Source organism: Pseudophryne corroboree (assembly GCF_028390025.1).
Source record: "Pseudophryne corroboree isolate aPseCor3 chromosome 3 unlocalized genomic scaffold, aPseCor3.hap2 SUPER_3_unloc_2, whole genome shotgun sequence".
Taxonomy (NCBI): domain Eukaryota; kingdom Metazoa; phylum Chordata; class Amphibia; order Anura; family Myobatrachidae; genus Pseudophryne; species Pseudophryne corroboree.
In genome coordinates this window covers 4,152,461-4,224,549 of record NW_026967508.1, presented here as the reverse complement: position 1 = coordinate 4,224,549, position 72,089 = coordinate 4,152,461, and the positions used below count along the sequence as shown (strand labels likewise).

Below are 72,089 nucleotides of genomic sequence, written 5' to 3'. Positions count from 1 at the left end.
CCATCCACAGATGCTCAACTGTTCACACTGGAAGCCATGGGGGTAATTCCAAGTTGATCGCAGCAGGATTTTTGATAGCAATTGGTCAAAACCATGTGCACTGCAGGGGAGGAAGATATAACATGTGCAGTGAACAAGCCTAGTTTACAGGTGAAACGTACGTCCCTCTCCGGAACGGGCGGCCGCACGGTCTTAGAAAACGGAGCACGGTCACGATCTTCAATCAAGTTACACCCACCGGCTGCCGGGATATCTACATCATTGGAAGTGGTAACTCTGTATACAGTGTCTGTTTTCCAGCAGCGCCTTAGACCCTCAATCTGGATCTAACAACTCCAGTGCCTGCTCCGTATTTAGGAATGAACCTATTAACAGTCAATTAATGAATTGTATTGTAAGCCACTAAGGAATCGTAAGCCACTATCGTTTCCACACAGGGACATAAGACTTTCATCTTTGCTGCTCTCATTTAATTTTCAGGATTGAACCTATTTATCGTAAATTAATAATTGCACCGCCAGCCTTATCAATCAGGAATTGTATTGCAAGCCGCATTTGTCTCTACACAGGGACAAAGAATATTCATCTTTGTTGCTCTCATTTAATTAATTCTTTGCAACATAATCCAGTCAACTGGTTATCTACAGTAACAGCTGGCAAACCTACATAGGAGGTGGCATGGCAACTTCAAGCATTGTGTCTGTATCAAAACAGCACATCAGATCCTCTTATTTGGGTCCGACAATTCCAGTGCCCGCTTTGTTATTATTTTCAGGATTGAACCTACTTATCACTAATTAATAATTGCACCGCCAGCCTTATCAATTAGGAATTGTATTGCAAACCGTCATTGTCTCTATATAGGGACTAAGAACCTTCATTTTTGCTACTCTCATTTAATTAATTTTTTGCAACTTAATCCAGTTAATTGGTTATCTACAGCAGACATATTTAAAGTGGTAACTTCTAACTTTGTGTTTATATCAAAACAGCACATCAGACCCCCCTATTGGGTCTAACAATCCAAGTGCCTGCTTTACATTTATTTTTCAGGATTGAACTTATTTATAGTCAATCAGTGATTGCATCACTAGTCTTTTACCAATTAACTTTACAAACACTTTCTTCAAAATTCTCTCTATATAATTTTTTTTCCATTTAAGCCAATTATTACTATTCATACAGAAACTCGATTTGTATCTACTCATTTCTTGAATCAAACGGCCCACGGCCATACTACCCTGAATGCGCCCGAACACGTCTGATCTTGGAAGCTAAGCAGGTATGGCCTGGTTAGTACATGGATGGGAGACCTCCAGGGAATACTAGGTGCTGTGGGCCAGTTTCTCAGGAGACTTTACAATAAATTAATAATTCGATCATATTCACATAGTTTTTTAGTTGAGCACATAGGCCATTTCCCAAATCAGCACACAAATCACCCGTGATTCCTGATACAATTGGCCCACGGCCATACTATCCTGAATGCGCCCGATCACGTCCGATCTTGGAAGCTAAGCAGGTATGGCCTTGTCAGTACATGGATGGGAGACCTCCAGGGAATACTAGGTGCTGTGGGCCTTTTTCCCTCAGGAAATCTAATATTACGTTCCTCCAAGCTTACCATACATTCCGATCCTTCTGTGACCTGTATATATTGTTTTTTCCAAACAATTATACAATAATTACAATAACATTTTCACCTGCCATATCTAGAACCATATTTGGTACAATGGCAATCTAGATTTTGTTATTATTTACTTTTGTTCACCCCAGTGAATTTTTATAGCAAACCAATAAAAGTTAAGCTTTACTCTATCTCCCAGAGGTAGGACTCAAAGGGGTCTTTTCCTCAACCATATATTTTCTTCACATCTTTTTCATATTCAATCAATGAGTGCTTCCACACAAGGTTATTTTGTCTTTCTCTTGTTTTCTTCCTGAATATCAGAGACCCTCCTGATGAGGTCGCAGTAGGTGGGTCCATATAGTATTTTTTGTCCAAAATGATTCTAAGAACCTCAATTCTACTTCATGTTGAATTGCAGAGCTTATTATAATTACTCTAATTAGCAGTGTTATAATAATAATAATAATCATTTTATTTATATAGCCCTCTTTCTCCAATAGGACTCAAGGCGCTTAACAGATACATAGCATAATATAGTACAGAAAATAATGAAGTACAGAACAGATTTTCATAAAATACAGAAGCATTGAGATACTAAAGGGACAATTATAGGAATGCTTGAGTAAACAGGAAAGTCTTGAGTCTACTTTTGAAGGATTCTATAGTTGGGGCCTCTTGAACTGTGCGGGGAAGTGAGTTCCATAGAGTCGGAGCCGTATGACTAAAAGCTCGACCCCCAGATGAATTACGAGAGATTCTAGGTACTGCTAAAAGTCCTTCATCTATAGATCGCAGTAATCGAGTGGGGCAGTATAGGGTCAGTAGCTGCTTCAGGTACCTTGGGCCCTGGTCATGTAGTGCTTTGAAACTCAGTAAGCCAATCTTGAAGATGATTCGCCATCTTACAGGCAGCCAGTGAAGGGAGTAGAGTATGGGTGTTATGTGGCTAGAACGGGGCTGGTTGGTTAACAGCCTGGCAGCTGTGTTTTGCACTAGCTGTAAGAGGTGCAATTCTTTTGCTGGGAGACCAAGGCAGAGGGCATTACAGTAGTCTAATTGAGATGATACAAATGCATGTATGACTTTTGGCAGATCATCTGGGGGAATGAAGTGCTTGATTCTGGCTATGTTCCTCAGGTGAAAGAATGAGGATTTGATTGTGGCTGATATCTGATGCTTAAGTGTCAAGTCACCATCTAGGACAACGCCAAGATTCCGCACACGATCAGTGGTTTGTGATTCTGAATCCCGAGTGTTCTTAGAGTATATACATACATACAAATATACTGACGGTTTACTCAGAGGTTACTACAACTCTTACCAAGTCACCTGAGTGCTGTAATACTTTGTTGCCACACAGCCGTATTATCAGGTATAGTCGCTCATGAATACAATAGATTATGAAAAAAGATTATAGACAATTAGAGGAGAAATCCACCTACAGAAAATGAAGTAATAATCCAACAGATTTATTCCTAACCAAGTCAAGAGCAGTGATAGAAATATATAAACAAAATGGAACCCTAAGTAAAACTGAAGTGAAGTTCCTAGTACCAGAAGAGCCCATTGTACCAGTGTTATATATGCGCCCATAGGTGCATAATGATCTAAATAATCCGCCAGGCTGTCCTATAGTGGTTTGGAATTGGATCAATAAGTGCTAATTTATCACAGTATGTAGATTACCACCTTCAACCTTTGGTAGCATAAAACAGGTCACATCTAAAAGACACTAGAGACTTCCTGAACATACTGACTAATATTGTATGGGAAGATCTCTGGCTTGTAAGTGCCAATGTGAGCTCTCTATACACAATTATTGAACATACACAGGGAATAAAAGCATTGTCCAGAAGCTTACAGCAAACATAAGGACTTGCAGGAATTTAAAGTCAAAGGTATAATAATAATAATAATAATAATAATAATAATACCAAAAACATCCAATTAAGATTTGACAAAAGCCAGGCATCAGTTATATAAAGGATAATAATATTCAAACATCAAAAGCGTATGTCATATATCACCGCTCACAGTTGTCATCTTGCTAACTGGATACATTCAATACCAGGCGGACAATTTAAATGTTTAAAGCGCAACTCCAGTGTTGAGTACGTTTGAAGAACAGGCTTTAGACATGAAACAGAAATATATCTCCTGTGGTTATGATAAGGAAAGAGTAGAGGAGGACTTTAAAAAAGTTGATAAGATTGATAGAAAAGAACTTCTAACTGTAAATAAGAAAGGAAAAGATGAACCGCCTGAAAATAAGTACTCATGGGCACTGATTACTAATTACAATGCACATCACAAATAATTAGAAATGGTACTTAGAAAGCATTGGTCCTTGCTGTCAAGAGATCCTGTTTTGGGATTGTTAATCTCATTCACATCTCTCCCACAAACTCACACCCCCTATCCTGTGCCCTCTGGAATGCTACAGATCTGTTTGTAACAAACTGGTCCCCACTCATGACCTTTTCATTTCCAACTCCCTGCACCTACTAGTCATTACTGAAACCTGGATAACTCCCTCTGACACTACTTGTCCTGCTGCTCTCTCTGCTGGGGGCCACACACACACACACACACACACACACACACACACACACACACACACACACACACACACACACACACACACAACCTGGGGGTCACCATGGGGGTGGTGTTGGGATCCTTTTACCTTCTAGTTACTCCTACCAATTCGTACCACCAAAACCATCCCTTACATTCTCTACATTTGAGGTCCATGCTATACGTCTCTAACAACCAGTCCATCTTAGAGTAGCTGTCATTTACCACCCCCCTGGCATAGCCTCCAAATTCGTCGACAACTTTGCCTCCTGACTTCCACTCTGACATTCCCTCCATTATCCTAGGCAATTTCAACATCCCTATCAATATCCCCACATAATCCCCTGCCTCTAAACTCCTTAACCTCACCTCTTCACTTGTTCTCTCCTAGTGGACCTCCTCACCCTCCCATGTGAATGGGAGCTCACTGGATCTGGTCTTCACTCACCGTTGTGGTATTTCTGATTTTTCCAACTCCCCATTTACCCTCTCCAGGGCCGAAACTAGGGGGGGGGGCTAGGGGAGCATACGCCCTGGGCGCCGGATTTGTATGGGCGCGAGATTCCCATTCAGCACCCTCAGACAGCTGCAGTAAGTCCCCGCTGTCTGAAATCTCTGCTTTCTCCTTTGCCGGCATCAGAGATTTACGGATCCATAATGCTGTCTGCTGCAGTCTAGATCAATCGACTGCAGAGCAGCGTATAGTGAGCGTGCCAGATCCCATGCCAGCAGCAGCAGCAGCATATATCACACTGACAGCGTGCAGGATGTCCAATGAAGCTCTCTGTAGCAGCACAGCCCACATCCCAGGCAGCAGTCTCCTATCCTACAGACGTAAACCATGTATGTACAGTGCTATTATATGGGTCCTCTATCAGTATCTGCATACTGTCTATACCTGTAGCTGCAAACGTCTCTAGTGCTTATTAGGGTCATTAGATGGCTCTATGCAGTGGGATTTTTTTTAAATTCACTAACTTTCTTTTTTTAAAGCTAATTTAATATATTCTGTATGATGCAGTCTCTTTCTCTCTCTCTCTCTCTCTCTGTTATACCGGCACTCACATGTTCACACATAGAATACTTCGCCAAGTGTTCTCCAGTTGTGCTGCCCTCAGGCAGTGCGTCTAATAGCGCCGCCTTTTAACAGATATATAGATATATATAGATATATATACACACACACACACACACATATTTCTTAAATTACCACTGCTCCATTAGTTGCTGCGCTGATCGCACTGTCAGGATTAACTGTTCAACCCCCCTAAAACAATAATCTAGATCCGCCCCTGCCTGCACGCATTACTGCTGTGTAGCACAATATGTATATGGGATACTAATGTGCAGTATATTGTGAATAAGGGGCTCTATTGTGTAATATGTGTGGCGTAATTTGGATTTATTGTATTTTGTATGGGGGGGGGAGGGGGCAAACTACTGCCTCGCCCCGGGTGCCGAAAATCCTAGTTTCGGCCCTGCCCTCTCTGACCACCACCTGCTCTTCTTTAACCTATCTCTCTCAGCTTCCCCATCTCTCCCTCCTAAGGCTACCATCACTAAGCGTAACATTGAGTCTACTGACACCACATTCCTTTCCTCCCTGTTTGACTCACTCTTCTCTCCTATTCTCTCTCTCATGCCCTCAACAAGCCACTTCCATATACAATGCATCCCTTACTTCTGCTCTTGACTCTGTCGCTCCACCAACCACTATTCACCTTCGCAAATTAACACCTCAACCCTGGCACACTAGGGGAAGTCACACTCTATTGCAGACTTCCTCTATTTCAAACTTATTCTCTCATCCTTCAATCCTGCCCTTTCCCTTGCTATACAGTTATTCTTCAAGAACCTCATCTCCTCCCAGTCTTCCAACCCACAGTGCCTCTTTGCCACTCTCAACTCACTCCTCTGCCCACCTCCACTTCGTCTCCGCTCCTCACTCTCTGCTCTTGACTTTGCCACTTACTTCACGTCCAAAATTTACTCCATATGTCAGGACATCACATCACACCAGACCATCAGCAACCAGCCTCCTCCCATAACTTACCACCCCTCCCCATCCCTCTCACCAACTCTTAAATCTTTCTTACATACATCTGGTGAGGAAGTCATGGCCCTCATTTGTTCCTCTCCCCATACCACCTCCCCTCTTGACCCTATCCCCTCCCGCCTCCTCCGCTACCTCTCTCTCTGTCACGCTCGGCTTGAGTTGGGGATCCGACGACTGATCAATGACAGAACAAAACACTAAGGAAAGATTAGTTCAGTTTTAATGAGACTTCAATCATACACAACGGCTAGGAGATAAGTCTGAGTGAATTCTGAAGGACGAAATGTTCGTGACTAGTAAACAATGATGAATATTGAATGAAGTGATTTATGATTTGTAAACAATGCCGAAGTTCACTGAATGACTTGTGATTTGTAAACGATGCTGAAGAACACTGAATGGAGATGACTTGTAATTTGTAAACGATGCTGAAGAACACTGAATAGAGAGATGACTTGTGATTTGTAAATGTGCTGAAGAACACTGAATGGAGAGATGACTTGTGATTTGTAAACAATGCTGATTTGTAAATGATGCTGAAGAACACTGAATGGAGAGATAACTTGTGATTTGTAAACAATGCTGAAGAACACTGAATGGAGAGATGACTTGTGATATGATGTTGAAGAGAGGATCGCTGTGAGCACCGTCAGCAAACGGAGATCCTCTACTGGATAGTGGACCCAGTGGTTGAATTGCAAGAGGCGGTGGACTTAGAGCAAAGGACTGCAATAACAGAACTGACCACCGGGCGGCCACAGCAGAACCAGGATTCCAGGGGTTAACCTGGGAGCACAGAGCTTGAGCACCTTACAGCAGCAAGTAACTCAAAGCACTGGCACCATAGCTAAACATCCACCCCTTTTTATAAGGGAAGACTGCGCCAGATTGGCTGGACGCGAACTGGGATACCTATTGGCTAGGCTTTGTCTCCAACATGGCTGCTCCCGACACAGAGGACACACGTGGAACCAGCACACAGCCACTACCTCTGGCCTCAGCCTCCCAGATGCTGCACTCCAGCAACAGGACACCGGGAAACAGACACCTCCGGCTGCCATGCTCCGCTCCCCAGGACCCGGATCCCGGCCTCCAGATGCTCGGCAGCCACACCAGAGGACCAGCTCCTATCCATCGCAGCCACACCAGCCAACCAACAGGAAGACCGCAGGGACCAGAACCGGAGGTAAGACTCCGGATGCTGACACTCTCCTTCTGTCTGTTCCCATCTTTCCCACCTTCTCAATCTCTCCCTCTCATCAGGCACTATCCTCTCTGCCTTCAAGCATGCACTCATCTCTCCTATTATTAAAAACCTACCTTGATCCAGGCACTTTCTCCATCTACTGACCAATCTCTCTTCTCCCTTTTGCCTCCAAACTCTTTGAGCGTATTGTCTACAACCGCCTTACTTCCTTTCTTTCCTCACACTCACTGCTTGACCCATTTCAGTCTGGCTTCCATTCTCTCTACTGAAACTGGCCTTACAAAAGTCTGCAATGACCTCCATGCTGCTAAATCTAAGGGCCACTACTCTCTACTTATTCTACTTGATCTCTCTGCTGCTTTTGACACTGCGGACCACCCTCTCCTACTGCAAATCCTTCACTCCATTGGTCTGCATGATACTGCCCTCTCTTGGCTGTCTTCTTACCTCTCTGACCATTCATTCTCTGTCTCCTCTCATGACTCCCCCTCTTCTCCACTAAATGTAGGTGTACCCCAAGGCTCTGTCCTTGGTCCTCTTCTTTTCTCTCTCTATACATCCTCACCAGGTAAGCTCATTAGTTCTTTTGATTTCCAATATCATCTCTATGCTGATGACTCAAATCTATCTTTCCTCCCCTGACCTCTCCACTGCTCTCCTCACTCGTATCTCCAACTGTATCTCTGCTATCTCTGTTTGGATGTCGCAGCGCTTTCTTAAACTTAACATGTCTAAGACTGAGCTGATCATCTTCCCTCCCTCCCGCATAACCTCACCTCCCACAATCTCCTTATCTATTGATGTCACTACTATCTCCTCTAGCCCCCAAGTGCGCTGTCTTGGAGTAATCCTTGACTCCTCCCTCTCCTTCAAACCACACAATCAGCACCTCTCACAAACCTGCCGTTTTCATCTAAAAAATATTTCCAGGATCAGACCCTTTCTCACCCAGGATGCTACTAAGACCCTTATCCACTCACTGGTCATCTCCAGACTGGACTACTGTAATCTTCTCCTGACTGGCATTCCTGACAAATACGTCTCTCCACTCCAATCTATCCTCAATGCTGCTGCCCGCCTCATTTTCCTCACCAAACACACTACGTCCACCTCTCCTCTCCTACAAGACCTTCACTGGCTCCCCCTTCCCTTTCAGAATCCATTTCAAGCTTCTCACACTCACTTACAAAGCCCTCACCCACTCTTCTCCCATTTACATCTCTGACCATATCTCCGTTTACACTCCCACCCGTCCTCTTCGCTCTGGTAATGCCCACCGCCTCTCCTGCCTACTGATTACTTCCTCCCACTCCTACTTCCAAGATTTCTCATATGATGCTCCAATTATCTGTAATTCCCTACCTCTCCCCTCAGAATCTCCACCTCTCTACAAAACTTCAAACGGGCTCTCAAGACCCACTTCTTCACCAAACCCAGCCAAATCTCATCCAAACCCTCTGTTCCACATTCTTTATGTACCCCGTTTGTGTCACCCCTGTCTGTCTACCCCTCACCTTTAGAATGTACACTCTCACGAGTAGGGCCCTCTTCCCTCATGTGCTTATCCTTTCTTACTTTAATAATCTTCAACTGCACCAAATCCAGCAGTACTCTGCCATCTGATACTTATTTCAGTGTTATCTGCTGATGTAGCTATGTTTATTTACCCTGTATTGTCCTATATTGTCTTCAACTTTAAGTTGTTGTTTTCCTGTTTTGATTATTTGTTTATGTACTCTGTAATTAGGCGCTGCGGAACCCTTGTGGCGCCATATAAATAAAAGATAATAATAATAATAATAATAATAAAAAAATAATACCAAAGAAGCCGGCTTATATTTATAGAAAATCTTCAAGCCTAAAATATTATCTAGTGACCAGTGCACATTTAGAGAAAGAATATAAACCTGGACAGGTCCTTTCAGTAGGCTTCTATAGATGTGGGGGATGTGCTGGATGCCGGAGCATCAAAGGGACCACAACAAAAAAATGTGATTCGGCTATAATTAATGGCAGGAACATGTTAAATAATTTATTACCTGGAACAAAAAAGAAGTGATTTATGCTATACAATGCAGCTGCAATAAACTTTATATAGGGAGAACCACAAGAACCCTAAAAATAAGAATAGGGGAAAATTAGAAATATTGAGAGGTTTAGGAACCCATTCGCTGTCTGCACACTTTAAAAAAAGAACACTCTTCCTCCGGAGAAAATATAAGGAACGTTTATAGCAGAAAACAGGTAAAAAAGAATGTAAGATGTAGCTCACATACTCAGAATATTGCTAAAACAGAAATAAAACTAATTTATTTATACAATATTCACATGCTGTTATGAACCACAGGTAGTGGTTCATTTCTATTTTATGTTTATTAAGTTGTCTTGCATGCCAGGATTTCCTGTTGCTCTGTTTTAGTATGCTCTTGTCTGCTGCCGCTGGTTAGTCTGTGTAATTGCAGCTTGTTCCATGTGTTCAGCCTCACCTGGCTGCTAATTGCATCTTGTCAGTTGGACTCATGCAATAGGCCAGCTGCTCTGGATTATTAATTATGCCTCTCTGTTATATGCTGGCTGATTGCAGTTCACAGACGCTGGTGATATTTCTGGATTTTCAGTCTGCTTGAGTTCTGAGCTTGGTTCCTGCTAGTTCCTGAGCTTCCTGTTTGCCTGTGTCTGCTACAGAGAGTTTCTAATCCTGCTCAATCCGGTTGTTCCTGTCCTCAGAGATCCTGTACTCGGAAGTTTGCCATCTATTCCTGGAGTCTGACCGAGCACCTTTAACATCCTGTGGTGTTCGTGAGTCGCGGCTCAGCCGTGTGTTGCGGCTTGTCCGCTTACTGTTTGTTATTTAGTTAATTTGTGTTCTGGAGCTTTTGCGGAGGATTCCGCTCCCACAGATCCACTCTGGTATCAAGCGGTGCTGGATAGGAGTAACGGATCAGTGGATCTTTGGTTGTCCTTTTCCCTGGCGGCTAGTCCGCACATACCTTTGGTTAAAGTTAGTTAGCTTGTAACCCCTGGCCTGGTTGCTTAGTCAGAGGGCCCCTTGTTATCACCCTGTCTCGGATTTCCCTTTGTCTCCCATTAAGACCTGCGGGGGCATCGGGGTTGGGCAGACATAATCCGCCCTTCGAACGCGGCTGCCATGGGCTCAAGCAACCATAGTCTCGCAAGGGATTTCTGATAACACGGGCGAGACAACGGAGTTAGGGCGCCAGGGGTTACTAGGCTCTCCTGCTCCCACAACCAGCATATCTTCCCAGTACTCAGACCTCTGCCATAAGATCTCCTCTGGTCTAGAGTACGGGAATCATAACACATGCCTTGTGGTTTACAGTGATTTAGAAGTAGAGTGGTTATGATTTTTTTTATGTTAGGTCTGTTTACGTGGGATTATTAAACTGCTTAACATTGTTTTCTATTTACCACTTTTTGTTAATGTTTTAGGAAGGATTCTGCCTTCTAAATTTGTAAAATTTTAGGATTTTTAGTGTGGCCAAATGACTAAACCTTTTACAATACACGGACTACTACAAAATGGCAGCTACAACCCATCAAAGATGGACATCAAACTACAACAAGATGGCCACCGCCTCAAACCAGGTTCCTAGACATCTTTGAGTAAAATGACGCTATCATCACTTCTGGGGAAGTGTGGCACGTCCTGGCCGCCGGCTCCATGTCAACCTGGATGCTTAGCCGATGTGGCGGGTGGGGTTGACGCTAGGCAACGTCTGCCTGGTGGCTTCTGTGAGTTACCTGGTTACGCAGACGCCAGGCACTCACAGGAAGACAGCAGGACGTGCAGTGGGGCAGCTGCATGGAATTGTTATCAAGGGGAGGCTTGGCTTAATGGAAATGCTTATTGGCTTATACTCCTTTTATCTTCCTGGTCTGCCTCTCACTCCTTGCTGGTCATAGTTCCTGGCTGCAGCGGGATTCCTGGTCTCTTGGTTGTAGCACTAGCCGTGGATACCTTTGTCTGGTTATCTTACAACCGTCCTCTGCAGAATTCCTGTGTCCAGCTCTGTCAGTTGTATTATCTGTCTCATTGCTTATTTGTTATTTCTGCTAATACTACCCCTCATCTATTTACTATACAGTCCTGTGTTTTCTCTGTGATCTATTTCTCCTGCAAACCTTCAGTACTCTCACTGCCAGTAGCTCCACCTGTTGGTTCAGAGCTTTCAGTGTTTTCGTGCTCTCACTTCTTTACAATCCAGTCCATTTTACAGCTGCCTTGTCGTTGTCTGGGACACTCCTGTCTAATATCTCTGGCTCTCCCACATTTCCCTTACTAGTGTTATTCTCTTACTTTTGCCTTATCTTTGCTACTCCTCTCTTGTGTACAAGGGTCATTGCCCAGAAGATCTCTGGAAACCTCAGCCTCCTCGGAAAAAAGATTCTTCAGTCATAACACAACCCCGTTACTCTTCACACTCCAGGTGGAGGGACAGAGCTGTATGTGGAACAGTCTTGATATACCTCTTGTTGTGAGTGCATAGAAGTGGGGGCCACCCCAATAACTGACAATTTAAGGAGGTGAATTGTACCCATGAATAGAAATTCAATATAATATACACACTGAGAAACTGTTATTATACATTGGTTAAACAGTATTTATGTACTACTTAATCACCAGATTAAGAGAGCCATCTACAGAATATGAACAGGGGGGTATAGTTATTTGTTATTTACCTGGCGCCTATCACCTAGTACCATTTCTTTTATGTGTTGCCTTGGAGTTGTGGTGAAAACTCTATTTACTAGTGTGACAGAATGCATTGGTTTGCGTATTGATAAGGTATCTACTGACCTATTGTTTCCGTATTAGCAGGAACTTTACAGCGGCTGCTGTGTGATTCTGTGCAAGCTGAAGCATGTTGCTGTATATGATCTAGTGCTGGGAGGTTGTTTTATTCTGGACCAGCAAACCACCTACCTGTCCTATGAGGGGAAGCATCTGCTCGCTCTCACCACTTGTCAGTCACTGCTATTACAGACGCATTCATTGGAGACTAGAGTCCAAACATCTCCCAGATCAGTCACTGCTGATTTCCCCCCAGGAGCTGGAGGTAATTGGCTTTTATTGCTGGATTATCTGGAGAATATACCTACCTAGGAGGTGGCGTAACGTGAGTAACGCAGCAAATCGCCCCAGATAACCATTACTGGACAGGACTCTTTGGAAACTCAGATTTCACATCACTAATCAATGTACAGGGGCTGGTAGATGCCATCAGGTAACAGCTATTTTTGAACACGGATCTGGATTAATAACAAAAACTGGTGATATTGGTTAATGAGTAATCACCGACTGCAGTGGTAAATAACTAGTGAGTTCTATATGTTTTTAACAATCACTTTGTGTATTATATATTTTATGTGCTCATTACTACGGTAGGTGGTTTGTGGATAATAAATATTTACTGTTTTAAGAAACGATCCGGTCTTTAGTGTTAAAATGTATGCACCAAATTTTGTGATGATGTATACCAGGGAAGGCCTTTGTAGTGGGCAGATGGCCGTCTGGTCCAACTCTGAATCGGGCCACAATGTCTGAGTCAGCCTCGACATTTGCCTCTACCAAGGATAAATATAAAAGTGTCAGTAAGCGCAGTCGCAGTGGTTTAACTTTTTATTGAAGCAAAGTATCATACAATCGTAAATATAAAAGTAAATTAATATTGTGTACATTACAGTGTAATTAAACAATAAATTCAAAGACGTTGTACAAATCTGTTGTCTGCATTTATCTCGTTTCTTTCAGACGTTCAGTCACAGAAAACGACACAAAAGTACAAGGATCGCACATTATTGTTGATTTTGGCTAGAACATATTATGCCAGCTATCATTCACATCCAACAAGAACTTGTTAAGAAATACTTGAGCTAGAAAAAACAAAAATGTTTTCTGCGCTCGCCCCTCGCCCCCCCATGGGACCTATAAAATGGGTATCACAGAGAAATAGGTGGATGACCTCCCGATACGCTGGTCATATACCACAAAGTGTTGGCTAGGGAGGTGTGAATGTATCATCTTACTGAAGCAGATAACGTTACTACGTAACTCTCCCACACTTCAACATATTGCTTTACTTTTCTGTCCTTCTCTAGAGCCACTCCCACCCATTCCACTGGAAAAAGGTAAAACAGCTTTGCTAGGAATAAGGGTAATGACGGAGGTTCTGTGTGGATCCACACTTGTAGTATGGATTTGCGTGCTGCTAAAAGTCATTTTTTGCCACCTTCTGACATGGCTTGGTCATTTCAAAAATACCAAAGATTGCCCATTCTGGCAACAGGTGTAAATAGTTTACCAGGCAACATATCTACATATTTGTACCCAGAAGCTTCCAATCAGGGGGCATAACCAAAAACAGTGATAAAGGTCTGCTTGAGAGTCTCCGCATTTCCAGCAATTATGAGTGGTTAAAAGAACTATTAAAAATATTTATGAGAGAGAAAATGTAAAATTATGCACTTTGGGATTAAGAATAATCGGGCAGCATATAAACTAAATGGCAAAAATGTAGGGATAACGGTGGTTGAAAAGGATTTGGGTGTGCTCATCCATTATAGACTCAGTAGCAGTACGCAATGTCAAAATGCAGCAACAAAAGCAAATAAGGTGTTAGCATGCATAAAACGGGGTATGGAGACAAGGGATGAGAGCGTAATCCTGCCATTGTATAAATCATTGGTGCGGCCACACCTGGAATATTGTGTACAGTTCTGGGCGCCTCACTATAAAAAGATATCTTGGAACTAGAAAGGGTTCAGAGGCGAGCCACCAAACTGGTTAAGGGAGGCACTGAGTTATGAGGAAAGACTCACAAGGTTAGATATGTTTACACTGGAAAAGAGGCAGCTGAGAGGGGACATTATTAATATTTATAAATACTGTAAGGGACAATACAAGGATTTTTCAGATGATCTGTTTATCAAAAAAATGCTACACAGGACACCCCCTGAGGTTAGAAGAAAAAAAAAATTTCATACACAACGGAGGAAAGGGTTCTTTACAGTAAGAGCAGTAAGGATTTGGAATTATCTACCAGAGGAAGTAGTAATGGTGGACTCACTAAATAAGTGGATTAGATAAATTCCTAACTGATAGAAATATCCAAGGTTACTGCATCTACATTATATTTAATTTTATAATACAGGTTGAACTCAATGGATATTTGTCTTTATTCAACCTCACCAACTATGTAACTATGTAAGAGAGATACACTCTGTGAAGTATGTTCAGAAACATTTCTGTATTGGTTTAAAAATATTTGAATCATCTCCAATAAAACAAAGTTGCTCAGAGTTACACCAGTGTATCACTTTCCATATATAATTCCACTCCGCAGTGTCACATGACTTGGCTGTGATCTTTGGAAGCAATAGGAGTTGTTATATTATCATGAGACGCTTGAATAAGGTTTATCCCCATTTGTTTGTAGATCTGCTGTAATTGGATATAAATCCTGACTGGTCTGGATGGATCACATCTCCTAGATGAAAATGAATCCCTTTTCTCTGACGTCCTAGTGGATGCTGGGAACTCCGAAAGGACCATGGGGAATAGCGGCTCCGCAGGAGACTGGGCACAACTAAAGAAAGCTTTAGGTCACCTGGTGTGCACTGGCTCCTCCCACTATGACCCTCCTCCAAGCCTGTTAGATTTTGTGCCCGGCCGAGGTTGGATGCACACTAGGGCCTCTCCTGAGCTTCTAGAAAGAAAGTATAGAATTAGGTTTTTTATTTTCAGCGAGACCTGCTGGCAACAGGCTCACTGCAGCGAGGGACTAAGGCAGGCCTGGCCAACCTGTGGCTCTCCAGCTGTTGTAAAACTACAAGTCCCATCATGCTTTGCTACAGTTTTGCTATTAGGGAAGGATAAAACTGTGGCAGGGCATGCTGGGATGTGTAGTTTCACAACATCTGGAGAGCCACAGGTTGGCCAGGCCTGGACTAAGGGGAGAAGAAGCGAACCTGCCTGCTTGCAGCCAGCTTGGGCTTCTTAGGCTACTGGACACCATTAGCTCCAGAGGGATCGACCGCAAGCCCGTCCTTGGTGTTCGGTCCCGGAGCCGCGCCGCCTTCCCCCTTACAGAGCCAGAAGCAAGAAGAGGTCCGGAAAATTGGCAGCAGCAGACATCAGTCTTCACCAAGGTAGCGCACAGCACTGCAGCTGTGCGCCATTGCTCCTCATACACACTTCACACTCCGGTCACTGAGGGTGCAGGGCGCTTGGGGGGGGGCCTGAGCAGCAATAAAAACACCTTGGCTGGCAAAAATACCACAATATATAGCCCCAGAGGCTATATATGTGGTAAATACCCCTGCCAGAATCCAGAAAAAAGCGGGAGAATAGTCCGCGGAAAAGGGGCAGAGCTATCTCCTTCAGCACACTGGCGCCATTTCTCCCTCACAGCTCCGCTGGAAGGAAGCTCCCTGGCTCTCCCCTGCAGTCTACACTACAGAAAAAGGTAAAAAAGAGAGGGGGGGCACTAAATTTAGGCGCAGTACATATATATATATATATATATATATATATAGATAAAAGCAGCTATAGGGGACATAATTCAGTTAGTCCCTGCATTATATAGCGCTCTAGTGTGTGCTGGCATACTCTCACTCTGTACCCCCAAAGGGCTTTTGTGGGTCCTGTCCTCTGTTAGAGCATTCCCTGTGTGTGTGCGGTGTGTCGGTACGGCTGTGTCGACATGTTTGATGAGGATAATGATGTGGAGGTGGAGCAGATGCCTATAGAAGGGATGTCACTCCCTGCGGGGCAGACACCTGTGTGGATGGGCTTATGGAAAGAATTGAGTGCAGGACAACCGGCTTCTCAGCTCGTGCCTGTCCAGGCGTCTCAAAGGTCATCAGGGGCTCTAAAACGCCTGCTACCGCAGATGTCGACACGGATACTGACACCAGTGTCGACGACGATGAGTCTAATCTAATGTCCACTAAGGCCATTCGCTGCATGATTGAGGCAATGAAAGAGGTGTTACACATTTCTGATATAAATCCAGGTACCACTAAAAAGGGTATTATGTTTGGGGAGAAAAAACTACCCGTAGTTTCTCTGACGTCCTAGTGGATGCTGGGAACTCCGTAAGGACCATGGGGAATAGCGGCTCCGCAGGAGACTGGGCACATCTAAAGAAAGCTTTAGGATCACCTGGTGTGCACTGGCTCCTCCCCCTATGACCCTCCTCCAAGCCTCAGTTAGATTTCTGTGCCCGACGAGAAGGGTGCACACTAGGGGCTCTCCTGAGCTCTTTGTGAAAGTTTTAGTTTAGGTTTATTATTTTCAGTGAGACCTGCTGGCAACAGGCTCACTGCATCGAGGGACTAAGGGGAGAAGAAGCGAACTCACCTGCGTGCAGAGTGGATTGGGCTTCTTAGGCTACTGGACATTAGCTCCAGAGGGACGATCACAGGTTCAGCCTGGATGGGTCCCGGAGCCGCGCCGCCGGCCCCCTTACAGAGCCAGAAGAGCGAAGAGGTCCGGAAAAATCGGCGGCAGAAGACGATCCTGTCTTCAGATAAGGTAGCGCACAGCACCGCAGCTGTGCGCCATTGCTCTCAGCACACTTCACACTCCGGTCACTGAGGGTGCAGGGCGCTGGGGGGGGCACCACCCTTAGACGCAATAAATCGATAAAAACCTTATATGGCTAAAATAAATGCATCACATATAACTCCTGGGCTATATGGATGCATTTAACCCCTGCCAAAACATACAGAAAAAGGATGATAAGGACGCCGAGAAAGGGGCGGAGCCTATCTCCTCAGCACACTGGCGCCATTTTCCCTCACAGCTCAGTTGGAGGGAAGCTCCCTGGCTCTCCCCTGCAGTCACTACACTACAGAAAGGGGTTAAAAAAAGAGAGGGGGGCACAAATTAGGCGCAGTATAAACAATACAGCAGCTATAAAGGGAAAAACACTTATATAAGGTTGTCCCTGTATATATATAGCGCTCTGGTGTGTGCTGGCAAACTCTCCCTTTGTCTCCCCAAAGGGCTAGTGGGGTCCTGTCCTCTATCAGAGCATTCCCTGTGTGTGTGCTGTGTGTCGGTACGTTTGTGTCGACATGTATGAGGAGAAAAATGATGAGGAGACGGAGTAGAGTGTCTGTAATAGTGTTGTCACCCCCTAGGGGGTCGACACCTGAGTGGATGTACTGTTGAAATTGCGTGACAGTGTCAGCTTTGTATAAAAGACAGTGGTTGACATGAGACAGCCAGCTACTCAGCTTGTGCATGTCCAGACGTCTCATACAGTGGCCCTAAAGCGCCCGTTACCTCAGATACAGACGCCGACACGGGTACTGACTCCTGTGTCGACGGTGAAGAGACAACCGTGATTTCCAATAGGGCCACACATTGCATGATTGAGGCAATGGAAAAAGTTTACACTTTTCTGATAATATGAATACCACCAAAAAAAGGGGTATTATGTTTGGTGAGGAAAAACTTCCTGTAGTTTTCCTGAATCTGAGAAATAAAATGAGGTGTGTGATGATGCGTGGGTTTCCCCCCGATAACAATTGATAATTTCTAAAAAGTTATTGGCAGTATACCTTTTCCCGCCAGAGGTTAGGGTGCGTTGGGAAACACCCCCTAGGGGGGATAAGGTGCTCACACGCTTGTAAGAACAAGGGCTCTACCCTCTCTTGAGATGGCCGCCCTTAAGGATCCTGCTGATAGAAAGCAGGAGCGTATCCTAAAATGTATTTACACACATACTGGTGTTATACTGCGACCAGCAATCGCCTCAGCCTGGATGTGCAGTGCTGGGTTGGCGTGGTCGGATTCCCTGACTGGAAATATGATATCCTAGATAAGGACAGTATATTATTGCCTATAGAGCAATTAAAAGATGCATTTCTATATATGCATGATGCACAGCGGAATATTTGCCGACTGGCATCAAGTATAAGTGCGTTGTCCAATTATTCCAGTAAAGTGGTCAGGTGATGCGGATTCCAAACGGCATTTGGAAGTATTGCCTTAAAAGAGGGGATGTACCCCAGGTCGCCTCTCAAAATAAGACGCCGTATTATCAGGCGCAGTCCTGGTTGGCAAGCGGACAAAAGGGTTCCTCTTTTCTGCTCGTGACAGAGGGAGAGGAAAATGGCTGCAGAGATCAGCCAGTTCCAAGGAACAGAAACCCTTTTCCGCCTCTGCCAAGCCCTCAGTATGACGCTAGGGCTTTACAAGTTCAGGCACGGTGGGGTCCCGTTCTCAATGAATTTCAGTGCGCAGTGGGCTCACTCGCAAGTAGACCCCTGGATTCTTCAGATAATATTTCAGGGGTACAAATTGGAATTCGAGACGTATTCCCCTCGCCGTTTCCAAAAGTCTGTTTTACCGACTTCTCCCGCTGACAGGGAGGCAGTTTTGGAAGCCATTCACAAGCTGTATTCCCAGCAGGTGATAATCAAGGTACCCCTCCTGCAACAGGGAACGGGGTATTATTCCACACTATTGTGGTACCGAAGCCAGACGGCTCGGTGAGACCGATTTTAAAATCTAAAATCTTTGAACACTTGCATACAGAGGTTCAAATTCAAAATTGAGTCACTCAGAGCAGTGATTGCAAACCTGGAAGAAGGGGACTACATGATGTCTCGGGACATCAAGGATGCTTACCTTCATGTCAAAATTTACCCTTCTCACCAAGGGTATTTCAGGTTATGGTACAGAACTGTATCAGTTCGGACGCTGCCGTAGGGATGATCCACGGCACCCCGGGTCTTTACTGAAGTAATGACCGTAATGATGATATTCCTTCGAAGGAAGGGAATTTTAGTTATCCTTTACTTGGACGATTCCCTGATAAGGGTAAGATCCAGGGAACAGTTGGAGATCGGTGTAGCACTATATCAGGTAGTGTTGCGGCAGCACGATTGGATTCTCAATATTCCAAAATCGCAGCTGGTTCCGACGACTTGTCTTCTGTTCCTAGGGATGATCCTGGACACAGTCCAGAAAGAAGGTGCTTCTCCCGGAGGAGAAAGCCAGGGAGTTATCCGAGCTAGTCAGGAACCTCCTAAAACCGAACCAAGTCTCAGTGCATCAATGCACAAGGGTTCTGGGTAAAAATGGTGGCTTCCTACGAAGCAATCCCATTCGGCAGATTCCACGCACAGTGGAACCTACTGGACAAATGGTCCGGGTCGCATCTTCAGATGCTTCAGCGGATAACCCTGTCACCAGGGACAAGGGTATCCCTCCTGTGGTGGTTGCAGAGTGCTCATCTTCTAGAGGGCCGCAGATTCAGCATTCGGGACTGGGTCCTGGTGGCCACGGATGCCAGCCTGCGAGGCTGGGGAGCAGTCACACAGGGAAGGAATTTCCAGGGCTTATGGTCAAGCCTGGAGACATCTCTTCATATGAACATTCTGGAACTAAGGGCCATTTACAATGCCCTAAGTCAAGCAAAACCCCTGCTTCAGGGTCAGGCGGTATTGATCCAATCGGACAACATCACGTCAGTCGCCCACGTAAACAGACAGGGCGGCACGAGAAGCAGGAGGGCAATGGCAGAAGCTGCAAGGATTTTCGCTGGGCGGAAAATCATGTGATAGCACTGTCAGCAGTGTTCATTCCGGGAGTGGACAACTGGGAAGCAGACTTCCTCAGCAGACACGACCTTCACCCGGGAGAGTGGGGACTTCACCCAGAAGTCTTCCACCTGATTGTAAACCGTTGGGAAAAACCAAAGGTGGACATAATGGCGTCCCGTCTAAACAAAAAACTAGACAGATATTGCGCCAGGTCAAGGGACCCTCAGGCAATAGCGGTGGACGCTCTGGTAACACCGTGGGTGTACCTGTCAGTGTATGTGTTCCCTCCTCTGCCTCTCATACCAAAAGTACTGAGAATCATAAGAAGGAGAGGAGTAAGAACTATGGCCCTCATTCCGAGTTGTTCGCTCGGTATTTTTCATCGCATCGCAGTGAGAATTATCTTAGTGCGCATGCGTAATGTTCGCACTGCGCATGCTCCAAGTAACTTTACTAAGAAGATAGTATTTTTACTCACGGCTTTTTCATCGCTCCGGCGATCGCATTGTGATTGACAGGAAATGGGTGTTACTGGGCGGATGTACGGCGTTTTAGGGGCGTGTGGCTGGAAACGCTACCGTTTCCGGAAAAAACGCAGGCGTGTCTGGAGAAACGGTGGGAGTGCTTGGGCGAACGCTGGGTGTGTTTATGACGTCAGCCGGGACCGAAAAGCACTGAATTGATCGCACAGGCAGAGTAAGTCTGGAGTTACTCTAAAACTGCTAACTCGTTTTTGATCGCAATATTGCGCATACATCGGTCGCACATTTAAGAAGTTTAGATTCACTCCCAGTAGGCGGCGGCTTAGCGTGTGTAACTCTGCTGAAATCGCCTTGCGAGCGAACAACTCGGAATGAGGGCCTATACTCGTGGTTCCGGATTGGCCAAGAAGGACTTGGTATCCGGAACTTCAAGAGATGCTCACGGACGAACCGTGGCCTCTACCTCTAAGAAAGGACCTGCTCCAGCAGGGGCCTTGTCTGTTCTAAGACTTACCGCGGCTGCGTTTGACGGCATGGCGGTTGAACGCCGGATCCTGAAGGAAAAAGGCATTCCAGATGAAGTCATCCCTACCCTGGTCAAGGCCAGGAAGGACGTAACCGCAAAACATTATCACCGCATTTGGCGAAAATATGTTGCGTGGGGTGAGGCCAAGAAGGCCCCTACAGAGGAATTTCAACTGGGTCGTTTCCTCAATTTCCTGCAAACAGGACTGTCTATGGGCCTAAAATTAGGGTCCATTAAGGTTCAAATTTCGGCCCTGTCGATTTTCTTCCAAAAAGAACTGGCTTCAGTGCCTGAAGTTTAGACATTTGTAAAAGGGGTACTGCATATACAGCCTCCTTTTGTGCCTCCAGTGGCACCTTGGGATCTCAATGTTGTGTTGAGTTTCCTAAAGTCACATTGGTTTGAACCACTCACCACTGTGGACTTAAAATATCTCATGGAAGTGACGAGTTAGCCCTGGCTTCAGCCAGGCGTGTGTCAGAATTGGCGGCTTTATCATATAAAAGCCCTTACTTAATATTTCATTCTGACAGGGCAGAATTGAGGACTTGTCCTCAATTTCTACCTAAGGTGGTTTCTGCATTTCACATGAACCAACCTATTGTGGTACCTGCGGCTACTAAGGACTTGGAGGATTCCAAGTTGCTTGACGTGGTCAGGGCCCTGAAAATATATGTTTCCAGGACGGCTGGAGTCAGAAAATCTGACTCGCTGTTTATCCTGTATGCACCCAACAAACTGGGTGCTCCTGCTTCTAAGCAGACGATTGCTCGTTGGATTTGTAGTACAAGTCGGCTTGCACATTCTGTGGCAGGCCTGCCACAGCCAAAAATCTTATAATGCCCACTCCACAAGGAAGGTGGGCTCATCTTGGGCAGCTGCCCGAGGGGTCTCGGCTTTACAACTTTGCCGAGCAGTTACTTGGTCAGGAGCAAATACGTTTGTAAAATTCTACAAATTTGATACCCTGGCTGAGGAGGACCTGGAGTTCTCTCATTCGGTGCTGCAGAGTCATCCGCACTCTCCCGCCCGTTTGGGAGCTTTGGTATAATCCCCATGGTCCTTACGGAGTTCCCAGCATCCACTAGGACGTCAGAGAAAATAAGAATTTACTTACCGATAATTCTATTTCTCGTAGTCCGTAGTGGATGCTGGGCGCCCATCCCAAGTGCGGATTGTCTGCAATACTGGTACATAATTATGGTTACCAAAAAATTCGGGTTATTGTTGTAGTGAGCCATCTTTTCTAGAGGCTCCTCTATTTTCATGCTGTTAACTGGGTTCAGATCACAAGTTGTACAGTGTGATTGGTGTGGCTGGTATGAGTCTTACCCGGGATTCAATATCCTTCCTTATTGTGTACGCTCGTCCGGGCACAGTATCCTAACTGAGGCTTGGAGGAGGGTCATAGGGGGAGGAGCCAGTGCACACCAGGTGATCCTAAAGCTTTCTTTAGATGTGCCCAGTCTCCTGCGGAGCCGCTATTCCCCATGGTCCTTACGGAGTTCCCAGCATCCACTACGGACTACGAGAAATAGAATTATCGGTAAGTAAATTCTTATTTTTTCCCCCATCAGAAGAATTAAATGAAGTGTGTGAAGAAGCGTGGGCTTTCCCTGATAAAAAATTGGTAATTCCTAAGAAGTTACTAATGGCGTTCCCTTTACCGCCAGAGGATAGGTCACGTTGGGAAACACCTCCTAGGGTGGATAAAGCGCTCACACGTTTGTCTAAAAAGGTGGCACTACCGTCTCCGGATACGGCCGCCCTCAAGGAACCTGCTGATAGAAAGCAGGAGGCGATCCTGAAGTCTGTATACACACACTCAGGCATTATACTTAGACCAGCTATTGCGTCAGCATGGATGTGCAGTGCTGCCGCTGCGTGGTCAGATAACCTGTCAGAAAATATTGACACACTAGACAGACACTATTCTGCTAACCATAGAGCATATCAAAGACTCAGTCTTATACATGAGAGATGCACAGAGGGAGATTTGCCGGCTGGCATCTAAAGTAAGTGCATTGTCCATTTTTGCTAGGAGAGGCTTATGGACTCGGCAGTGGACAGGGGATGCAGATTCAAAAAGGCACATGGAAGTTTTGCCTTGTAAGGGTGAGGAGTTATTTGGGGATGACCTCTCGGACCTAGTTTCCACAGCAACATCTGGGAAGTCAGCATTTTTACCCCATGTTCCCTCACAGCCTAAGAAGGCGCCGTTTTATCAGGTTCAGTCCTTTCGGACCCAGAAAAACAGGCGTGGAAAAGGCGGGTCTTTTCTGTCCAGAGGCAGAGGTAGGGGAAAAAGGCTGCAACAAACAGCAGGTTCCCAGGAGCAAAAGTCCTCCCCCGCTTCTACTTCCAAGTCCACCGCATGACGGTGGGGCTCCACAGGCGGAGCCAGGTACGGTCGGGGGCCGCCTCAAGAATTTCAGCTATCAGTGGGCTCGCTCACAGGTGGATCCCTGGATCCTTCAAATAGTATCTCAGGGGTACAAACGGGAATTCGAGGCGTCTCCACCCCACCGGTTCCTAAAATCTGCCTTGCAGATTGCTCCCTCAGACAGGGAGGCGGTGCTAGCGGCAATTCACAAGCTGTATTCCCAGCAGGTGGTAATCAAGGTGCCCCTACTTCAACAAGGCCGGGGTTACTATTCCACACTATTTGTGGTACCGAAACCGGACGGTTCGGTGAGACCAATTTGAAATTTGAAATCCTTGAACACATACATAAAAAAATTCAAGTTCAAGATGGAATCGCTCAGGGCGGTTATTGCAAGTCTGGACGAGGGGGATTACATGGTATCCCTGGACATCAAAGATGCTTACCTGCATGTCCCCATTTACCATCCTCACCAGGAGTACCTCAGATTTGTGGTACAGGATTGCCATTACCAATTCCAGACGTTGCCATTTGGACTGTCTACGGCACCGAGGGTGTTTACCAAGGTAATGGCGGAAATGACGATACTCCTTCGAAAAAAAGGAGTTTTAATTATCCCGTACTTGGACGATCTCCTAATAAAAGCGAGGTCCAAGGATCAGTTGTTGGTAGGAGTAGCACTATCTCAGGAGGTGCTGCACCAGCACAGTTGGATTCTGAATATTCCAAAATCACAGCTGGTTCCGACGACACGTCTACTGTTCCTGGGTATGATTCTGGATACAGTCCAGAAAAAAGTGTTTCTCCCGGAGGAGAAAGCCAAGGAGCTGTCATCTCTAATCAGAGACCTCCTGAAACCAAAACAGGTATCGGTGCATCACTGCACGCGGGACCTGGGAAAGATGGTAACTTCTTACGAAGCAATTCCTTACGGCAGGTTCCATGCCAGAATCTTTCAGTGGGACCTGCTGGACCAATGGTCCGGATCGCATCTCCAAATGCATCGCTTAATAGCCCTGTCTCCAAGAACCAGGGTGTCTCTGCTGTGGTGGCTGCAGAGGGCTCATCTTCTAGAGGGCCACAGATTCGGTATACAGGACTGGGTCCTGGTGACCACGGAAGCCAGCCTTCGAGGCTGGGGGGCAGTCACACAGGGAAGAAACTTCCAAGGACTGTGGTCGAGTCAAGAGACTTCCCTACACATAAATATTCTGGAACTAAGGGCCATTTACAATGCCCTAAGTCAGGCAAAATCCCTGCTTCTACATCAGCCGGTACTGATCCAATCAGACAACATCACGGCAGTCGCCCATGTAAATCGACAGGGCGGCACAAGAGCAGGATGGCAATGGCAGAAGCCACAAGGATTCTCCGTTGGGCGGAAAATCATGTACTAGCACTGTCAGCAGTGTTCATCCCGGGAGTGGACAACTGGGAAGCAGACTTTCTCAGCAGACACGACCTCCACCCGGGAGAGTGGGGACTTCATCCAGAAGTCTTCCAAATGATTGTAAATCAATGGGAACGGCCACAGGTGGACATGATGGCGTCCCGCCTAAACAAAAAACTAGAGAGATATTGCGCCAGGTCAAGGGACCCTCAGGCGATCGCTGTGGACGCTCTAGTGACACCGTGGGTGTACCAGTCAGTTTATGTGTTCCCTCCTCTGCCTCTCATACCAAAGGTATTGAGAATAATAAAAAAACGAGGAGTAAGAACAATACTCGTGGTTCCGGATTGGCCACGACGAGCGTGGTACCCGAAACTTCAAGAGATGATCTCAGAGGACCCATGGCCTCTGCCGCTCAGACAGGACCTGCTGCAGCAGGGGCCTTGTCTATTCCAAGACTTACCGCGGCTGCGTTTGACGGCATGGCGGTTGAACTCCGGATCCTGAAGGAAAAGGGCATTCTCGAGGAAGTCATTCCTACGCTGATTAAAGCCAGGAAAGATGTAACTGCAAAGCATTATCACCGCATATGGCGGAAATATGTTGCTTGGTGTGAGGCCAAAAAGGCCCCAACAGAGGAATTTCAACTAGGTCGATTTCTGCACTTCCTACAAGCAGGAGTGACTATGGGCCTGAAATTAGGCTCCATTAAGGTACCGATCTCGGCTCTGTCGATTTTCTTCCAGAAAGAACTAGCTTCACTGCCTGAAGTTCAGACGTTTGTGAAGGGAGTGCTGCATATTCAGCCCCCGTTTGAGCCTCCAGTGGCACCTTGGGATCTCAACGTGGTGTTGAGTTTCTTAAAATCTCATTGGTTTGAGCCACTTAAAACCGTGGATCTAAAATATCTCACGTGGAAAGTGGTCATGTTATTGGCCTTGGCTTCGGCCAGGCGTGTGTCAGAATTGGCGGCTTTGTCGTGTAAAAGCCCTTATCTGATTTTCCATATGGATAGGGCAGAATTGAGGACTCGTCCCCAGTTTCTCCCTAAGGTGGTATCAGCTTTTCACTCGAACCAACCTATTGTGGTGCCTGCGGCTACTAGGGACTTGGAGGAGTCCAAGTTACTGGACGTAGTCAGGGCCTTGAAAATTTATGTTTCCAGGACGGCTAGAGTCAGGAAAACTGACTCGCTATTTATCCTGTGTGCACCCAACAAGCTGGGTGCTCCTGCTTCTAAGCAGACTATTGCTCGCTGGATCTGTAACACGATTCAGCAGGCGCATTCTGCGGCTGGACTGCCGCATCCTAAATCAGTAAAAGCCCATTCCACAAGGAAGGTGGGCTCATCTTGGGCGGCTGCCCGAGGGGTCTCGGCTTTACAACTTTGCCGAGCTGCTACTTGGTCAGGGGCAAACACGTTTGAAAAATTCTACAAATTTGATACCCTGGCTGAGGAGGACCTTGAGTTCTCTCATTCAGTGCTGCAGAGTCATCCGCACTCTCCCGCCCGTTTGGGAGCTTTGGTATAATCCCCATGGTTCTTTCGGAGTTCCCAGCATCCACTAGGACGTCAGAGAAAATAAGATTTTACTCACCGGTAAATCTATTTCTCGTAGTACGTAGTGGATGCTGGGCGCCCATGCCAAGTGCGGATTGTCTGCAATACTTGTACATAGTTATTGTTAACTAAAGGGTTATTGTTGAGCCATCTGTTGAGAGGCTCAGTTGTTTTCATACTGTAAACTGGGTATAGTATCACGAGTTATACGGTGTGATTGGTGTGACTGGTATGAGTCTTACCCGGGATTTATAAATCCTTCCTTATTGTGTACGCTCGTCCGGGCACAGTGTCCTAACTGAGGCTTGGAGGAGGGTCATAGTGGGAGGAGCCAGTGCACACCAGGTGACCTAAAGCTTTCTTTAGTTGTGCCCAGTCTCCTGCGGAGCCGCTATTCCCCATGGTACTTTCGGAGTTCCCAGCATCCACTACGGACTACGAGAAATAGATTTACCGGTGAGTAAAATCTTATTTGGTCAAGGTCTTGGCTAATCGTAACATTTAGGGCCGGATGTAATGCCATCCCTGTTGGCCAGAGGTGCGGGTTGCCCGTCACACTTGGACATTTTTTAATGCGCCAGTTATTTACAATACATAGGGGGTCATTCCAACCCGATCGCTCGCTGCAGTTTATCGCAGAGATTGGGTAGGAACTGCGTCATTGCCTGATTGACAGGCAGAGGCGGTCGCAGGGCGGGAGGGGGCAGCACGACGGTGTTTGGCCATCCTTATGGGGGTGCAGTCCGGCAAACGAAGGTGTGGCCAGACCGTGGGGAGGGGGGGGGGGGGGGGGGGGTGGTGGCCGTGCGACATCACACGCAGCCGCTGCGACGATCAACTCCCGGCCAACTGCAGGAGCTGCGCTGGCCGGGAGTTACTCCACTAGTACATAAACATGGCCGCTGTGCGATGCTTCTGTACTTGTGCTGTGGGCGGACTGTATCCCTCTCCTATAACTATAACTCCCTCTCCTTACACTCAGACCTATATCATGGGTTCACTCCTGTGTGACTTTTCTGATGTTTAGTAAGTACTGAATTGCATGTAAAGCATTTCCCGCATTCAGAGCAAGAATACGGTCTCTCTCCGGTGTGACGTCTCTGATGTATAACAAGTTCTGCATTACTTTTAAACCCTTTCCCACATTCCGAGCAAGAATACGGTCTCTCTCCGGTGTGACGTCTCTGATGTATAACAAGTTCTGCATTACTTTTAAACCCTTTCCCACATTCCGAGCAAGAATACGGTCTCTCTCCGGTGTGACGTCTCTGATGTATAACAAGTTCTGCATTACTTTTAAACCCTTTCCCACATTCCGAGCAAGAATACGGTCTCTCTCCGGTGTGACGTCTCTGATGTATAACAAGTTCTGCATTACTTTTAAACCCTTTCCCACATTCCGAGCAAGAATACGGTCTCTCTCCGGTGTGACGTCTCTGATGTAGAACAAGTTCTGCATTACTTCTAAACCATTTCCCACATTCTGAGCAAGAATACGGTCTCTCTCCGGTGTGACGTCTCTGATGTATAACAAGTTCTGCATTACTTTTAAACCCTTTCCCACATTCCGAGCAAGAATACGGTCTCTCTCCTGTGTGACGTCTCTGATGTATAACAAGTTCTGATTTAATTGAAAAACCTCTCTCACATTCAGAGCAGGAATATGGGTATGCTCCTGTGTGAATCATCTGATGTCTAACAAGTAGAGACTTTACTTCAAACCCTTTCCCACATTCCGAGCAAGAAAATGGTATCTCACCTGTATGAAATCTCTGATGCCTAACAAGCTCTGGAAAACTTCTATACCCTTCCCCACATTCTGAGCAAGAATATGGTCTCTCTCCGGTGTGACGTCTCTGATGTACAACAAGTTGTGAATTACGTGTAAAGCATTTCCCACATTCAGAGCAAGAATACGGTCTCTCTCCGGTGTGAAGACTCTGATGTCTAACAAGATGTGGAAGACGTGTAAAACATTTCCCACACTCAGAGCAGGAATATGGTCTCTGCCCCGTGTGACTTTTCTGATGTCGAGCAAGATCTGATTTCCGTGTAAAAGATTTCCCACAAGCAGAGCAGGAAAATGGTTTCTCTCCAGTATGCATTCTCTGATGTCTAACAAGTTCTGAATTACTTATACACACTGTCTCACATTCCGAGCAAGAATATAGTCTCTCACCTGTGTGACTTCTCTGATGTCTAACAAGTAGTGATTTAATTGGAAAACATTTCTCGCATTCCAAGCAAGAATAAGGTCTCTCACCTGTGTGACTTCTCTGATGTATAACAAGTTCTGATTTATATCTAAAACATTTCTTACATTCAGAGCAGGAATATGGCCTCTCACCTGTGTGACTTCTCTGATGTATAACAAGTTCTGATTTCACTGTAAAACATTTCTCACATTCAGAGCAGGAATATGGCCTCTCACCTGTGTGACTTCTCTGATGTATAACAAGTTTTGATTTACATGTAAAACATTTCCCACATTCCGAGCAAGAAAACGGTCTCTTAACTGTATGAATTCTCTGATGTCGAGAAAGTTCTGATTTCACTGTAAAACATTTCTCACATTCAGAGCAGGAATATGGCCTCTCACCTGTGTGACTTCTCTGATGTATAACAAGTTTTGATTTACATGTAAAACATTTCTTACATTCAGAGCAGGAATATGGGGATGCTCCTGTATGAATCATCTGATGTCTAACAAGATGTGAATTTACGTTAAAACATTTCCCACATTCTGAGCAAGAATAAGGTCTCTCACCTGTGTGACTTCTCTGATGTATAACAAGTTCTGATTTACATCTAAAACATTTCTTACATTCAGAGCAGGAATATGGGGATGCTCCTGTATGAATCATCTGATGTCTAACAAGATATGAATTTACTTTAAAACATTTCCCACATTCTGAGCAAGAAAACAGTTTTTCATCTGTATGAATCATCTGATGTACAAGAAGTTCTGAATTACTTCTAAACCCTTTCCCACATTCTGAGCAGGAATATGGTGGCTCTCCTGTGTGACTCCTCTGATGTATAACAAGGTCTGAATTAAGAGTAAAACATTTTTCACATCCAGAGCAAGACGCATTTGTAATGCAGTTGCTTTTTAGATGAGTAGATATTTTCTGTGTATGATCTGCGGCTGTATACATGTCAGTATGTGTGAGGTCTCCATCACATGAGACTGATTCCTCCTTTATATCAGTAGATGGATCTTTAGAGGAGTCTGTGGGTAAAAATATAGGAGGTTAGTCATTCAATGTAATTGTCCAATTCACTCCATGTGCTAACCAGCCCTTTCCTGGTGTACAGCCATACATCTGAATCTGTGAGGCCTGAGACACTCATCGAAATGTGCACCAGCCCTACGGTAGGTGCAAATTCTTCATCTGAGCAGGGTTAGCTGGTTTAAACCAAATGTTTTTTTTGTTTGTTTTTTTAAACACATTCTATTTTTTTTATCATGCTGTGACCACAGGCACGGTGCCGTGACTTCTTAAAAAAAGCCTATTACCTGTATAATGGAATCCCCCTGGTATTATTCCACATTCTTGTTGCTTGGATCTTCATTTGAGTGAGCTGAACCAATGCAGTAAATTCACACACAACAGAGAAATAGGTAAGATGGGAGGGTGAACCAGATCAGAGAGGTACTAAATCTTCCTAGCATCAGCTAAGACTCCACAAACTCCTCCCCAACAATCCTAAAGTACAGGAGAAAACCATAACTAATATTCTCATTTTCACTTATCTCGGAGTGTAATTTGTATATGTTTTAATATATTTAGTCTACCTACATATATTCAGATGAAATAGGAATAATAAGCAGTAAAAACTAAGAATTTACTCACCGGTAATTCTATTTCTCGTAGTCCGTAGTGGATGCTGGGTACTCCGTAAGGACCATGGGGGGTATAGACGGGCTCCGCAGGAGACTGGGCACTCTTAAAAGAAAGATTAGGTACTATATCTGGTGTGCACTGGCTCCTCCCTCTATGCCCCTCCTCCAGACCTCAGTTAGGGAAACTGTGCCCGGAAGAGCTGACATTACTAGGAAAGGATTTGGAATCCAGGGTAAGACTCATACCAGCCACACCGTACAATTCGTGATAACTATACCCAGTTAACAGTATGAAAGAAGAATGAGCCTCATTAACAGATGGCTCAAAACAATAACCCTTTTGTTAAGCAATAACTATATACATGTATTGCAGAGAGTCCGCACTTGGGACGGGCTCCCAGCATCCACTACGGACTACGAGAAATAGAATTACCGGTGAGTAAATTCTTATTTTCTCTGACGTCCTAGTGGATGCTGGGTACTCCGTAAGGACCATGGGGATTATACCAAAGCTCCCAAACGGGCGGGAGAGTGCGGATGACTCTGCAGCACCGAATGAGCAAACTCAAGGTCCTCCTCAGCCAGGGTATCAAACTTGTAGAATTTTGCAAAAGTGTTTGAACCCGACCAAGTAGCAGCTCGGCAAAGATGTAAAGCCGAGACCCCTCGGGCAGCCGCCCAAGAAGAGCCCACCTTCCTCGTGAACTGGGCTTTTACGGATTTAGGATGCGGCAGGCCAGCCGCAGAATGAGCAAGCTGAATCGTGTTACAGATCCAGCGAGCAATAATCTGCTTTGAAGCAGGAGCACCCTGCTTGTTGGGTGCATGCAGGATAAATAGCGAGTCAGTTTTCCTGACTCCAGCCGTCCTGGAAACATAGATTTTCAGAGCCCAGACTACGTCCAGCAACTTGGAATCCTCCAAGTCTCGATTAGCCGCAGGCACAACAATAGGTTGGTTCAAATGAAACGCTGATACCACCTTATGAAGGAATTGAGGACGAGTCCTCAATTCTGCCCTGTCCATATGGAAAATCAGATATGGGCTTTTATACGACAAAGCCGCCAATTCTGACACCTGCCTGGCCGAAGCCAAGGCCAACAGCATGACCACCTTCCACGCGAGATATTTTAACTCCACGGTCTTAAGTGGCTCAAACCAATGTGATTTTAGGAAATCCAACACCACGTTGAGATCCCAAGGTGCCACCAGAGGCACAAAAGGGGGCTGAATATGCAGCACTCCCTTAACAAACGTCTGAACTTCAGGCAGTGAAGCCAGTTCTTTTTGAAAGAAAATAGATAGGGCCGAAATCTGGACTTTAATGGATCACAATTTTTGGCCCATAGTCACTCCTGACTGTAGGAAGTGCAGAAATCGACCCAGATGAAATTCCTCTGTTGGGGCCTTTCTGGCCTCACACCAAGCAACATATTTTCGCCATATGCGGTGATAATGTTTTGCTGTCACGTCCTTCCTAGCTTTTATCAGTGTAGGAAAGACTTCCTCTGGAATGCCCTTTTCCCTTAGGATCCGGCGTTCAACCGCCATGCCGTCAAACGCAGGCGTGGTAAGTCTTGGAACAGACAGGGTCCCTGCTGCAGCAGGTCCTGTCGGAGCGGCAGAGGCCATGGGTCCTCTGAGATCATTTCTTGAAGTTCCGGGTACCAAGTTCTTCTTGGCCAGTCCGGAACGATGAGTATAGTCCTTACTCCTCTCTTTCTTATTATCCTCAGTACCTTGGGTATGAGAGGAAGAGGAGGGAACACATAAACCGACTGGTACACCCAAGGTATCACTAAAGCGTCCACAGCTATCGCCTGAGGGTCCCCTTGACCTGGCACAATATCTTTTTAGCTTTTTGTTGAGGCGGGATGCCATCATGTCCACATGTGGTCGTTCCCAACGGTTTACAATCAGCTTGAAGACTTCTGGATGAAGTCCCCACTCTCCCGGGTGGAGGTCGTGTCTGCTGAGGAAGGCTTCCTAGTTATCTACTCCCCGAATGAACACTGCTGACCGTGCTAGCACGTGATTCTTCGCCCATCGAAGAATCCTTGTGGCTTCTGCCATTGCCATCCTGCTTCTGTGCCGCCCTATCGATTTACATGGGCGACTGCCGTGATGTTGTCTGACTGAATCAGCACCGGTTGGTTTTGAAGCAGGGATTCTGCTTGACTCAGGGCATTGTAAATGGCCCATAGCTCCAGAATATTTATGTGTAGGGAAGTTTCCTGACTCAACCATTGTCCTTGGAATTTTCTTTCCTGAGTGACTGCCCCCCAACCTCGGAGGCTTGCATCCGTGGTCACCAGGACCCAGTCCTGTATGCCGAATCTGCGGCCTTCGAGAAGATGAGCAATCTGCAGCCACCACAGCAGAGACACCCTGGCCCTCGGGGACAGGGTGATCAACCGATGCATTTGAAGATGCGATCCGGACCACTTGTCCAATAGATCCCACTGGAAGATCCTTGCATGGAACCTGCCGAAGGGAATCGCTTCGTAAGAAGCTACCATCTTTCCCAGGATTCGCGTGCAGTGATGCACCGACACTTGTTTTGGTTTCAGGAGGTCCCTGACCAGAGATGATAATTCCTGGGCCTTCTCCTCCGGGAGAAACACCTTCTTCTGTTCTGTGTCTAGAATCATACCCAGGAACAGCAGACGCGTCGCAGGAATCAGCTGTGACTTTGGGATATTCAGAATCCAGCCGTGCTGATGCAGCACTTCCTGAGATAGTGCTACGCTGATTAGCAACTGCTCTTTGGACCTCGCCTTTATCAGGAGATCGTCCAAGTACGGGATAATTATAACTCCCTTCTTTCGAAGGAGTATCATCATTTCGGCCATTACCTTGGTAAATACCCTCGGTGCCGTGGACAGACCAAACGGCAACGTCTGGAATTGGTAATGACAGTCCTGTAGCACAAACCTTAGGTACTCCTAGTGAGGTGGGTAAATGGGAACATGTAGGTATGCATCCTTGATGTCCAATGACACTATAAAATCCCCCTCTTCCAGGCTTGCAATAACCGCCCTGAGCGATTCCATCTTGAACTTGAACTTCCTTATATAAGTGTTCAAGGATTTTAAATTTAGGATGGGTCTCACGAACTGTCTGGTTTCGGTACCACAAACAATGTGGAATAGTAACCCCGCCCCTGTTGAAGGGGGGTACCTTGATTATCACCTGCTGGAGGTACAGCTTGTGAATAGCTGCCAGTACTACCTCCCTTTCTTTGGGAGCAGCCGGTAAGGCTGATTTGAGGTAACGGCGAGGGGGAGTGGCCTCGAACTCCAGCTTGTATCCCTGAGATACCACTTGCAGAACCCAGAGATCCACCTGTGAGAGAACCTACTGGTCGCTGAAGTTCCGGAGACGCGCCCCCACCGCACCTGGCTCCGCCTGTGGAGCCCCAGCGTCATGCGGAGGACTTAGAGGAAGCGGGGGAGGATATTTGTTCCTGGGAACTGGCTGTCTGGTGCAGCTTTTTCCATTTTCCCTTGCCTCTGGGCAGAAAGGAAGCGCCTCTGACTCGCTTGCCTTTTTGGGGCCGAAAGGACTGTACCTGATAATACGGTGCTTTCTTAGGCTGTGAGGAAACCCGAGGTAAAAATGTCGACTTCCCAGCTGTTGTTGTGGAATACGAGGTCAGAGAGACCATCCCCAAACAATTCCTCACCCTTATAAAGGCAAAACCTCCATGTGCCTTTTAGAATCAGCATCACCTGTCCACTGCCGAGTCCATAATACTCTTCTGGCAGAAATGGACATTGCATTAATTCTAGATGCCAGCCGGCAAATATCCCTCTGTGCATCTCTCATATATAAGACTACGTCTTTAATATGCTCTATGGTTAGCAAAATAGTATCCCTGTCTAGGGTATCAATATTATCTGACAGGGTATCGGACCAAGCTGCTGCAGCACTACACATCCATGCTGAAGCAATTGCAGGTCTCAGCATAGTACCTGAGTGTGTATATACAGACTTCAGGATAGCCTCCTGCTTTCTATCAGCAGGCTCCTTTAAGGCGGCCGTATCCTGAGACGGCAGTGCCACCTTTTTTGACAAGCGTGTGAGCGCCTTATTCACCCTAGGGGTTGTCTCCCAACGCAACCTGTCCTCTGGCGGGAAAGGGTACGCCATCAGTAACTTTTTAGAAATCACTAGTTTCTTATCGGGGGAACCCAACGCTTCTTCACACGCTTCATTCAACTGATGGGGGAAAAACCACTAGTTGCTTTTCCTCCCCAAACAGAATACCCTTTTTAGTGGTACTTGGGTTAATGTCAGAAATGTGCAACACATTTTTCATTGCCGTAATCATGCAACGGATGGCCCTTGTGGATTGTACATTAGTCTGATCCTCGTCGACACTGGAGTCAGACTCCGTGTCGACATCTGTGTCTGCCATCTGAGGTAGCGGGCGTTTTTGAGCCCCTGATGGCCTCTGAGACGCCTGGGCAGGCACGGGCTGAGAAGCCGGCTGTCCCACAGCTATTATGTCATCGAACCTTTTATGCAAGGAGTTGACACTGTCGTTTAATACCTTCCACATATCCACCCACTCTGGTGTTGGCCCCGCAGGGGGTGACATCACACTTATCGGCACCTGCTCCGCCTCCACATAAGTTTCCTCATCAAACATGTCGACACAGCCGTACCGACACACCGCACACACACAGGGAATGCTCTGACTGAGGACAGGACCCCACCAAGTCCTTTGGGGAGACAGAGAGAGACTATGCCAGCACACACCACAGCGCTATATAATGCAGGGATGCACACTATACAGAGTGATTTTTCCCCTATAGCAGCTTATATACACAGTTATGCGCCTAAATTTATGTGCCCCCCTCTCTCTTTTACCCTAGAAGTCTGGAACTGCAGGGGAGAGCCTGGGGAGCGTCCTTCCAGCGGAGCTGTGAAGAGAAAATGGCGCTGGTGTGCTGAGGAAGACAGCCCCGCCCCTTTCTCGGCAGACTTCTCCCGCTTTTTTATATGCGTTATGGTGGGGGATTATGCACATATACAGTATATTGGCTGTATTATGTGCTATTTAGCCATGTAAGGTACTCTAATTGCTGCCTGCTAGCTGCAAGCAGGTAGGTTTGCTTCTCTCCCCTCAGTCCCTCGTAGCAGTGAGTCTGTTGCCAGCAGATCTCACTGAAAATAAAAAACCTAACAAATACTTTCTTTCTAGGAAGCTCAGGAGAGCCCCTAGAGTGCATCCAGCTCTGGCCGGGCACAGATACTAACTGAGGTCTGGAGGAGGGGCATAGAGGGAGGAGCCAGTGCACACCAGATATAGTACCTAATCTTTCTTTTAAGAGTGCCCAGTCTCCTGCGGAGCCCGTCTATACCCCCCATGGTCCTTACGGAGTACCCAGCATCCACTAGGACGTCAGAGAAAATGGTTTTATTGAAAGATGTAACATTAACCCTTTCAGTGGTAACTTTTTTGAATTTTGTCACGCCTCCCAAGATTGTTTTTTATATTTTTTACCTGTTGCCAGGGGTTTCATTTGCATTGCCAGGGGTTTTACACACTAGGTGTCATACTCTTTGACAGGGTTTTCATGCACTAAGGGGGTCATTCCGAGTTGATCGTAGCTGTGCTAAATTTAGCACAGCTACGATCATATTCGCAGACATGCGGGAGGACGCCCAGCACAGGGCTAGTCCGCCCCGCATGTCTATCTGCCCTTCACCAGTCAAGTAAAAAAGCATTGCACAGCGGCGATGATTTTGTACTTGTTGAGTAACTTCCGGCCAGCGCAGCTCCTGCGGCTGCCCGGGAGTTGCCCGTCGCATCGGCTGCATGTGACGTCACGAAGCCGCTACGGCCCGCCCCCCGAATGGTCTGGCCACGCCCCCACATGGTCCAGCCACGCCCCCATAATGGCCCCGCCCACCCACTGCCTGTCAATCAGGCAGAGGTGATCGATAGGGAACGACGGCCTTTGCCCATTCGGCATGCTGCGGCGCCGGCGCATGCGCAGTTACGAACCGATCGCTGCGATAAACTGCAGCAAGCAATCGGGTCGGAATGACCCCCCTAAGATCCATGCTCGTTGGCAAGGGGAAAGCTAGTTGCCGAGGGGATGCTCGTTGCAAAGGAATGCGTACACACTAGGCTGTTTTATAATTCCGATGCGTTGGATCATGTCGTGCAGTGTATGCCTTAATGCAAAAAAAGAAAAAGAAAAACTACTTTCAAGTAAAAAAGAATATATGATTCTCATACGTCCTAGAAGATGCTGGGGTCCAATTTAGTACCATGGGGTGTAGACTGGTCCCTTGGGAGCCATGGGCACTTTAAGAGTTTAAATAGTGTGGGCTGGCTCCTCCCTCTATGCTCACTCCCGCAGCACTGCCGCCACCCCCTAACAGAGCCAGAAGATACGGTGGTGAGTAGGATGCCAACGCCCCGGTAAGCGAGGAGCCGGTAAGAATGGCGGCATTAGGGTGGGAGCGCAGCACTGATGCTGCGCTCTGGAAGGCTCAGAGGTACGTGTGCGGTGCTGTGAGGGGCGTCCTGGGCCAGCGCAATACCCTAAAAACTGGTCACAGAAAGCTACAGGGGCTTGTACTACTGTTAGCTGCAGTTTCACCTCAAGCCAGTATAATACCATAAGTGTGGGAAGGCGCGCCATTACAGTGGGCGGGGCTTGTCCTCAGAGAGGATCCAGCACTCACCAGCGCCATTTTCTCCCTGCAGATCACACACAGAGACACTGACAGGGAGCGCTGCCCTCCACATAACTCCAGCTATCCTGTGCGGTACCAGGGGTTATAGAAGGGAGGGAGCGTGTTTTGTTAACTGTTTGAAGTTACTCCAGTCAGCGCCAGGCATTTATCATATAACTGCCTACTGGGGCGCTGTGTGTGTTGGCTCCTCATATTCTGTGTCTCTCTGAAATACTCTGTGGGGAAACGGTCTCTACATTTTTGTGTGTGTGTCCTGTGCTGCAGAGTGTTTCTCTTCTCCAGAGGAGTCTATTCCATGTACTCAGGAATGCAATATACTGTCTCAGCCTTCTGAAACCGAACCACCGGAATTAGATTCTCTGGATAGAAGGGACATTGAAATGTTTTTACGTCACATACAGGATTCTGTAGTTTTCATGGTGGAGGCCATGAAGGACCTGGGTCATCTGAATGCAAGGACGTCTTCCATGGCTGTCTCGGCACGCAGGGGTCTCTGGCTACGCCAATGGTCTGGGGATGAGGAATCCAAGAAAAGCGTGGAGAACCTACCCTTCACAGGTCAGGCTCTGTTTGGGGAGGCATTGGATGCGTGGATTTCCACGGCAACCACAGGTAAGTCAACCTTTCTTCCCTCAGCCACCCCACCGACGAGAATCTTTTCTTACGTCTACAATGCAGTCCTTTCGGACTGCAAAAGGTTAAAAAGGCCAAGTTCCACTTTCTTCAGAGGTGGTCGAGGGAAATCCAGAAAACCTGCATCAACAGGTTCCCAGGAACAGAAGCCTGGTTATGCTTCCTCAAAATCGTCAGCATGACGGTGGATCTCCCAGCCTGGAGATCGGGCAGATGGGAGCATGACTGAGAAATTTCAGTCACGTCTGGGCGTCATCAGGCCTGGACCCCTGGGTGCAAGATATTGTGTCCCAGGGGTACAGACTGGAGTTTCAAGAACTCCCACCTCACAGATTCTTCAAATCAGGCGTACCAGCTTTGCTGACAGAAAGGACTATCCTACAGGAAGCCATTCAAAAATTGGAAAAGGCAAATGTCATTGTTCCAGGTCCACATCATCTGAAAAAATAAGATTTTAAACCTACCGATAAATATTTTTCTCCTAGTTCGTAGAGGATGCTGGGGACTCTGTAAGGACCATGGGGTATAGATGGGCTCCACAGAAGACATGGGCACTTTAAGACCTTTTAATGGTTGTGAGCTGGCTCCTCCCTCTATGCCCCTCCTCCAGACCTCAGTTATAGGAACTGTGCCCAGAGGAGATGGACATTTTGAGGAAAGGATTTTGTTAATTAAGGGTGAGATACATACCAGCTCACACCACAACACACCGTACAACCTGGGATATAACTAAACCAGTAAACAGTATGAACAAATAAGATCAGCAACAGGTTGATCTGAACTGCAACACAACCCTTGTGTAGACTTATCAATAACTATGTACAAGTACTGCAGATTTATTCCGCACTGGGACGGGCGCCCAGCATCCTCTACGGACTAGGAGAAAAAGATTTACTGATAGGTTTAAAATCTTATTTTCTCTTACGTCCTAAAGGATGCTGGGCACTCCGTAAGGACCATGGGGTTTATACCAAAGCTCCAGACCGGGCGGGAGAGTGCGAATGACTCTGCAGCACCGATTGAGCAAAAAAAGAGAGGTCCTCATCAGCCAGGGTATCAAACTTATAGAATTTAGCAAAAGTGTTTGAACCCGACCAAGTAGCTGCTCGGCAAAGCTGTTATGCCGAGAGGCCTATGGCAGCCGCCCAAGAAGAGCCCACCTTCCTAGTGGAATGGGCCTTTACCGATTTTGGTAACGACAATCCAGCCGTAGAAGGGGCCTGCTGAATTGTGTTAAAGATCCAGCGTGCGATAGTCTGCTTGGAAGCAGGAGCACCAACCTTGTTGGCTGCATATAGGATACACAGAGCCTCCGTTTTCCTAATACGAGACGTTCTGGCTACATAGATTTTTAAAGCCATGACTACATCAAGGTACTTGGAATCCTCCACCGGCACTACAATAGGTTGGTTCATGTGAAACGACGAAACCACCTTAGGTAGAAATTGTGGACGAGTTCTCAATTCTGCTCTATCCACATGGAAAATCAGATAGGGGCTCTTGTAAGACAAGGCCGCCAATTCTGACAGCCTCCCTGCAGATGCCAAGGCCAATAACATGACCACTTTCCAAGCGAGAAATTTTAACTCAACAGTTTGAAGTGGTTCAAACCAATGTGATTTAAGGAACTGTAACACCACGTTAAGGTCCCACTGTGCCACTGGGGGCACAAAAGGAGGTTGGATGTGCAGTACTCCTTTCACAAAAGTCTGCACTTCTAGAAGAGAGGACAGTTCCTTCTGAAAAAATATTGATAAGGCCGAAATATGCACCTTAATGGAGCCTAACTTTAGGCCCATATCCAGCCCCGCCTGTAGAAAATGGAGAAAACGACCCAGCTGAAAACCTCCGTAGGAGCATTCTTGGATTCACACCAAGACACATAATTCCTCCAGATACGGTGATAATGTTTCACCGTTACCTCCTTCCTAGCTTTAAGCAGAGTAGGGATGACCTCTCCTGGAATACCTTTCCTAGCTAGGATTTGGTGTTCAACCGCCATGCTGTCAAACGTAACCGCGGTAAGTCTTGGAACACACACAGCCCCTGTTGTAACAGGTCCTCTCTTAGAGGAAGAGGCCAAGGATCTTCTGTGAGCATTACCTGAAGATCTGGAAACCAGGCCCTTCGAGGCCAGTCTGGAACAATGAGTATCGTTTGAACTCTTGTTCTTCTTATGATCCTCAATATCTTTGGGATGAGTGGAAGTGGAGGGAACACATAGACCGACTGATAAACCCACGGTGTCACTAGTGCGTCTACTGCTATTGCTTGAGGGTCCCTCGACCTGGAACAATACGTCCGAAGCTTTTTGTTGAGGCGTGACGCCATCATGTCTATTCGAGGGAGTCCCCAACCGTTTGTCACTTCTGCAAAGACCTCTTGATGAAGCCCCCACTCTCCTGGATGGAGATCGTGTCTGCTGAGGAAGTCTGCTTCCCAGTTGTCCACTCCCGGGATGAAAACAGCTGACAGAGCGCTTACATGATTTTCTGCCCAGCGAAGAATCCTGGTGGCCTCCGCCATCGCTGCTCTGCTTCTTGTTCCGCACTGGCGGTTTACATGTGCCACGGCTGTGATGTTATCTGACTGGATCAGTACAGGTAGGTTGCGAAGAAGATGCTCCGCCTGTCTCAGGCCGTTGTATATGGCCCTCAATTCCAGCAAATTTATGTGCAGACAAGCCTCCTGGCTTGACCATATTCCCTGAAAATGTTTTCCTTGTGTGACCGCTCCCCAGCCTCGGATGCTCACATCCGTGGTCACCAGAACCCAATCCTGGATTCCGAACCTGCGACCCTCTAGGAAGTGAGCACTGTGGAGCCACCACAGGAGATATCCTGGCCCTGGGGGACAGGCTTATCATCCGATGCATTTGGAGATGGGACCCTGACCATTTGTCCAGTAGGTCCCACTGAAATGTTCTTGCATGGAACCTGCCAAACGGAATGGCCTCGTAGGCCGCCACCATCTTTCCCGACACTCGAGTGCATTGATGAATCGACACTCTTTTTGGTTTCAGCAGATCCCTGACCATGTTCTGGAGTTCCAGAGCTTTTTCCATTGGGTCCAGAATCATGCCCAAAAACGACATTCGAGTTGTCGGCATCAACTGCGACTTTGGCAAATTTAATAGCCAGCCATGTTGTAGTACCCTCAGAGAGAGTGCCACGCTTTTCAGTAACTGGTCTCTTGATCTCGCCTTTATCAGGAGATTGTCCAAGTACGGGATAATTGTGACACCTTGCTTGCGCAGGAGCACCATCATTTCCGCCATTACCTTGGTGAAAATCCTCGGGGCCATGGAAAGCCCAACCGGCAACGTTTGAAATTGGTAATGACAATCCTGCACAGCGACTCTGAGGAACGCCTGATGAGGAGGATATATGGGGACATGAAGGTATGCTTCCTTTATGTCTAGTGACACCATAAAATCCCCCCCGTCCAGACTGGAAATCACTGCCCGGAGAGATTCCATCTTGAATTTGAATCTTTTCAAATACAGGTTTAGGGATTTTAGGTTCAGAATTGGTCTGACCGAGCCGTCTGGCTTCGGGACCACAAATAGAGTTGAATAAAACCCCTTTCCCTGTTGCAACAGGGGAACCGTGATAATCACTTGCTGTTGACACAGCTTTTGTATCGCAGCTGAAACTATTTCTCTCCCTGGGAGAGAAGCTGGTAAGGCAGATTTGAAAAATCGGTGTGGAGGCACGTCTTTGAACTCCAGTCTGTATCCTTGGGTTACAATTTCTAGCACCCAAGGATCCAAGAGTTCGAATGAATCCAGACCTGGCTGAAGACGTGCCCCCACCGGTGCGGACTCCCGCAGCGGAGCCCCAGCGTCATGCAGTGGATTTGGTAGAGGCCGGAGAGGACTTCTGCTCCTGGGAACTAGCCGCAGCTGGGTGTTATTTTCCCTCTACCCTTGCCTCTGGCGATGAAGGATGATCCATTTATGAGACCGAAAGGACTGCATCTGGTATGGAGGCATTTTCTTTTGCCGTGGGGGAACAAAAGGCAAAAAGAAGACTTACCCGCGGTAGCTGTGGAAACCAGGTCCGCGAGGCCGTCCCCAAACAAAAGTTCACCCATGTACGGCAAGGCCTCCATAAGTCTCTTGGAGTCAGCATCACTAGTCCATTGACAGGTCCACAACGCCCTCCTAGCTGAAATTGCCATGGCATTGGCCCTTGATCCCAAGAGGCCAATATCTCTCGCAGCCTCCCTTAGGTATAACGCTGCGTCCTTGATGTGACCCAATGTCAACAATACACCCTCCCTGTCGAGGGTGTCCATGACAGATGACAAGTTATCTGCCCATCCTGCAATCGCACTACTCACCAATTCCGACGCTACCGCCGGTCTGAGCAGGGTTCCCGTAGTTGCATAAAATAGATTTCAAGGTAGTTTCCTGCCTGCGATCCGCAAGATCCTTTAGTGTCGCCGTGTTTGGAGACGGTAGAGCCACCTTTTTGGATAAACGCGTCAAAGCCTTATCTACCGTGGGTGACGATTCCCACCGTAACCTGCCCTGTGAGAGGAAAGGATACGCCATAACAATTCTCTTAGGAATCTGCAGTCTTTTGTCTGGAGTTTCCCAAGCTTTTTCAAATAGAGCGTTCAGCTCATGGGATGGGGGAAATGTTACCTCAGGTTTCTTCTCCTTAAACATACAGACCCGTGTGTCAGTCACAGAAGGGTCCTCTGTGATATGTAATACATCTTTTATTGCAATAATCATGTACTGAATACTCTTGGCCACCCTTGGGTGTAACCGAGCGTCATCATAGTCGACACTGGAGTCAGAATCCGTGTCGGTATCAGTGTCTACTATCTGGGTAAAGGGACGTTTCTAGGACCCTGATGGGTTCTCTGACATTAATATCCATGGATTGTCTCCATGCTTGGTTCTGGGACTCAGATTTGTCCAACCTTTTATGTAATAAAGCCACACTTGCATTCAAAACATTCCACATGTCTACCCAATCAGCAGTCGGCGGTGCCGACGGAGCTACTATTACATTCTGCTCCGCATCCTTTCTGGAAGAGCCTTCCGCCTCAGACATGTCGACACACACGTATTGACACCCCCACACACACTGGGATATAGGGGACAGACCCACAGTAAGGTCCTTTAGAGAGAGACAGAGAGGGAGTTTGCCAGCTCACACCCAGCGCCACTGCAGTCTGAAATATTAATAATGTCCCAGACCTGTAAGCGCTTTTTGTATCACACTATCACCAAATTAATGTGCCCCCCCCCCCCCCTCCCTGATTTGCACCCTGTTACTTGTATACAGCGGTGAAGGGAGTCCGGGAGCAGCGTCTCTGCAGCAAGCTGTGGAGAAAATGGATCTGGTTAGAGCTGAGGGACTAAGCTCCGCCTCCCTCGATGGCACGCTTCGGTCCCGCTAATTTTTATACTGGCGGGGGTCTGTATATACTGCCCATGCAGTACCTATGCGTGCCAGTGAACGTTTATGAGGTAATTATTGCTGCTCAGGGCGCCCTCCCTGCACCCTTGCTGTGCCTCGTGTATGTGTGTGTGTGTGTGTGTGTGTGAGCAATGGCGCGCTGCGCGGTACCTCACGAAGATCTGAAGTCTTCTGCTGCCTTTGAAGTCTTCTTGCTTCTCATACTCACCCGGCTTCTATCTTCCGGCTCTGTGAGGAGGACGGCGGCGCGGTTCTGAAACGAACAGCTAGGCGTACCAAGTGCTGCGACCCTCTGGAGCTAATGGTGTCCAGTAGCCTAAGAAGCAGAGCCTATCAGTAAAGTAGGTCTGCTTCTCTCTCTCCTCAGTCCCACGAAGCAGGGAGCCTGTTGCCAGCAGTGCTCTCTGAAAATAAAAAACCTAACAAAGTCTTTTTCCAGAGAAACTCAGTAGAGCTCCCCTAGTGTGCGACCAGTCTCCTCTGGGTACAGAATCTAACCGAGGTCTGGAGGAGGGGCATAGAGGGAGGAGCCAGTTCACACCCATTAAAAGGTCTTAAAGTGCCCATGTCTCCTGCGGAGCCCGTCTATACCCCATGGTCCTTACGGAGTCCCCAGCATCCTCTAGGACGTAAGAGAAACATGGGTTACTACTCAAACCTATTTGTGGTACTGAAACCGGATGGTTCGGCGACACCAATATTGAACCTAAAATCTTTAAACCCCTATTTGGAAGGAATTCAAGTTCAAAATGGAGTCTCTGAGAGCGGTCATCTCAAGTCAGGAGGAAGTGGAATTCCTGGTATCCCTAGATATAAAGGATGCATAACTTCACATTCCGATTTGGCCGCCACACCAGGCTTATCTCAGATTTGCTCTGTTACTATCAGTTACAGGCACTGCCATTTGGCCTCCCCACGGCACAGAGAGTGTTCACCAAAGTAATGGCAGAAATTATGCTACTCCTCCGCAAGCAGAGAGTGAACATAATTCCATATCTGGACGATCTACTGATAAAAGCATCTTCCAGGGAGAAAATGTTACAGAACATTGCTCTCACAACTCGAGTACTCCGGGATCATGGCTGGATCCTGAATCTTCCAAAGTCACATTTGGAGCAGACAAGGAGATTGTCTTTTCTAGGGATCATCCTCGACACGGAAGTGCAGGTGTTTCTACCGGTGGAGAAAGCGTTGGTGATACAATCAATGGTCCGGGATGTCTTGAAGCCAACCTGGGTATCGGTTCATCAGTGCATTCGCCTTCTGGGGAAGATGGTTGCCTCTTACGAGGCTCTACAGTACGGAAGATTTCATGCACGGTCCTTCCAACTGGATCTCCTGGACAAATGGTCGGGGTCTCTACTTCACATGCACCAGAGGATACGTCTGTCTCCGAAAGCCAGACTCTCGCTCCTCTGGTGGCTGCAAACCTCTCACCTACTAGAGGGCCGCAGGTTCGGGATTCAGAATTGGATTCTTCTAACCACGGATGCAAGTCTCAGAGGTTGGGGAGCAGTCGCCCAAGGGGAAACCTTCCAGGGAAGGTGGTCAAGTCTGGAAACCATTCTTCCAATAAACATTCTGGAACTACCGCCTGTAGAAGACCGTTGTACATGGCCCTTAGTTCCAGAATGCACATCTTCTGCAAGATCGTGCCATTCAGGTTCAGTCGGACAATGTCACAGCGGTGTCCTACATAAAACAGGCAGGGCGGAACGAAGAGCAGAGCTGCAATGTCAGAGGTAACAAGAATCATCCTCTGGGAGGAAAGACACGCAGCGGCGCTGTCAGCAATCTTCATTCCAGGAGTGGACAACTGGGAAGCGGACTTCCTCAGCAGACACGATCTATATCCGGGGGAGTGGGGCCTACACCCAGAGGTGTTTGCAGAGGTGACAAGTCTTTGGGGCTTACCTCAAATAGACATGATGGCCTCACGCCTCAACAAGAAGCTTCGGCTGTACTGTTCCAGGTCGAGGGATCCACAGGCAGTGGCAGTGCACGCCCTGGTAACTCCGTGGGTGTTCAAGTCAGTGTACGTATTCCCTCCACTCCTGCTCATCCCAAGGATTCTCAAACTAATCAAAAGAACAAGAGTTCAGGCGATCCTCATTGCTCCGGGCTGGGCAAGAAGGGCTTGGTACGCGGATCTTCTGGAGTTACTACTGGAAGATCCGAGTCCTCTTTGAGAGGACCTTCTGCAACAGGGGCCGTTCGCTTATCAAGACTTACAATGGCTATGTTTGACAGCATGGAGGTTGAACACCAGATCTTAGCTCGGAAGGGCATTCCGAACAAGGTTATTCCTACCCTGATACGGGCTAGGAAGAGAGTAACGTCAAGACCTTACCATAGGATTTGGAAAAAGTATGTGTCTTGGTGTGAATCCAAGAAGTTTCCTACGATGGAATTTCAACGTGGGCGGTTTCTCCTCTCCCTGCAAGCAGGAATGGATGTGGGCCTGCGCTCCATAAAAGTCCAGATTTCGGCCTTGTCCATTTTCTTCCAGAATATCAATTGGCTGCCCTTCCTGAGGTTCAGACTTTCTTGAAAGGGGTTCTGCACATCCAACCTCCCTTTGTGCCGCCTACGGAACCTTGGGATATTAACGTGGTGCTGCAGTTCCTGCAATCGGATTGGTTCGAACCTTTACAGGAGGCTGAAGTCAAGTTTCTTACTTGGAAGGCTGTCACACTGTTGGCATTGGCATCTGCTAGACGTGTGTCAGAATTGGGGTCATTGTCCTGCAAGAGCCCCTACTTGATTTTCCATGAAGATAGAGCTGACCTCAGGACGCATCAGCAGTTTCTACCAAAGGTTGTGTCGGCTATTCATATCAACCAACCTATTGTGGTGCCAGTGGCTACTGACTCCTCAATTACCTCAAAGTCCTTGGATGTTGTGAGGGCTTTGAAGATTCATGTGAAGAGAACTTCTCGTCACAGAAAGTCAGATTGTCTGTTTGTCCTTTATGATCCCAACAAGATTGTGTGTCCTGCTTCTAAGCAGATGATTTCTCGCTGGATCAGGTTCACTATCCAGCATGCTTATTCTACGGCAGGATTGCCGCGTCCAAAATCGGATAAGGCCCACTCTACTCATAAAGTGGGTTCTGCCTGGGTGGCTGCCCGGGGTGTCTCTGCTTTACAACTTTGCCGAGCAGCTATTTGGTCTGGGTCGAACACGTTTGCAAAGTTTTACAAGTTCGATACTTTGGCCTCTGAGGACCTTAAGTTTGGTCAATCTGTTCTGCAGGAGCCTCCGCGCTCTCCCTCCCGTACTGGGAGCTTTGGTATATCCCCATGTTACTAATGTGGACCACAGCATCCTCTAGGACATATGAGAAAATAGGATTTTAATAACCCACCGGTAAATCCATTTCTCGTAGTCCGTAGAGGATGCTGGGCGCTCTCCCAGCGCTTCATTTTCCTGCAGTTGTTACTTGGTTCAGTACTGCCTTGTTACTTGGTTAAGTAATGTTGTTCAGCGGTTGTTGACTTGTTTCAAGCTAGTTAGCTTGGTTGTCTGTTATGTGTGAGCTGGTGTGAATCTCACCACTATCTGTGTATTTCCTTCTCTCGAAGTATGTCGCCTCGGGCACTATTTCTAGACTGGGTCTGGTAGGAGGGGCATAGAGGGAGGAGCCAGCCCAGACTATTAAACTCTTAAAGTGCCCATGGCTCCCAAAGGACCTGTCTATACCCCATGTTACTAATGTGGACCCCAGCATCCTCTACGGACTACGCAAAAAGGATTTACCGGTAGGTAATTAAAATCCTATTTTTTTCCCAACCCCGCATCTATGATTTACTATGTAATCAGTGGAACATCTCTGTACGCAACCACCTTTAGCAACACACCCATAAAATGCTACCTGTACGTGCATCTTTTTATTCACGCCCCACCCCGTGTTACAGTTCACATTTTCCAGACCACCTAGCAGGTGCACAGGTGTATTCATTACTCACACATCTTAAAAGATCCACAGGTGGAGCTAGTTACATCACTTGTGATTCTGTGAGGAGATCTGGAAAGCGTTAACTGTTGGTAACTCTCTAGGACTGGAGTTGGCTACCCCTGCTCTATATCCTACTGGTAATGGTTGGATAACTACATTATTTTATTTTATAATTGTTTAACTCCTAAACCAGGTTATTGCCTTAACCCACTAATTGTTGTGTGCTTACTATAGTGGTGCTCCAAAGTTTGTGAACCCTTCAGAATTTTCTACATTTCTGCTGAAATTTGGACTAAAACTACCTCAGATTTTCAGTCCTAAAACTAGATAAAGAGAACCAAATCAAATGAAACAAAGAAATGAGACGTGCTCATTTTTATATTGAGGAATGATCCAATATCACATATCTATAAGGGGCATAAGTATGTGAACCTTTGCTTTCAGTATTTGCTTTCAATAACTACATCTGTTTCCAGTAATTGTTGATTAGTCCTGATCATCAGCTTGGAGGAATTATACCCCATTCCTCTGCAAAACAGCTTTACCTCTGTTATGTTGCTCGCTTCAGGTCATTCCACATCATTTCGATTGGATTAAGGTCAGGACCTTGACTTGGCCAATCCAAAACTTTACATTTATTCTTCTTTAACCCTTCATTGGTCAAATGACTTGTGTACTTGCTGTATGACCCACGTTCTCCTGAGATACAGCTCATGGACCTTTAGAATATTCTGGTATAATTCAAAATTCATTGTCACATCAATGATGGCAAGTGATCCTGGGTCAGATGCAGCAAAACAGGCCCAAACCATGATACCACCAGCACCACCGTGTTTATGAGGTGTTTATGCTGGAATGCAGTGTTCTCCTATCTCCAAACATAACACTTCTCATTTAAGCCAAAGAGCTCTATTGTGGAATCATCTGTCCACAAAACATTGTTCCAATAGCCTTCTGGATTGTGCAGGTGATCTTTAACAAACTGCAGATGGGCAGCAATGTTTCTTTTTGGAGGGCAGCCGATTTCTGTTTGCAATCCTGCCATGCACACAGAATTGTTGTTAAGTGGTCTCATTAACATTAGCTAATGTGAGAAAGGCCTTCAGTTGCTTAGCGGTTACCATGGGTTCCTTTGTGACCTTGTAAACTTTTAGACGCCTTGCTCTTGGCGTAATCTTTGTTGGTCGACCACTCTTGGGGAGGGTAATAATGGTCTGGAATTTCCTCCATTTGTATTCAATCTGACTGTTGATTGGTGGAGTCCAAACTCTTTAGAGATGGATTTGTAACCTTTTCCAGCCTGATGAGCATCAACAACTCTTCTTCTGAGGTCCTCAGAAATCTCCTTTGTTCATGGCATGATAGACTTCCTCAAACGTGTTGTGAACAACCGACTGATAGATCCCTGTTCTTTTAAAAAGACAGGTTGTCCACGCACACCTGATTGTCATCCCATAAATTGGAAATACCTTACTCTAATTTCACTTTCAAAATATCTGCTAAGCCTAAAGGTTCACATACTTTTGCCACTCACAGATACGTGATATTGGATAATTTTCCACAAAAAAAAAAAAATATAAAAAAAATGAGCACGTCTATTTTTTTTGTCTCGTGTGTGATTTGGTTCTCTTTATCTTCTTTTAGGACTTGTGTGAAAATCTGAGGTCGTTTTAGGCCAAATTTCAGCAGAAATATAGAAAATGCTGAAGGGTTCACAAACTTTCAAGAACCACTGTATGTCTTCTATCTGTATGTCGGACATATCAACTAAACACATTTTGGAAACAAAAGAAACAAAAAACACGTTATCCTTACATTATAATACATATAATTTATAGTAGTCCATGGACTTAAACTCTTGCAGTGCTGGTGGTACTGGGAATTTCCTCTCCCGGACCCCGTGTTCTGCAATCCACACACATTGCCACTGGTGCAGCCCTGTAGCTTCTATACCCGATACTGTACCGCACAGCACTGAGGGACTCAGCAGCCGGAAGCAATGTGGGGCTGTGGTGAAACATAAATACGTTTTTCTTAATTAATTTTACATTTTAGTTATTTATACATGACGCCTAGCGCCGACACTGCCCATAATGGCACCACCCCAGAGGGCGTACCATTCTGAGACCATGCCCACCATCATGGCTACGTGGAACATGGTCCCAGCCACAGTAAGAAAGTATTAGAAGCCAAGGAGCATGTAGGTTCCAGCTAGATCTGTGGATAAGAAGCCTCCACTCTCCTGAAACTAAGGGGTTATATTTACTGAAGTGCGGGTTTTAGATTCTAATTGTCTTCTAGAAGGTGCTAGATAAATAAGGAGAATGTGATTGGTCGCTATGGAAAACATCCCAACTTCTACAGACCCACACATTAGTAAATATACCCCTTAGCATTACCAAACATACTCCTAAGCATGATCACTTTTCTGGACAGTAAGACAATGGGATTAATGTATCAAGAAGTAAAAAATAGGATTTCAATTATCTACCGGTAAATCCTTTTCTCGTAGTCCATAAGGGATATTGGGGAGACTTAATACGATGGGGTATAGACGAGGTCTAAAGGATCCGGTGCACTTTATATTTCTTCACTAGGTGTGCTGGCTCCTCCCCTCTATGCCTCCTCCTACAGGCAGTTATAGGTAAAATAGTGCCTGAAGGAGAAAGGACATATACGAGAGAAGGAAACATGATAACAAAGAGTGGTAATATTTATATACCAGCACGCCACGAACATATAACAACCGGCAATGGCCGGCAACAACATCTGAACAGGTAACCACATAACGAGAACCTGCAGAAAAGTCAACGCACTGAGGCAGGCGCCCAATATCCCTTACAGACTACGAGAAAAGGATTTACTGGTAGGTAATTCAAATCCTATTTTCTCTAGCATCCATAGGGGATATTGGGGAATCTAGTACGATGGGAACGTCGCAAAGCTTCCAGAATGGGCAGTAACGTGTGGAGACTACTTCAGCACCGCCTGCCCAAACTGGGTATCCTCTTTGGCCAGGGCATCAAACTTGTAGAACTTAACAAATGTTTTCTTCCCCGACCAGGTAGCGGCTCAGCACAGTTGCAAGGCTGAGACTACACTTAGGAACAGGTAAAGCTGCCGACACATGGGCCTGTTGGATAGTAAGCCTAATCCAACGAGCAATGGATTGCTTCGAAGCAGGACAACCCTTTTTCTGGGCATCATAGAGCACGAACAAAGAATCCATCTTTCTGATCCGAGCCGTTCGCTTGCTATAGATCTTCAAAGCTCGTCCATCATCTAACGCCTCCAGAGGAGGAGAAGAGTCAGAATTTGAAGGAACCACAATAGGTTGATTCGGTGAAACGCGGAGACAATCTTCGGCAGGAACTGCTGTCCTGTACAGAGCTCCACTCTGTCCTCGTAAAAGTCCAAGTAGGGACTCCTACACGATAAGGCCCCCAATTATGAGACATTTCGAGCAGAAGCCAGAGCCAATAACACCACAGTCTTCCACGTGAGGTACTTGTCTTCAACCATCATCAGAGGTTCAAACCAGGAGGACTGTAGAAATTCCAACACTAAATTCAAATCCCAGGGTGCCGTATGCGGCACAAAAGGAGGTTGGATGTGGAGTACCCCTTGCAAGAAGGTCTGAACTTCTGGCAACACTGCCAATTTCTTCTGGAAGAAAATGAAGAGATCCGAAGTCTGGACCTTAATGGAACCCAGGCATAAGCCCTTATCCACACCAGCCTGCAGGAATCGTAAGAAAAGTCCCAAGTGGAACTCTGCAGGTGGATAGGTGTGTTCCTCGCACCAAGAGACATATCTCTTCCAGATATGATGATAATGTTTTGACGTCACAGGTTTCCTGGCCTGAACCATGGTAGCAATAACCTTTTTGGAAAGGCCCTAGGATGTTACGCTCAACCTCCATGCCGCCAATTGAAGACGTCGTAAGTCCGGGTAGACGAACGGTCCCTGTTGAAGAAGATCTCTACTTAGTGGGAGAGGCCAAGGGTCTTCGATGGACATGTCCAGAAGATTTGCGTACCACGCCCTCTGAGCCCGAACAGAAGTGCCTGGACTCCTTGATTCCCGATTCGCTTAAGCACACTTGGGAGCAACGGAATCGGGGGAACCAGGTAGACCAGCCGGTAAGGCCAAGGTGACGTCAGTGCATCCACTGTCCTCGCCTGAGGGTTCCTTGTTCGTGAGCAATACCAGTGAAGCTTCTTGTTGAGTCGAGAAGCCATCATGTCTATTTGCGGGCAGCCCCACCGGTTGATGACCTGATGGAACACCTGCTGGTGAAGTCCTCACTCCCACAGGTGGAGATCGTGACGACTTAGGAAATCCGCTTCCCAGTTTACCACATCCAGAATGAAGATTGCCGACATTGCTCTTGCATTTCTATCTTCCCAGGGGAGTATTTTTGACACTTCTCGCATGCAGGCTCTGATTTTTGTCCCTCCTTGCCGATTGATGTACGCCACGGCTGTGGCGTTGGCCGACTGTACTTAGATCGCGTGATCCCTGAGCAGAGGAGAGGCCTTAAGCAGAGCTTTGTAGATCGACGGAAGTTCCAGAAAGTTGAGGCTTTTTATGGGCTGACCACCTGCCATGGAACTGCGCCCCTTGGGTGACAGCTCCCCATCCACTTAGACTAGCATCTGTCATAAGGAGGGTCCAATCCTGGATCCCAAAACTCCGGCCCTCCAGTAGATTGGAGGACTGCAAGCCACCACAAGAGGGAAATCCTGGCCTGAGGTGACAGCCGAATCATCCGGTGCATCTGTAGATGTGATCCGGACCACTTGCTCAGGAGATCCAACTGAAATGTTCTGGCACGAAACCTCCCATATCGGATCGCCTCGTATGAGGCGACCAGCTTTCCCAACAATCTTATGCAAAGATGGATGAACAGTCGAGAAGATCGGAGCACCATGCGGACCATCTCCTGAAGTGGTCTCGCCTTGTCCCCTGGTACCTTCTAGGCCACAGTATCCAGCAACATCCCCAGGAACAGGAGCCTTTGAGTTGGCTCCAGGTGGGACTTCTGTAAGTTGAGGATCCACCCATGGTGTGACAGAAAGTGGATAGTGCGGTCGATATGGAGCAATAAAAGATCCCCATATCTTGCTTTTACCAGAAGATAGTCAAGGTAAGGGACAACATTGACCCCCTGGACCATTATCTCCGCCATCACCTTTATGATTAACCTCGGAGCTGTGGACAGGTCGAAGGGCAGGGCCTGGAACTGGTAGTGATCGTCCAGCAGGGCAAACCTCAGGTACGGTTGTGAGGTGGTCAAATCGGAATATGAAGGTAAGCATCCTTGATGTCCAAGGAGACCATCAATTCCTGTTCCTCCAGGCCCGCAATCACTGCTTGGATGGATTCCATTTTGAACTTGAAAACCTTCAGGTAAGGATTCAAGAACTTCAGATTAAAAATGGGCCTTACCAAACCATCCTGTTTTGGTACCACAAACAGGTTGGAGTAATAACCCTTGCCTCGTTGTGGTATTGGTACTGGAACAATGACGTAGGACTGGACCAACTTTTGGATGGCCTGTTGCAACATAACCTGCATAGCCTTCAAAGCTGGTAAGCTCGATTTTAAAATAAGATTTTACTCACCGGTAAATCTATTTCTCGTAGTCCGTAGTGGATGCTGGGAACTCCGTAAGGACCATGGGGAAATAGCGGCTCCGCAGGAGACTGGGCACAAAAGTAAAGCTTTAGGACTAGCTGGTGTGCACTGGCTCCTCCCCCTATGACCCTCCTCCAAGCCTCAGTTAGGATACTGTGCCCGGACGAACGTACACAATAAGGAAGGATTTATGAATCCCGGGTAAGACTCATACCAGCCACACCAATCACACCGTACAACCTGTGATCTGAACCCAGTTAACAGCAGGATAACAGAGGAGCCTCTGGATAGATGGCTCACAACAACAATAACCCGATTTAGTTAGGCAATAACTATATACAAGTATTGCAGACAATCCGCACTTGGGATGGGCGCCCAGCATCCACTACGGACTACGAGAAATAGATTTACCGATGAGTAAAATCTTATTTTCTCTGACGTCCTAGTGGATGCTGGGAACTCCGTAAGGACCATGGAGATTATACCAAAGCTCCCAAACGGGCGGGAGAGTGCGGATGACTCTGCAGCACCGAATGAGAGAACTCCAGGTCCTCCTTAGCCAGGGTATCAAATTTGTAGAAATTTACAAACGTGTTCTCCCCTGACCACGTAGCTGCTCGGCAAAGTTGTAATGCCGAGACCCCTCGGGCAGCCGCCCAAGAGGAGCCCACCTTCCTTGTGGAATGGGCTTTTACAGATTTTGGCTGTGGCAGGCCTGCCACAGAATGTGCAAGCTGAATTATATTACAAATCCAATGAGCAATAGTCTGCTTAGACGCAGGAGCACCCAATTTGTTGGCTGCATACCGGATAAACAGCGAGTCAGATTTTCTGACTCCAGCCGTCCTGGAACATATATTTTCAGGGCCCTGACTATGTCCAACAACTTGGAGTCCTCCAAGTCACCAGTAGCCGCAGGTACCACAATAGGTTGGTTCAGATGAAACACTGAAACCACCTTAGGGAGAAAATGAGGACGAGTCCTCAATTCCACCCAGTCTGAATGGAAGATCAGATAAGGGCTGTTTCAGGATAAAGCCGCCAATTCTGACACGCGCCTGGCCGAAGCTAGGGCCAACAGCATGACCACTTTCCATGTGAGATATTTTAACTCCACAGATTCAAGTGGTTCAAACCATTGTGACTTTAGGAACCCCAAAACTACATTGAGATCCCAATGGTGCCACTGGAGGCACAAAAAAAGGAGGCTGTATATGCAGTACCTCTTTTACAAACGTCTGAACTTCAGGAACTGAAGCTAGTTCTTTCTGGAAGAAAATTGACAGGGCCGAAATTTTAACCTTAATGGAACCCAATTTTAGGCCCATAGACACTCCTGTTTGCAGGAAATGCAGGAATCGACCTAGTTGAAATTCCTCCATCGGGCCTTACTGGCCTCGTACCACGCAACATATTTTCGCCAAATGCGGTGATAATGTTTTGCGATTTCATCCTTCCTGGCTTTGATCAGGGTAGGGATGACTTCATCCGGAATGCCCTTTTCCTTCAGGATCCGGCGTTCAACCGCCCTGCCGTCAACGCAGCCGCGGTAAGTCTTGGAACAGACAGGGTCCTTGCTGGAGCAGGTCCCTTCTTAGAGGTAGAGGCCACCGGTCCTCCGTGAGCATCTCTTGAAGTTCCGGGTACCAAGTCCATCTTGGCCAATCCGGAGCCACGAGTATAGTTCTTACTCCCCTCCGTCTTATAATTCTCAGTACTTTTGGTAAGAGAGGAAGAGGAGGGAACACATACCCTGACTGGTACACCCACGGTGTTACCAGAGCGTCCACAGCTATTGCCTGAGGGTCCCTTGACCTGGCGCAATACCTGTCCAATTTATTTATTTATTTATTTTTTGTTTAGGCGGGACGCCATCATGTCCACCTTTGGTTTTTCCCAACGGTTTACAATCATGTGGAAGACTTCTGCTGAGGAAGTCTGTTTCCCAGTTGTTCACTCCCGGAATGAACACTGCTGACAATGTTATCACATGATTTTCCGCCCAGCGAAAAATCCTTGCAGCATCTGCCATTGCCCTCCTGCTTCTTGTGCCGCCCTGTCTGTTTACGTGGGCGACTGCCGTGATGTTGTCCGACTGGATCAACACCGGCTGACCTTGAAGCAGAGGTCTTGCTAAGCTTAGAGCATTGTAAATGGCCCTTAGCTCCAGGATATTTATGTGAAGTGATGTCTCCAGGCTTGACCATAAGCCCTGGAAATTCCTTCCCTGTGTGACTGCTCCCCAGCCTCGCAGGCTGGCATCCGTGGTCACCAGGACCCAGTCCTGAATGCCGAATCTGCGGCCCTCTAGAAGATGAGCACTCTGCAATCACCACAGGAGAGACACCCTTGTCCTTGGTGACAGGGTTATCCGCTGATGCATCTGAAGATGCGACCCGGACCATTTGTCCAGCAGGTCCCACTGGAAAGTTCTTGCGTGGAATCTGCCGAATGGGATTGCTTCGTAGGAAGCCACCATTTTTCCCAGAACCCTTGTGCATTGATGCACTGAGACTTGGCTCGGTTTTAGGAGGTTCCTGACTAGCTCGGATAACTCCCTGGCTTTCTCCTCCGGGAGAAGCACCTTTTTCTGGGCTGTGTCCAGGATCATCCCTAGGAACAGAAGACGAGTCGTCGGAATCAGCTGCGATTTTGGAATATTGAGAATCCAATCGTGCTGCCGCAACACTACCTGATAGTGCTACACCAACCTCCAACTGTTCCCTGGATCTTACCCTTATCAGGAGATCGTCCAAGTAAGGGATAACTAAAACTCCCTTCCTTCGAAGGAGTATCATCATTTTGGCCATTACCTTGGTAAAGACCCGGGGTGCCGTGGACCATCCAAACGGCAGTGTCTGAAACTGATAGTGACAGTTCTGTACCACAAACCTGAGGTACCCTTGGTGAGAAGGGTAAATTGGGACATAAAGGTAAGCATCCTTGATGTCCAGAGACATCATGTAGTCCCCTTCTTCCAGGTTCGCAATCACTGCTCTGAGTGACTCCATCTTGAATTTGAACCTCTGTATGTAAGTGTTCAAAGATTTTAGATTTAAAATCGGTCTCACCGAGCCGTCCGGCTTCGGTACCACAACAGTGTGGAATAATACCCCGTTCCCTGTTTCAGGAGGGGTACCTTGATTATCACCTGCTGGGAATACAGCTTGTGAATGGCTTCCAAAACTGCCTCCCTGTCGGAGGGAGACGTCGGTAAAGCCGACTTTAGGAAACGGCGAGGGGGAGACGTCTCGAATTCCAATTTGTACCCCTGAGATACCACCTGAAGGATCCAGGGTTCTACTTGCGAGTGAGCCCACTGCGTGCTGAAATTCTTGAGACGGGCCCCCACCATGCCTGAGTCCACTTGTAAAGCCCCAGCGTCATGCTGAGGGCTTGGCAGAGGCGGGAGAGGCTTCTGTTCCTGGGAACTGGCTGATTTCTGCAGCCCTTTTTCCTCTCTCTCTGTCACGGGGCAGAAATGAGGAACCTTTTGCCCGCTTGCCCTTATGGGAACGAAAGGACTGCGCCTGATAATACGGCGTCTTCTTACGTTGAGAGGCGACCTGGGGTAAAAATGTGGATTTCCCAGCTGTTGCCGTGGCCACCAGGTCTGAAAGACTGACCCCAAATAACTCCTCCCCTTTATAAGGCAATATTTCCATATGCCGTTTGGAATCCGCATCACCTGACCACTGTCGTGTCCATAACCCTCTTCTGGCAGAAATGGACAGCGCACTTACTCTTGATGCCAGTCGGCAAATATCCCGCTGTGCATCACGCCTATATAGAAATGCATTTTTTAAATGCTCTATAGGCAATAATATACTGTCCCTATCTAGGGTATCAATAATTTTCAGTCAGGGAATCCGACCACGCCAACCCAGCACTGAACATCCAGGCTGAGGCGATTGCTGGTCGCAGTATAACACCAGTATGTGTGTAAATACATTTTAGGATACCCTCCTGCTTTCTATCAGCAGGATCCTTAAGGGCGGCCATCTCAGGAGAGGGTAGAGCCCTTGTTTTTACAAGCGTGTGAGCGCTTTATCCACCCTAGGGGGTGTTTCCCAACGCACCCTAACCTCTGGTGGGAAAGGATATAATGCCAATAACTTTTTAGAAATTATCAGTTTTTATCGGGGGAAACCCAGGCTTCATCACACACCTCATTTAATTTCTCAGATTCAGGAAAACTACAGGTAGTTTTTCCTCACCGAACATAATACCCCTTTTTGGTGGTACTCGTATTATCAGAAATGTGTAAAACATTTTTCATTGCCTCAATCATGTAACGTGTGGCCCTACTAGAAGTCACATTTGTCTCTTCACCGTCGACAGTGGAGTCAGTATCCGTGTCGGCGTCTGTATCTGCCATCTGAGGTAACGGGCGCTTTAGAGCCCCTGACGGCCTATGAGACGTCTGGACAGGCACAAGCTGAGTAGCCGGCTGTCTCATGTCAACCACTGTCTTTTATACAGAGCTGACACTGTCACGTAATTCCTTCCAACAGTTTATCCACTCAGGTGTCGACCCCCCAGGGGGTGACAGCACTATTACAGGCAATTTGCTCCGCCTCCACATCATTTTCCTCCTCATACATGTCGACACAAACGTACCGACACACAGCACACACACAGGGAATGCTCTGATAGAGGACAGGACCCCACTAGCCCTTTGGGGAGACAGAGGGAGAGTTTGCCAGCACACACCAGAGCGCTATATATATACAGGGATAACCTTATATAAAAGTGTTTTTCCCCTTATAGCTGCTGTATTGTTAATATTGCGCCTAATTAGTGCCCCCTCTCTTTTTTAACCCTTTCTGTAGTGTAGTGACTGCAGGGGAGAGCCAGGGAGCTTCCCTCCAACGGAGCTGTGAGGGAAAATGGCGCCAGTGTGCTGAGGAGATAGGCTCCGCCCCTTTTTCGCTGACTTTTCTCCTGCTTTTTTATGGATTCTGGCAGGGGTTAAAATTCATCCATATAGCCCTGGGGGCTATATGTGATGTATTTTCGCCAGCCAAGGTGTTTTTATTGCTGCTCAGGGCGCCCCCCCCTAGCGCCCTGCACCCTCGGTGACCGAAGTGTGAAGTGTGCTGAGGAGCAATGGCGCACAGCTGCAGTGCTGTGCGCTACCTTGGTGAAGACAGGATGTCTTCTGCCGCCGATTTTCCGGACCTCTTCTTGCTTCTGTAAGGGGGCCGGCGGCGCGGCTCCGGGACCGGACTCCATGGCTGGGCCTGTGTTCGATCCCTCTGGAGCTAATGGTGTCCAGTAGCCTAAGAAGCCCAATCCACTCTGCAAGCAGGTGAGTTCGCTTCTTCTCCCCTTAGTCCCTCGATGCAGTGAGCCTGTTGCCAGCAGGTCTCACTGAAAATAAAAAACCTAAAACTATACTTTTCACTAAGCAGCTCAGGAGAGCCACCTAGTGTGCACCCTTCTCGTTCGGGCACAAAAATCTAACTGAGGCTTGGAGGAGGGTCATAGGGGGAGGAGCCAGTGCACACCAGCTAGTCCTAAAGCTTTACTTTTGTGCCCAGTCTCCTGCGGAGCCGCTATTTCCCCATGGTCCTTACGGAGTTCCCAGCATCCACTAGGACGTCAGAGAAATATCGTTGGGGAGGAGCACTGTCGAACTCCAGCTTGTAGCCCTGAGAAATGAGATCCCTGACCCAGGTATACTAGCAGGAAGCCTACCAGACGCGGCTGAAGGGACGCAGTCAAGCTCCCACCTCGAGATCCACTCGGGGTGGTTGGGCACCGTCATGCTGAGGTCTTAGTGGAAGCAGAACTGGTGGTCTGTTCCTGAGAGCTGGTGCTTGCAGGTTTTCTTGACTTACCTCTGGTGCCTCTATTCGTATTTGAGGCACCTCTGGCTTTAGAACGAAGTCTGTAAGACCAAAAGGACTGCATAGACAGCCCCGTGCAGGAGCGTCTCGCCGACGGGGCCACAGAGGGGAGAAACGTGGATTTCCCAGCCGTATCTTTGGAAATCCACGTATCCAACTCAACCCGAAAGAGCCATTCCCACCAAAAAGAGGAGGGAATTCACACTGCGTTTTGATTCTGCGTCTGCAATCCAATGACGCAACCACAAAGCCCTGCGCCATGGCAGAAGTACTAGCATTAATATTTGCCATCTCCTTGAGCGAGTTACACAGGACGCGTGTAGTGTCCTGAATGTGTTTGAGGAGAGTCACCATAGTGACCGGCACATAGCTCTGGAGAGGCCCTCCTGAATCTGAGTAACCCACATAGGAATGACATGGGTCATCCAGCTATGACCGGCCTCTGTGATACACCTGCTGCCACGTAAATAGATTTTAGCGTAGTCTGTATTTTCCGGTTCCCAGGATCCTTCATGGTAAAGGAGCCCGGGGCAGGCAGCACCGCCTTTTTAGACAGTCGAGAGACTGATACCTCAACCCCTGGGGCTTCCACCCAAAACTTCCTGCCTTCAGGAGGAAATGGGAAAGTGCGCATCGTCCTCTAGAGGGAGCCTATAACACGTCCCGTATAGCCAAAATTAGGGGTTCAATACCCTGAGCAGAATTGGAATCCCCACTAATGGGATCCAAGTCTTCCAATCTTCTTGTATATCCTCATCTGTATCAGAGAGTAGAGCAGGTAAACCACGCTTTCTGGACCTGCATGAGAGAGAGCGGGGCTGTGTAACATCTGCCCTAGCAGCTAAGTCTGCAACAGCTTGTTGTAGTAGCTGAGTTTTATGTACATTAGCAGTGAGCTGGGATGACATATCAGACATCATAGTTTGAAGAGACTCTAGCCAGTGGGGCACTGGGCCCTCTCCCACAGCCCCTTCACTGATTTGTGAAGATTGGCTGCATTGTTCACAAGAAACAGAATCAGATGACAATAGAGAGAATCTGGTGTGGCATACACTGCATAGTTTGTGTTTACCCAAGATTCACAGTAAGCACAGTAGAGAGGAGGAGCCAGCACACCCAGTGAAGAAATTTAAAGTGCACCGGCACTTTTGGACCCCGTCTATACCCCATCGTACTAGATTCCCCAATATCCCTTATGGAAGCTAGAGAAAGAGTGGAGATGTGGACCACGAGAAAAGTTGCCCCTAGCAACCAATCAGCTTTGAGGTAGCATTTATATAGCATCACATATATATGTATAACATACATTAGTGCTGGTATACGACTTGTCTCAGACGCAAATCAGAAAAGTATTTCATATACAGATATTATTACTCTTAATGCAAAGGGAGGACAATATGTAATGTCAGGAGGATCTTGGGATATGTGACACCACCTCTTTCCACTATTCAGAGAATGAATGGCTACAATGTTTCAAAGGTCAGAAAGATGTTACACCTAGTGTTGTATACCAAACACCAGAGAGTGTGGGGAGGAGACTGGTCAGATCTCTGGGCTGGTAACACATAGTGACATGATGTGAGGAGGAGTAAAATAGGTTCTGATGGCTCCTGATGTATGGGTTACACCAGAGAGTGTGGGGAGGAGACTGGTCAGATCTCTGGGCTGGTAACACATAGTGACATGATGTGAGGAGGAATATAATAGGTTCTGATGGCTCCTGATGTATGAGATACACCAGAGAGTGTGGGGAGGAGACTGGTCAGATCTCTGGGCTGGTAACACACAGTGACATGATGTGAGGGGGAGAGCAGGAGTATAATAGGGGCTGATGGCTCCTGATGTATGAGATACACCAGAGAGTGTGGGGAGGAGACTGGTCAGATCTCTGGGCTGGTAACACACAGTGACATGATGTAAGGGGGAGAGCAGGAGTATAATAGGGGCTGATGGCTCCTGATGTATGAGATACACCAGAGAGTATGGGGAGGAGACTGGTCAGATCTCTGGGCTTGTAACACACAGTAACATGATGTAAGGGGGAGAGCAGGAGTATAATAGGGGCTGATGGCTCCTGATGTATGAGATACACCAGAGAGTGTGGGGAGGAGACTGGTCAGATCTCTGGGCTGGTAACACACTGTGACATGATGTGAGGGGGAGAGCAGGAGTATAATAGGGGCTGATGGCTCCTGACTCCTCCAATGGGCAGATACTTTGCCCTTATTAGTCTGTACTAACAGTAGATGGTGGAGAATAACAGATTGCTGTAGTGACTGAACAAGGAGAATATGTGATTACTACTCACCTGTGCTGATATCTGTAGGGATTTCCTCCTCCTTACACTGCAGACCACCCACCACATGCGTCTGCTCTTCTACTTTTATGTCTTCTACTTTAACATCAATAAGATCTTCACCCTAAATAACATAAAAATATCAGTGTTCAATATTCAAACACCTTCAGTACAGACCCTTAAGTGTATATTCATCTGTATTTCAGTATTGTGTGAGACCCTACCTGATCCTCCTGTAGGACACTGTGACTCGCCTCTGTATGATCCTGGGAATAAAGAGGACGGGGACATCTCTCTGGGGTATTCCTGTTACTGGCCCCATCTGTAGGAGACACACAGTGACTGAGTACATTGTATATATGTGATTATCAGGTGATGTGTATCTAGGTGGCTCCATAGCTGCTCTCTCCATTACACTATATGACAGTCTCCTCTTACCCAGTGATGTGAGGGGCCGGTGATTCTCCATCATCATGTCCTTGTACAGACCCCTGTGTTCCTCTATATACTCCCACTCCTCCATGGAGAAATAGACAGTGACATCCTCACACCTTATAGGAACCTGACAGACACAATGACACAGTCATCACCCAGACACATCCCCTGGTGTTACTGTATAATCTCCCATTCCCAGCAGCCACCTCTCCAGTCATCACCCAGATACATCCCCTGGTGTTACTGTATAATGTCCCATTCCCAGCAGTCACCTCTCCAGACACATCCCCTGGTGTTACTGGATAATGTCCCATTCCCAGCAGTCACCTCTCCAGTCATCACCCAGACACATCCCCTGGTGTTACTGTATAATGTCCCATTCCCAGCAGTCACCTCTCCAGTCATCACCCAGACACATCCCCTGGTGTTACTGTATAATGCCCCATTCCCAGCAGTCACCTCTCCAGTCATCACCCAGACACATCCCCTGGTGTTACTGTATAATGTCCCATTCCCAGCAGTCACCTCTCCAGTCATCACCCAGACACATCCCCTGGTGGTACTGTATAATGTCCCATTCCCAGCAGTCACCTCTCCAGTCATCACCCAGACACATCCCCCTGTGTTACTGTATAATGTCCCATTCCCAGCAGTCACCTCTCCAGTCACAACCCCTGGTGTTACTGTATAATGTCCCATTCCCAGCAGTCACCTCTCCAGTCATCACCCAGACACATCCCCTGGTGTTACTGTATAATGTCCCATTCCCAGCAGTCACCTCTTCAGTCACATCCCCTGGTGTTACTGTATAATGTCCCATTCCCAGCAGTCACCTCTCCAGTCATCACCCAGACACATCCCCCGGTGTTACTGTATAATGTCCCATTCCCAGCAGTCACCCAGACACATCCCAAGGTGTTACTGTATAATGTCCCATTCCCAGCAGTCACCTCTCCAGTCATCACCCAGACACATCCCCTGGTGTTACTGTATAATGTCCCATTCCCAGCAGTCACCTCTCCAGTCATCACCCAGACACATCCCCTGGTGTTACTGTATAATGCCCCATTCCCAGCAGTCACCTCTCCAGTCATCACCCAGACACATCCCCCGGTGTTACTGTATAATGTCCCATTCCCAGCAGTCACCCAGACACATCCCCTGGTGTTACTGTATAATGTCCCATTCCCAGCAGTCACCTCTCCAGTCATCACCCAGACACATCCCCTGATGTTACTGTATAATGCCCCATTCCCAGCAGTCACCTCTCCAGTCAGCAGCTGAATGATCTTGTTGGTGAGATCCAGGATCTTCTGGTCATTGTGCCTCTCATGTATCAGTGAGTGAGGTGGAGGCACCGTGATGGGGCTCTGGGTCCTCCCCAGTCCTGACACACGGTGATGGCTGCTGGGTGGCTCACGCTCTCCAGATGTTCCCTTCACTACTGTGTGATCCTGTGTACAACATTCATTAAATTCTACCATGTGAACAGTAGATGCTTACATACCTGTACCGTGTCATTAATACTAATAAAACCTGCTGCATTAGAAGAAAGCAAAATCTGCATATTGGGCCGATATATCAGATAGTAAGGAGAAAATTGATTTTGCACATTCTGGTCAGTTCAGGGTCATCAACAAAACTTAAAAGATTAAAAAAATATTCATATAAAGTTTGGAGAAATAAATAATGAAAACATCACATAAAAATAATCTATAATCGCCTCCTTCACTATTTTATCACCAATGTCCTATCTGCCTATAATCTGCAGGACTCTGCTGTCATGTATGAGACAAGAGGACATGACATTCCCAGAATCCCTCACCTCTCCAGTCAGCAGACAGATGATGTCCAGGAAGAGATTTATTATCCTCTCAGTCATATCCATCTTCAATGCCTGGTGATTCTCCATCATCACGTCCTTGTACAGACCCCTGTGTTCCTCTATATACTCCCACTCCTCCATAGAGAGATAGACAGTGACGTCCTCACACCTTATAGGAACCTGACACACACAATGATACAGTCATCACCCAGACAAATCCCCTGGTGTTACTGTATAATGTCCCATTCCCAGCAGTCACCTCTCCAGTCACATCCCCCAGTGTTACTGTATAATGCCCCATTCCCAGCAGTCACCTCTCCAGTCATCACCCAGACACATCCCCTGGTGTTACTGTATAATGTCCCATTCCCAGCAGTCACCTCTCCAGTCATCACCCAGACACATCCCCCTGTGTTACTGTATAATGTCCCATTCCCAGCAGTCACCTCTCCAGTCACATCCCCTGGTGTTACTGTATAATGTCCCATTCCCAGCAGTCACCTCTCCAGTCATCACCCAGACACATCCCCTGGTGTTACTGTATAATGTCCCATTCCCAGCAGTCACCTCTCCAGTCACATCCCCCAGTGTTACTGTATAATGCCCCATTCCCAGCAGTCACCTCTCCAGTCATCACCCAGACACATCCCCTGGTGTTACTGTATAATGTCCCATACCCAGCAGTCACCTCTCCAGTCATCACCCAGACACATCCCCTGGTGTTACTGTATAATGCCCCATTCCCAGCAGTCACCTCTCCGGTCAGCAGATGAATGATCTTGTTGGTGAGCTCCAGGATCTTCTGGTCACTGTGCCTCTCATGTGTCAGCGATCGAGGTGGAGGCACATTGATGGGGCTCTGGGTCCTGCTCAGTCCTCCTGACACACAAGGATGGCTACTGGGTGTCTCACACTTCCCAGATGTCTTCCTCACTACTGTGTGATCCTATGTATTGAGAGAGCCATCAATAAAACTGAATGGAAAACGACTTCTACATCTCATGCCTAAAGCTGGCGTCAATATAACCAACATTATGTTAAAAGTAAAACCTGGTAAAAGAATGCAAAAGGACCAGGTCACCGCTCTCCACAACTGCTCCAGTGGGGTACTATGGCAAACCAGCCAAGAGGCCACGACCATACAAGTCGAATGAGCCCAGAGGGACGTCGGACAGGCGCATCGAGAGATAGATATGCCTGACGAATAGTGGCAGTAATCCACTGAGCAATAGATCCTTTGGAGGCTAGTCAGCCACAATTGGGAGCTACCACAAGGATCAAAAGTAAAAATTGAAAGCAAGATCTGTTGGTTCAAATGGAAAGCACCTTAAGTAAAAAGAGGTCTTCGTCCGTAACACCACCCTATCAGAATTAAGGATAAGTAAGGGAGGCTTAGAAGACAGGGCCACCAATTCCAATATCCTCACAGAAAAGGCAATACCTAGGAGGAAAACCACCTTCAAGGTAAAGTAGCAGAATTTCACCATCTCAAGAGGCTCAAAAAGGAGGTGAAGAGTCTCCATAACTAAAATTTAAATTCCATGAAGGGATAGGAAGAATGTATGACGGGAGTATATGAAGGACCTCTTAAAGGAAAGCTTGCACAGCCGGAATGAAAGTCATCTTTGGAAAAGGACTGAAAGTGCAGACACTTGTCACTGTCACTCTCTCTCACCTCCCCAGTTATGTCCCTGTGTTAGACACTCCCAGATCTCACCTCCCCAGTCAGGTCCCTGTGTTAGTAATACGAATATGAGTGATGTCACTGTGACACTCCCGGGATGAGCATTTGTATTCACACTGAAAGTATGACGCTTATCCCGGACAATGCGGCAATAATTCAGTGAGACGCTCTGTCATGGAGCGCTATTCACAGCTTGTCCACACTGAAATAATCAGTAACAAATAAAGTGGGCACAATTCTACTGTGACAAAATACAACATGGATACATTTGTATATAAATTGGCTTGTGTGGGCAACATAGTGTAGAGTTCAGAGAACAGAGGATTGTTGAACCATATCTGCACAGCTAACTCTAATCAATTGATATCTTCATAAGTTTATGAGCAGTTGTACCCACACTGACAGCACGAGATTGATACTAAGAATCTGACTTCTGGGAACAGTCATTATTAAAAATTAAGACTGCAAGAGAACTGATTTACCGTATTTGCCGGCGTATAAGACGACTGGGCGTATAAGACGACCCCCAACATTTCCACTCAAAATATAGATTTTGTTATATACTCGCCGTATAAGACTACCCCCTTCCACACACCAAATAAAACGTAAAAGAACATCAGATTTGTGACATACTGTATATTATGACCTGATAAGAGATTTGGATAGGGAGTATTTATCAAGGTATGCATAAGAAGGGGGGAGGGGGCGAGGAGAAAGTTGTAAAATGTATAAAAGTATACCCCTGTGTGCATTTATTGTTACCGGTTTCACATGAGTGCCATTAGTATTAGTGCCATTACAGTATCTGTCATTGTCACCATTGTACGGCCACAACGCGACTGCAGCGCCTCCGGCCAGTCCCTGCATCTCCCTGTAATTGGCACTAGTGACCCGCCGCGGTCGCACTGGATACCGCGCGATACTGGATGGTATGTAGAATGAGGTGGGCGGGCATCGGGAGGCCACTATGGGCACCGGGCGAGTATCGGAAGGCCACTATGGCAGCTATGTCTATCCCAACTGAAGTGCACCCGGCGTATAAGACGACCCCCCCACTTGGAGGCATGTTTTTCAGGGCAAAAAAGTCGTCTTATACGCCAGCAAATACTGTATATACATCCTAATTAACTTTGTATGTGAACACAAAGGCTGATATTACAGCGAATAATAGAGTTTAAATATATTAATTTTGTGACTGACAGTATAGTTATCGACATTTTGAATCACAAATTAAGTAAATATCAGGAGTGTTCATTGACATCCCGGTACTATATATTTTAATTCTTTTTTCTTTACTTTATATCTATCTTTTAATATTTCACCTTTTTAGCTTCAATAGATGGGGATTTATTAATTGCATATATCTAATAAAAGTTATGTTTTATAATTGACCATTAAATTAGAGTGTTGTTGTAGGTGGGGAATAATGAATCAATTCATAATCTAACTATATATATTTATTAAAGATATATTTGATATTGATTGTGAAACTCTAATCGACGTTGTGCACAATAATGCTTCCACCTTTCCTCTGGTAGCACGCCCCCATACATGGCTACAATTTCTTTTGGGTTGACATTGTGAATGGGATGTAACAGTCGAAATGAACTTGCGCGGGAACGTTTGTCTGTCTGTCCCTCACCTTTCCCGTCAGCAGCTGGATGACCTCCACAGTGAGGTTTAATATCCTTTCAGTCACATGACTCCTGTCCTTGTCCATCTTCCGTGACATCATTTACGTGACTTCTATTAAAGGGTCTCTGGTTCCTCACAGCTAAATGGTCTAAGAATAAATGTAATAATTAAAATAAATATCAGTGAGAGCTTACAAGTACCATAGTCATACAGCAACTCTGTATTACTGTCTGCATAATTCATTCTTCTAGTCTCACACATTAGGATTCCTTATAGAGCTCTGGGGGAGATTCATTCAGGCTTAAGGTCTGAATACGGACACAGACCAGTCTGATACTTAATCCCAAATTGGAACTTTAAAAAAAATAAATCCCATCTCTTTGACCTACTCGCAGTCATCCGCATTGTCAGATCTGGAGCTGCGACTCCCTCCCGTCATAGCTGCCTGAGATGTGACTGGAGTGCGGCCGGAGGCGTTACTTCCCTGACAGTGCAGAAAACACTAATGATCGCAGCACAATGGAAATGTATTGAAGTTAATGGGTGGACTGTGCAGCTAATGAGGCCCCAGGTGGCTTCCGGCATCTGACCTGCTCCATGAAACAGACGCAAACATGAAAATAAAATCTTATCTCCAAACATATAGATAAAAGTGCCCATCCCCAATTGTTCATCCCAGAGACAATGTGGCGTGTAAAGTGTGCTGATAAGCACTGCTCCTGCTGTGTTCCTATATACGGATAAATGGGGGCGCTATTCCCATTTGCCACCAATTGAGCGCCATCATTATCAGCTTCACATGACCCGGTTCCCATCACTCTGGGGGCGTGTCCAGCGTTCTCCGAGCTGCTGAGCTGCCACCGGACCCTTCCAGCACTGATTAGATGACGTGCACATTTCCTCCCCCAACCTTCCCTCTCCGCAGGATGCTGGGGTTAGTAGGTTGGATGGTGGAGTAGTGCCCGAGAAGAGGGAAGAGGAGAGGGGGGATTGGCTGGGAAGTGTCGACCTTTTGGCTGTTGACCCTTTGACCCGAATGGCCTTTTGACCTAAGTACACCAGAGGGAGTACATTGCATCCGAGAAGTATTCAAAGCGCTTCACTTTTTCTACCTTTTGTTATGTAACAGCCTTATTCCAAAATTGAACAAATTCTTTTCTCTCGAAATTCTACACAATACCCCATAATGACAACATGAAAAAAGTTTTTTAGATTTTTGCAAATTTATTACAAATAAAAAACTAAGAAATCACATGTACACAAGTATTCACAGCCTTTGCCATGAAGCTCAAAAAGGAGATTTATGGTAGACTTAACATTGTTAAATCTCTTTCTGCAAGGTACACTGGATTCCACAGGGAAAACATCGGGTGTAGAGTGGATCCAGAGAAGCACCAACAAGCTAAAGCTTTAGGCTGTCCCAGGAAGTATTGGGGGGGCTCCTCTATAACCCCGCCTCCAGGCACTGTGAGCTCAGTTTTGTTAACCAGTCCAATGCAGGAGAAGGTAAAAGAAAAGGCAGATGTTAGTCACATAGAACCACATTCTCACGACAGGAGAAGGTACCAGTGGCTAATGCCATACAAACCCATAGAAGCTAGGTGCGTCAGGATGGTCGCCCAGTGGAACCCAGTGTACCTCACAGAAAGATTTAACAATGGTTAGTCTACCACAAATCCCCTGTTCTGCAGCAGGGAACACTGTGTTCCACAGGGAAAACGTCGGGTGATATCCTAAAGCAGTTCCTCAAAGGAGGGGACCCGCCTTAGCGGGTATGAGAACCCGGCGTCCAAAGGAAGCATGCTCTGAGGCGGAAATATCAAAGGCATAGAACCTTATGAACGTGTTCACTGAGGACCACGTAGCCACCTTGCACAATAGTTCCGTGGATGTGCCACGGTGTTCCGCCTACGAAGGTCCACCAGACCGAGTAGAATGGGCTTTAATGTCAACAGGAGCTGGGAGTCCAGCATGCGCATAGGCTTGTGCAATCACCATTCTAATCCATCTGGCCAAGGTTTGCTTATTCGCAGGCCAGCCACGTTTGTGGGAACCATAGAGTACGAAAAGGTTATCCGACCTCCTAATAGAGGCAGTCCTTTCCACATAAACACGGAGAGCCCTTACCACATCCGTAGACCGCTCTTTGGGAGATAAGTCAGAAGAGATAAAGGCCGGAACAACAAGCTCTTGGTTAAGGTGATATGATGACACCACCTTAGGTAAATAACCAGGGAGAGTTCTAAGAACTACCTGGTTATGATGAAATATCAGACAGGCGATTTGTCCTGTCGTCCACCCTAAGTCCAACACCCTTCTAGCAGAGCCAAAAGCCAGTAGAAACAGGACCTTGGTCGTGAGCCATTTTAGGTCCACCATCTCAAGAGGTTCAAATGGAGACTCTTGCAGGGCTTTCAGAACAATAGACAGATCCCATGGAGCCACAGAAGGGACAATGGGAGGCTGAATTCTTAAACACACCCTGAGTGAATGTATGAACTTCAGGAATAGATGCAATCTTTTTCTGAAACCAAACAGACAACAAGGTAGATAAATGAACCTTGAGGGAGGCCAGATGAAGGCCTAAACCCAGGTCTTGTTGTAGAAAAGCCAAGATTCTAAAAGTTTTGAATCTGTAGGCATCAAAATTCTTATCAGCACACCAGGTGAAGTAAGAATTCCAGAATATAAAAAGTACTAAATTGCGCTATGAACGGGATTTTTTTAGCAGCTCAGTTCAAGATTTTCATATAGTGTAAAAGTAAAAAAGCGCTTGATATGTGTAAATATGTGTATGCACAAAACCTGTGAAAAAAGAAAGATTAGTAAAAAATGTTTACAGCCCTTTTTGGACTATTTGGGACTGGATTGCAGTTCAGCCAAAAAGAAGATCAGGATAACTATCTACCCCTATCTAAATATTTAGTCCGTAAGTTGTAAATCACTGATATTTATATTAGGAGTATCTTACCCCTGTTCGTTCTTGCTTCTTAGCAGTGGTCCCGGCACCCGTGGTACAAGGTGTTGTTGTTAGGTAGGCGGCTGATGTCTAGCCGCTCTTTGATCAGCGGCTGGTGGCTTTGATTGGCGGCTAGCTGGCTGCTAGTTCCCCGTCCAAGCGGCTGGCGGCATTAATTAGCGGCTGGCTGGCTGCTGGTTCCCCGTCCGTTTTCCACAGTCTGATTTTGCAAATTTGGTGCACAGTAGGGGTTCCTTAGTGTATAAACCAACGCCTTTCAGGCATAAGCCCTTCATCTAGGATTACTGATGGACTTCCTCAATCCCTTTTTATAGGATAAAAAAAACCTTTATTCAAAAACGGAAATTCAGTTAAAACAGGCGGTTACCATGTGTCCTGATTTTTTGTTAGGAGTGAAAAAGCGGAAAGCTGTCCATAAAATTACTTTTTTCTTTCGATGTTTATATGGTTTTGCGCAATTCTAATAAGGTGATATGTATATAATATATTTATACTAATTTATAAAAAGGCATTAAGTTCTATGTCAATGTTTAAACCCTTGGGAGTTAACGTATCCATGAAATAAATCCATTTGGTTTCTTTTTGTCTCAAAATTTGTGAAATGTCGCCTCCTCTCCAATTATTTTCCACCCTTTGTATGCCCATAAATTTTAACTTTGAAGCATCTTTAGTATGACAGTCTAAAAAATGTTTGGACACACTGTGGGTCTCCAAGCCTTTTTTAGTATTTAGTATGTGCTCAGATATGCGTATCTTCAATTTTCTTTTAGTCTGTCCTATGTATCGGTGTCCACAAGGGCACTCTAACATGTAGATTACCTTTTCGGTGTCACAAGTAATTCTACCTTTTACATCAAATTATTTTTTTGTGACATTGGATTTGAATTTCTTTATGGGCTGTACTGATGTTTGCTTGGTTGTCTTACATGCTACACATTTTAAGCAAAAGAAACTTCCCTGATTTTCCTTTAATTTGGTATCTTCAGATGTTAAATAACTTCTAACCAGACTCTGTTTTAGATTCTGTGCCTTTTTATATATGATCTGTGGTTTATCTTTGATCAGTGGTTTTAACTTGGTATCCAGTTGTAAAATATCTCCACGTTCCTGCATCCGGAGATCCACCTTGACGCAGAGAGAGGTCAGTTCGTCCAACGAATCCGGGAGTTCCCTAGTGACCAGCTCATCCTTCATGCGATCAGAGAGACTGTTCCAGAAAGCAGCTCTCAGGGAGTCATTATTCCAGCGAAGTTCAGAAGCAATGGTCTGAAAATAAACCACGTACTGGCCCACGGATCGGGAGCCCTGACGGATGCGTAGCAAGTCAGAAGAGGCCGTGGTCATCCTGCCGGGCTCGTCGAAAATTCTTCGGAAGGACGTGATGAACTCAGTGTAATTGGAAACCAATGAATCAGATCGTTCCCATAGTGGAGACACCCAATCCAATGCAGAACCTTCAAGCAAAGAAATAATATATGCCACCTTGGACCTGTCTGTGGGAAAATTATGTGCGAGTAGCTCGAAATGAACTTCGCATTGGTTTAAGAAACCGACAATTTTTGGGATTCCCATTATAATGGGAAGGGGTAGAGAGTTGAAGGCGCGGACTGATACCAGCTGATGATTGAACATTGCTGGGGGCGGCAACTGGTGCGGCTACAGGAATCGGGGCCGGAATTACAGAAGCTAAGAATGCTTGAATCTAATCCAGCCCTGTGCTGCTTCCTGACTTTGCACGCGGGAAGCCAAGTTCTGGATGGCACTTCAGTCTGTGTTCCAATCCCCCGAGTCCATGAGGCCTGAGTATACTATCACTGACCTGGTTTGGCGGTGTTGTGGACTCGGGGTTTCTTCCGGTGACCGGGAAGAGGAACCTCAACTGGGACGCAGCAGAGACGGCCGAATATAGGTTTTCCTCATGCAGGATTTGGTCGGCAGACAGGAGGCACGTGTGGACGCTGGAGGTCTCCTGAAAGACAGAACTTGAAAAGGCGTTGATGAATCGGTGAAGAGTATCAGATGCTGGAGACACCAACCGCGCTTGAGAGCACTGGGTGCTTGGAGGCACCGAGGTGCTTGTAGGCGCTGAAGTGCTTGGAGACACGGAGGTGCTTGGAGGCACGGAGATCACAGCTTCTGTAGCAGAATAGATGATACTCAGACGCTGGAGCTCTGCCCGGCGTCTGAATTTGAACTTCCCGCCAGCGTCTGATTGGAGAAGCGCTTGATGACGTCACCCGCACCTTCAGTGAACGTCGGGCGTACCAGTGACGTTCACACTATGAGCGCTGGACGGAGCGCTGCGAGCCGGGGACTGCCAGCGAGGACGCCGCCCGGAGATCCAGCGCCCCCGGAGAGGCAATTACGGCGGCGGCATAAACAGTCTGGGCGTTGAGGAAGTAGAAGAGGATGCTCTGTCGACAGACCCTGCAGGTTTTAGAACCAATGCCGTCTAGGCCACGCTGGAGCGACTAGAATTAGTATTCCTCCTTCTTGCTTGGACTTCCGCAGGACCCTGGACAGGAGTGACACTGGAGGGAACACGTATGGCAACCGAAAGTTCCATGGAATGGCTAGTGCGTCCACTAACGCTGCTTGAGGATCCCTGTTCCTTGATCCCAAGACCGGAACTTTGTGATTGTGTCGAGACACCATCAGGTCTATGTCTGGTAGGCCCCACCTGTCCACTAGGAGTTGAAAGACTTCCGAATGAAGACTCCACTCTCCAGCATGTACGTTCTGGCGACTGAGGAAGTCC

The 72,089-nt window shown here is 46.9% G+C and overlaps 1 protein-coding gene and 2 pseudogenes across 2 annotated transcripts; 2 read left to right on the top strand and 1 right to left on the bottom strand.

Moving 5' to 3' along the window:
• The first annotated feature begins 1,223 nt into the window (after positions 1–1,223).
• On the top strand, positions 1,224–1,341 carry LOC134983645 (5S ribosomal RNA; annotated as a pseudogene).
• Positions 1,342–1,463: 122 nt separating this feature from the next.
• Positions 1,464–1,581, top strand: LOC134983644 (5S ribosomal RNA; annotated as a pseudogene).
• Positions 1,582–26,748: 25,167 nt separating this feature from the next.
• LOC134983604 (zinc finger protein 268-like) lies at positions 26,749–61,354 on the bottom strand. 2 transcript variants are annotated; one of them, XM_063949272.1, is made up of 4 exons: positions 61,211–61,354; positions 60,997–61,094; positions 60,785–60,896; positions 26,775–29,623 (listed from the first exon to the last, which is right to left on the bottom strand). In XM_063949272.1, the coding sequence occupies exons 1-4, from the start codon at positions 61,293–61,295 to the stop codon at positions 27,381–27,383; spliced, it is 2,538 nt and encodes an 845-aa protein (XP_063805342.1). In that variant the 5' UTR covers positions 61,296–61,354; the 3' UTR covers positions 26,775–27,380. The 2 variants fall into 2 exon arrangements, with proteins under 2 accessions (XP_063805343.1, XP_063805342.1); XM_063949273.1 differs by lacking the exons at positions 60,997–61,094; positions 61,211–61,354 and adding an exon at positions 29,912–29,976 and having other exon boundaries at positions 26,749–29,623; positions 60,785–60,869.
• Positions 61,355–72,089: the final 10,735 nt, after the last annotated feature.

What these genes read in the sequence shown, in the direction of transcription:
- LOC134983604 (XM_063949272.1), bottom strand. Translation starts at nt 61,295, where the DNA reads ATGGAGGAGTGGGAGTATATAGAGGAACACAGGGGTCTGTACAAGGAC. An exon ending in GTGTCCTACAGGAGGATCAG is followed by an intron (nt 60,897 to 60,996) that starts GTAGGGTCTCAC and finishes TATGTTATTTAG; the next exon opens with GGTGAAGATCTTATTGATGT. An exon ending in CCCTACAGATATCAGCACAG is followed by an intron (nt 29,624 to 60,784) that starts GTGAGTAGTAAT and finishes TTTTACCCACAG; the next exon opens with ACTCCTCTAAAGATCCATCT.